This window comes from Notolepis coatsorum (genome assembly GCF_963971535.1).
Source record: "Notolepis coatsorum genome assembly, chromosome: 4".
Lineage (NCBI taxonomy): Eukaryota > Metazoa > Chordata > Actinopteri > Aulopiformes > Paralepididae > Notolepis > Notolepis coatsorum.
Window position 1 is genome coordinate 12,997,845 of NC_140168.1, and position 72,089 is coordinate 13,069,933.

A 72,089-nucleotide genomic window follows, 5' to 3' on the forward strand; every position below is an offset into this window, starting at 1 on the left:
TATAAATCATCCTTTGGTGGCTCAAGGCTTTTATCGAGTTCTGTTGGTAGGCAGGGTAAGGACCTTATCATCATAAGACAATTTAACAATTCGATGTAAAGATATTTCAATATCTCTATTGTTGATTTTAAATATATATGAAAAACTTAATCTAAATTGGAACTACCCTCATGCATGGCTATTTAATTGCCCTGTTTTATTGCTTTTCCAGCCTATTCGTCTGCCTGTTATATACTATAGAATAGAATAGAATAGAAATACTTTTATTATCCTGTGGGAAATTTGACAATGCAAATCGCTCAACATTTAAACATTTAGACAGGACAGGTCACGAATTAGAATAATAACACAAATCAATCAAGTTGCCTAGGATAAGAGTAGAGTAAAATAGAATAAAAATGAAATAAAATATACAGAAATAAATACAGTAAAAATATACTGAGCATGGGGGAAGGGGGGGGGGGGGGGTACAGGTAGTAAAAAACAACACAGCAGTGTAAACAATTTGGTCAATATAATTTAACTATCTAACTAAATGAAATATAAATTCACAGTATTCACAGTGTCACATAAGGTGCCGTATGCTTCAGGTAGTGTATTGTCCTCCTTGGGTTCCTATTAATCCAAGGTCAATGTCTGGCAGCCGTCGCTGCCCCCTGTTTTGGAGTCTGGAGGCCGCTAGTCGCAGCCTCCTGCCACTATTGAGCTGCCGCTCTGTGCTCAGTGATGCAGTGAGGCACAGTGATGCATTGTATAGTCTGATGGCTGTTGGAATGAAGGACTTCCTGTGCCGTTCAGTGCTGCATTTGGGTAGTGTGAGCCTAGCACTGAACATGCTCCTCCTGTCAGCCAAGTCTGTGTATAGTGGGTGGGTGGGGTTTTCCCTGATGGCCTGGAGCTTAGCAAGGCTCCTCCTCTTCGCCACCCTCGCTAGAGAGTCCAGCTCCACCCCAACCACGCTGCTGGCCTTCCTGACCAGCTTATCCAGCCTGGTTGTGTCCACTGCTCACAGTCCGCTGCCCCAGCAGGTCACAGCATACAAGAAGGCGCCCGCCACCACCGACTCATAGAACATCCTCAACATCCTTGTACAGACATTGAAGGATCTCAGCCTTCTGAGGAAGTAGAGTCGGCTCTGGCCCTTCTTGTATAGTGCCTCTGCATGTTTTGACCCGTTCAGTTTGTTGTCGATGTGCACACCGAGGTATTTGTACACCTCCACCATGTCCACATCAACTCCCCTGATGGAAATGGGGGTCACAGGTGCACTCCTCCTCCTCCCCAGCTCCACAACCAGTTCCTTGGTCTTCGCCACATTTAGCTGCAGGTTGTTTTTATCGCACCATGTGACGAAGTCCACTACCAGTTCCCGGTATTCCCTCTTGTCACCGTCCTTTATACATCCCACTATCGCAGAGTCATCAGAAAACTTCTGAAGGTGGCAGGTCTCTGACCGATAGTGGAAGTCGTTGGTGTAGACAGTGAAGAGGAAGGGAGAGAGGACTGTCCCCTGTGGGGCCCCGGTGTTGCTGACCAATCTGTCTGACACACAGCTCCTTAGGCGCACGTACTGTGGTCTGCCCGTCAGATAGTCCACAGCCCAGGACACCAGGGGGGCCTCTACTTGCATCGCCTCCAACTTCTCACCCAGCAGCCCAGGCCTTATGGTATCAAAAGCACTGGAGAAGTCAAAGAACATGACTCTCACAGTGCTCCCCGGCTTGTCTAGGTGAGTGTAGGCTTGGTTCAGTAGGTAGATGACAGCATCCTCTACCCCCAGTCGGGGCTGGTAGGCGAACTGGAGTGGGTCTAGGTGGGGTTTTGGTCACCGGGCGGAGTTGCTCCAGGACTAACCTCTCCATGGTCTTCATTATGTGAGAGGTTAGAGCCACCGGCCTGGACTCCTTGGACGTGCTGGGACGCGGGCACTTAGGGACAGGGACCACACAGGAGGTTTTCCACAGTGTCGGGACTCTCTGCAGCCTCAGGCTCATGTTGAATATGAGCTGGAGCACATCACACAGCTGAGAGGCACAGGTTTTGAGTACCTTTGGGCTCACCCCATCAGGACCTACTAACGCTGTTACTGTTTTCAGTAACGAGTAATCTAACGGATTACTCTTCCAATCTTAATAACGCTGTTACCGTTACTGCAAACAAATGCGGCGCGTTACTATGATTAAAGCCGTCAACTTGATCTCTGCGCCGAGACACAATACTTTTTTTTTTGTTAGTGTGCGTTGGGATCGTGTCTTTAAACAACGCACTTGCAGTTCGGCGTTCGCGAGACAAGCGTATAAATGCTGCCGATTGGCTGAGGTTGAGTACATTTGCATGGTAAGCCAATCAGAGGTAGAGTTGGGGCGGGTCTTCAAAAGCATGTTTACACACAACTTAGAACTTAACAACAAGACAAGCGAGTCACAGTCAACGAGAGACGGGTATGGCGAGCCCAACTTCACCAAAACAAGTAGCCTTCTCTAAATGGAATTATAGCCATTCATTTTCCCTCCAAGAAATTAAAGGAACGGGTGTAATCGTGAAATGCACATTATGCCCTGGGCAAAAGTACTTATCCACGTCGGTGTCGAGTAATTCAAACTTACTCAAACATATTTCAACGTCGCATGCTTCCACGAAATTAGTGGCTAAGACCTCCGAAGGAGAAGGAGACAGTGCCACAAAACCTAAGCAACCGAAGCTTGATTTTAAGGATCCACTACACGTTTTGTCTCGGACCGAACTGAACAAACTGGTAGCAAGGTATGTCGTGGAGGATATGCTGCCATTATCTACGGTTGAGTCGGACTCATTCAGGGCACTAGTTGCCAAAATACCGGTCAGAGGAGGAGTAGCCCTACCGTGTAGAAAGACGTTTTCGAACTATATAGAAGCCCAATATACTCAAATGAATGTGGAGCTCAAACAAACGTTTGAGAAGTTAGAATCTGTGTCTACAACAGCAGACATATGGACTGCATGTAACAAGAGCTATAGGCGTAACGGCGCATTGGATAAATCCGCAAAGCATGAAGCGAGGTAAGGCAGCCCTGGCATGCAGGAGGTTCAAGGGACGCCATACATACGACAAAATTGCAAAGGAACTTGACCATATCTACTCCTCATATGGGATATCATTCAAAATCACCACAACAGTCACAGATAATGGCTCAAATTTTGTAAAGGCCTTCAAAATGCATCAGCCAGTGGAGCGGGATGACTCTGATGATGACGAGGATGAGGTGACGTTTACTGACATCAGTGAAGCCTTGCAGACCCGTGTTGTTTTTGATGATGGTGGTGATGAAGACGATACTGTGATCACGTTGCCGCCACATCAGAGATGTGCGTCACACACCCTGAACCTGGTGTCATGCACGGATATTGACAAGTGGTTACTGTCAACACCCGGAACAAAACATGTTTACAGAAGTGCTACCACAAAATGCACAGGGTTGTGGAATAAGGCAAGTCGGTCAACGGTGGCTGCAGAGACTGTGCATGATGTAATTTCCAAGAAGCTGTTAGTCCCATGCACCACAAGATGGAACTCATTCTATGATGCCCTGGCTCGTATATCTGGGATTCCTATAGTTGAGCTGAACACCATCTCGTCCAAGTTTGGATTGACAGCCATCTCAGAACGAGAACACCAGTTCATTAAGGAGTACTGTACGGTCATGAAGCCACTTACAGTTGCCTTAGACATTCTTCAGGGAGAAGATCATTGTTTCCATGGCACACTCCTACCCACGCTGGAGACATTGATATCCAAGACCCTGCAACTGAAGAGTGGCCTGACCTTCCAGAGGCAATTGTCACAGTAAGAACTTTAATTTATTTTAGATCTTCAACAAATTACCCAATACATTTATTTTATTATATGAATGGGAAAAGATAACTATTCTATTCTAGCCTTTACAGTAATGAATCATTATGACTACAGATGAGATGATGGACCGTCAAAGCCTTGTTGTAAAGAAATAGAATTTATAGGCATATAGGGAAATTAATATAGGTTAATGTAAAATTAAATATCTATAAATATGTTCATAATAGTCTATAATGCATATCTCTCTATCTGGATAGGGATAGATACAGATAATATAATATGGACTTTGCATCCTTATGTATCATTTCAGGCAGTCAAAACAAGATTTGCAGAGGTGCTGGAAAGCGAGGATGCTGTCTTGGCTGCTGTGACTTTGCCCAAGTTCAAACTACGTTGGCTGCGGACACAGGATAGGAAGGACAAGGCCAAGGCAAGTCTGCTGGCAGTGGCAGAGTGTCGGAAAAATGTCCAAGAAGAAGACCAGAAAGCAGGTACCATCCCACCAACACGCCACCTCAGCACAGACTCTGCCATAGAGGATGAGTTATTTTCCTTTGAGGATGAGGATGACACCTCTGATACTGCTGAAAGTCAAGTTGCAGATTATTTCAAATCAGGAGAACAAGGGATAGACTCTCTTAATGGATTTGCACTGATAAAGAAGATTTCACTCCGGAATAATGCAGCCACTCCATCCAGTGCCCCAGTAGAGAGACTTTTTAGCTGCTGGGGAAGTTGTGTTGACTCCACTGAGGAACAGGCTATCTGACCAGAAGTTTGAGAAGCTTTTGGTTTTGAGATACAACCACTGGTTCAATGACAAGAAGGGGTGAATGGATAGCTAGATAGGGTATCTTACATTTTTGGTAAATTGCTTAAAGAGCATAATGTGAGAATTCGCCTGTCCCTGGACCTTTTTCCTGTGTTTTCCCTGTCTACTCTCCTCAACAGCCCCCACCCTTGCGATGATTTACTCTCCTCTACTCTTCACCAGCCCCCACCCTTGGACATCCTTGATCCTCTACCTTCACGCACCTGTTGGGAGTTTGCAATCACCTCGGGAGAGTACATAGGTTGCAGACTCCCCTCCAGTCCTTGTCGGGTTGTTCTGTGTTCTGGACTCTGTGTTCGTTCTGTATCTGTGTTCACTCTGTGTTCATGGAGTTCTGTACGTTACCATCCTGTACGTTACCATCACCTGACGTGCCAGCCATCACCACCTGTCGCCGTTTGCCTGGAGTGGGACACCGTCTTCGCTCTCTAATTCTCTACGGGAGGTTTTCCAGTGTTCCCACTCCAGACGTCAAGCCGGCGCGCATCGCTACCTATTTCCACGGGAGGATGCGTCTCTTCGCCCCGGTCCCCTGGGACCCCTGTGTTCTGCGCTGCCCGTCTGCAGCATCCGAGGAGGATCTCCGTGCCCGGCCTCCGCCGTCGGGCCCCTGTCTCCGTGCCCGGCCTCCACCGTCGGGCCTCTATCTCCGTGCCCGGCCTCCGCTGTCGGGCCCCTGTCCCCGTGCCAGGCCCCCGCCGTCGGGCCCCTGTCCCCGTGCCAGGCCCCTGCCGTCGGGCCCCTGTCCCCATGCCAGGCCTCCGCCGTCGGGCCCCTGTTCCCGTGCCAGGCCTCCGCCGTCGGAACCCTGTCCTCATCCCTGTAAGCAGCTCTGGCCCTCGCCCTGTCCAAGGCCTTAACCCTGTTCTCTGTCCCTGTCTCCAGCCCGCCTCTCCGGGCCTCTGTCCCTGTCCCCCTCTCCAGTGCCCCTGGTCCTGGCCCTGACACTTAGCCCTGGTCCTTAGCCCTGGCCCTTAGCCTTAAGGCCTCTGCATGCTACAGAAACTTCAGAGCAACTGCAACACAACATCGGCGCGATTTCAGCGCGGTTGTTTTAGAGGGTCTTGTAGACTGTGTTGCTTGGACGTTGCGTACATGTCCCTCAAATCTAACCTAAACAACCGTTGCGTTGATATTGCGTAGCAGTGATTGGTTGGTTAGCGAATGGGGGCGGGGCTGTCATAGAATAATATTAGTCCCGCAGAGAATATCATCCTCCATTGTTGTTTCCAGCGTTGACGCTAAATAATTAGCGTCACATAGCTCGCCTTTTTCTGAAAACCCAAGCACATATTGTTCCATAGCATACGCCTTCAGTTGATCATGACAAATCCTCTCTTACCTTGACGATTAAAAAGCCTCCATAATTTAGTAAATAAAGCTGTAGCCAGCCAGCTAGCATTGGGTCTATTCAAAATGCTATCCACATTAGCTACATAGCTAACCAAGTAAATACAATGGTATCCGTCCTGAGGTAACGTTAAATACAACGTTTGCTAGTCGAAATGACTGGACACACACAGGGACAAGTTAAACATCAATCAATTAATTTATTCCAATAGGTAGTTTGAGCTGCATGTGAGCCGAGGTCCTCTCCATTGGAAACAAATGATGTTACGGTAACGTTAGCTCGAAAAGCACAGAAAGTTAAGCTGCTAGCAACAGACACTATAACACTTCCGGTCGGGGGTTTTCAAAATAAAAGAGCGACGTCTAAAATCACCGGAAATACGTTTATTTTGTACATTATCTAATGTTAACACGAACCTAAACTAACTTTAGTTAAACTAACTTGTTGCAGAAGCATAAAGACAGAGTGTCTAAAACACCGTTGCTTTGTCGATGTTGTGTTGCAGTTGCTTTGAAGTTTCTGTAGCATGCAGAGGCCTTTAGTCCCTTAGCCTGTTCGCCTCTTAAAGGCACAGTGCCGCATTTTCCATGTTTCCTTGACTCTAGTGTTTTTGTGTTTTCCCTTAAAGGGACTGTGCCGCTTTTTGTTCTATAATAAATATCTGCCCTGTTTTGGCTTACTCTCATACCTGTCTTGTGTTGTGCGATTGGGGTCGGTTACAAACCATAACACATAATTTAATTTAGATGTATTGGCTGGCTGCAGCCTCTTGAAGTGAGATTGTCAACAATGGCCAGAGAAAGAGATTTATTTTTATGGAGATTTTTTTAATGTATTACCTGTTTACATTTGGATTCCTTCGTTTTGCTATACATTGCACTTTTCAGTTACATTGAAAACACCTCATATTGTTACACTGTTCTACTTTTTCGAGGAAGAAAATACATGAAGTACAGTATACTGTATCTACCAATTGTCTGAAGTTTTATTTGCACTACAAAGTTAATTTGTTATTTGTGGTATAGTGCTTAAAAAGCATAATTTAATTTAGATGTATTGGCTCGCTGCAGCCTCTTGAAGTGAGATTGTCAACAATGGCCAGAGAAAGAGATTTATTTTTATGGAGATGTATTACCTGTTTATATTTGGTTTCCTGATAAAAGGATAAGAAGCTTTAGGTTTCCTGAGAAAAGGATAAGAAGCTTTAGGTTTCCTGAGAATGAGATATGAAGCTTTAGGGCGTATGAGAATAAGATATGAAGCTTTAGGTTTCCTGAGAATAAGATATTAAGCTTTAGGGCTGCTGATATTAAGCTTTAGGGCTGCTGAGGTCAGTAACCTCTGCTCTTTATATCTCCTGGGATGAACTCTGAATGGACTGGCAAGGGTATCTGGTTTCAAGATATTCATTTTATAAGCACATTGTCAGTGACCAGAGAAAGAGATGTATTTTTATGGAGATATATATATATATATATATATTCTTTTTTATGTATTACCTATTTACATTTGGATTCATTCGTTTTGCTATACATTGCACTTTTCAGTTACTTTGAAAACACCTCATATTGTTACACTTTTCTACTTTTTCGAGGAAGAAAATACTTGAAGTACAGTATACTGTACTACCAATTGTCTGAAGTTTTATTTGCACTACAAAGTTAATTTGTTATTTGTGGTATAGTGCTTAAAAAGCATAATTTAATTTAGATGTATTGGCTGGCTGCAGCCTCTTGAAGTGAGATTGTCAACAATGGCCAGAGAAAGAGATTTATTTTTATGGAGATGTATTACCTGTTTATATTTGGTTTCCTGATAAAAGGATAAGAAGCTTTAGGTTTCCTGAGAAAAGGATAAGAAGCTTCAGGTTTAATGAGAATGAGATATGAAGCTTTAGGGCTTATGAGAATAAGATATGAAGCTTTAGGTTTCCTGAGAATAAGATATTAAGCTTTAGGGCTGCTGATAATAAGATATTAAGCTTTAGGGCTGCTGAGGTCAGTAACCTCTGCTCTTTATATCTCCTGGGATGAACTCTGAATGGACTGGCAAGGGTATCTGGTTTCAAGATATTCATTTTATAAGCACATTGTCAGTGACCAGAGAAAGAGATGTATTTTTATGGAGATGTATTTTTTTTTTTATGTATTACCTGTTTACATTTGGATTCCTTCGTTTTGCTATACATTGCAATTTCCAGTTACATTGAAAGCACCTCATATTGTTACACTTTTCTACTTTTTCGAGGAAGAAAATACTTGGAAGTACAGTATACTGTATCTACCAATTGTCTGAAGTTTTATTTGCACTACAAAGTTAATTTGTTATTTATTTGTGGTATAGTGCTTAAAAAGCATAATACAATTTTTCCCAGTTGTGGCCTGTTCAATAAATATCAAAATTCCAAAACATCTATTGTGGTATTTCATTTGTATCGATTCACTATATAAACATAGTAATTATAATAATATACATACATGGCATTTGATTGGAGGCTAGTCTCACTTTGTCCCACAGCAACATTAAAATTGTTTAGATTTGTGTACATTGTTTATGTTAATAATGTATTGTATTAAGTGCCCATTTCATTATAATATTCAGATTTATCATAAATAATTGAACATGCACATGTATTTTATGTTCCGTTAAAGAGGGGTGGAGGTCGGGTCACATTTGAGCAACATTTTACTTGAAAGTAACTTAATAGTTACTTTCTGAAGTAACTAGTTATTTTTATAATTTGTAACTGAGTAAGTAATTTAGTTACTTTTTGGAAGAAGTAACTAGTAACTGTAACTAGTAACTTTTTTAAAGTAACTTGCCCAACACTGGTTAAGACTGATAGCTCAATGAATGCCCTTAAGAAAGAGTTAATGGCCCAGCATTGGGAAACTGTGTACCTAGAACAGGACACTGATGCTGCTTATGAGTCCTTTCTGGATATTTTCATGAATCTGTATAATAAGCATTGCCCATTAGTCAAATGTAACAGGAAAAATCACTGTACAAAACCCTGGTTAACCAAGGGACTGATGAACGCCAGTAAAAAGAAAAACCTTTTGTATAACAAATAGGACGGATGAGTCTGAATTGAAATATAAACTATATAAAAACAAACTAACCAATATTATGAGGAATTGTAAAAAGGTTTTGTATGCCAACTTACTAGAAAGGAATAAACATGATAGCAAGGGTATTTGGAAAGTGCTTGATGACATAATAAGAAAAGGGCCAAAAGGTGGACTGTATCCAAATTACTTCATTGAGGACGGCAGGAAAAGTAGTAATATGGAGCAAGTGGCCGATGGCTTTAACAAGTTCTTTGTAGGGGTTGGACCTAGTCTAGCTGAAAAAATAACAGAAAGCGGTCTGACATAAAATGTGGGTGTAGAAGACTCAAACCATAGAAATCAAAGCTCCATGTTTCTTACTCCAACAGATGGAAATGCAATCATGGCCATACTCAAGAACTGTAAAAATAAAACATTAACGGATTGGAATGACATTGACATGACCGTGATTAAGAACGTAGCGGAAGGATTTGTAGAACCATTCACACATATCTGTAATTTGTCGTTACAATCGGGAATATTTCCTCGTATGATGAAAACTGCAAAAGTATTACCGATATTTAAAACAGGGGACAAACACCAGTTTACAAATTATAGGCCGGTTTCTCTGCTTTCCCAATTTTCTAAGATTCTGGAGAAGATTTATGTAAAAAGACTTGAAGAGTTCATTGAGAAACACAAATTGCTGATTGACAGCCAATATGGCTTCAGGAGGAATAGATCCACCACCATGGCCCTCATTGAGCTAATAGAGGAAATAACAACTTCAATTGACAAAAAACACCATGTACTGGGAATTTTTATTGACCTTCAAAAAGCTTTCGATACGATTGACCATAGTATTTTAATTAAACAGATGGAAAGATATATCATTAGGGGTATAGCATTGGAATGGATTAAAAGTTACTTGAGTAACAGGAATCAATTTGTTCAAATGGGCAGTGCCATCTCAACATACAGGAATATTAGGTGTGACTTACCACAAGGTTCAATTCTCGGTCCAGTTTTGTTTCTTTTGTACATTAATGATATTTGTAAAGTATCTGAAACAATGAAATGTGTGCTTTTTGCAGATGATACAAATATGATTTGCTCTGGTGAGAGTTTACAACAGATTCTGAATGAAACCATGGCTGAATTGGTCAAATTAAAAAAGTGGTTTGACAAAAACAGATTGTCTCTAAACTTGAACAAAACAAAACTAATGATTTTTGGAAATCGTAATTATGACACACCGATCCAAGTTACGATAGATGATACCGTTATTGAAAGAGTACAGCAAACCACTTTTTTAGGAGTGATCATAAATGAAAGAATGTGTTGGAAGCCTCACATAAGCCATGTAAAAACATACATTTCAAAGAGTGTGGGTATTATGTGGAGGTCAAGGTATTGGCTGAACCAAAAATCTTATGTTATCTTATATAATGCTTTGGTCCTTCCATATTTGAATTATTGTGTTGAGGTGTGGGGAAATACCTATGAAACCAACCTACTTCCTTTGGTTATGCTCCAAAAAAGAGCAATCAGGATTGTAACAAATGAGAGCTACAAAGCACATACAAATTCTTTGTTTTTAAAAGTTTCAGTCCTGAAATTAAAGGACCTGGTGGATTACAAAACCGCCCAATTCATGTACAGAGTCATACACCACAGCCTTCCTGACAAGATACATAAATTGTTCTGTGAGAGAGCTGGTCTTCAAAGATATAACCTTAGAGGGAAACTCAAACTGGAACAGCAATCTTCAAGAACAACCAGGAAGGCTATGTGTATTTCTCTGTGTGGAGTTACCTTGTGGAATAATCTGGAGGAGGAGATCAAATCCGGTCAATCTATAAATATATTAAAGAGGAAGTTCAAAAAGATGGTGTTCACAAATTATACCAGGGAGGAAGACCAACGTATTTTATGAGAATGATTTGAAGGGTGACATGAGTGTATAGTCTAGTGTGTGTGTGTGTGTGTGTGTGTGTGTGTGTGTGTGTGTGTGTGTGTGTGTGTGTGTGTGTGTGTGTGTGTGTGTGTGTGTGTGTGCATGTGTGATTGTGTTGTGTGTAGTTGAAGTATTTGCAAATTGTATTGTATTATATGTATTGGTCATATACTTGCTGAAGTATATATAATATTATATATAATATAGTTATTGATGGGGGATGGAAACATATAAGCTTTGCTTCTTCCATCTCGTTTTCAAACAGTGTATAGTTTCTGGCTGTTTTATTTTAAAACTCTTTTTCCATTTCATTTATTTTCAAATATTGTTTTGCCGGACAATGGTAAATGTAGCCAAACTAACACTGTGGTTTGAAATAAAGCTATTGAATCTTGAATCTTGAATCTTGAGTTAAATCGGACCCTGGAGTGTTTACCCCTGAAGTTGCAAATCAGCTATGACTTTGTAAAAAAAATGATAGAATGACCAATTCCACGGCAAGAAAGTAGACGCTGGATACGAGTTGAAAGTCGATGACTTCAGGTTTCTCAGTCAATTTATTTCAGCAGGGCAACAGCGGTAGTAGACATTAAATTCACAGGATACAAATAATCTTTCAGTGACACGGACAGCTTGGTTCTGTGGTGTGTGTCCTAATCTCAAGATGAGTGGCTTATATGTGTTCAAACCGAATCTAAATGCTGTGATGTGATTCGTCATCCTTACCTAGGTAAAACCGGTTTGGTCAGTGTGTGAGCCCTAATCTATGTCACCTGCAATACTGGGTGTGTGTGAGTGTGTGTGTCATTCATCAATCTGTGAGATGTGTGTGTGTGGTGTCTGTCTTGTTAGATGAGACAGTGGTTACTGAAATGTCACATGAGAGAGTGTGTGTGTGTGTGTGTGTGTGTGTGTGTGTGTGTGTGTGTGTGTGTGTGTGTGTGTGTGTGTGTGTGTGTGTGTGTGTGTGTGTGTGTGTGTGTGTGTGTGTGTGTGTGTGTGTGTGGTTCTGTCAGTCTAGTAACAAAAGGTCATTCAGTCACACCCTAATCAATCAAAAATACAGGCATAAGCGAGCATAAAAAAGATAGACAGGTAGCAAGGTATGGTAAATCACAGTGTTTCACATTATGATCTAGCATCCCAATAGGCTCTCTGTTTACAGTTTCATTCAGTAATACAAATAATAAAAATAGTTAAAAATTATTCAGTTTAAAAATAGTCAAAAAATTATAAAATAGAACGCACGTACAACAGGGTATTTAACACTTTGGATGCCAGCCACGACAATTGTCGTCTTATCAGACCCCCCATTGAGTGTTGACGACATGAAATGTGTTTTATTGGCGATTTGAATTCATATTTCATAAATCGAGCCTCGGGTTAGTGCTGCAGAGTCTCTCTGAGCTCAATTGGGAAGATACCGCCCCCTATCGTCTCTCCCTGTGTAACTGCACCCCATCAGTTCTGACTGATGCAGGGGGAGTGGTCAGTTTCCTCATTTTATTTTTCCCTCAAGGCATCTACAGGATCGATTGTGCTCACCGGCCCGGAAAACCCGTGGATTATGTATTTTCAGTATCAACACTGTAATCAATAAGCGTGATCGATATTTAGAATGGCTATCAGGAATTGGAATAATCTTTTTGGATAACATCTGATCTCAGTTAAGGAATCTATTTTACCAGTCTTAGGATAATCAGACCTGTTTTTTCGCGGAGATATAAGCGTTTGTCCTATGTGTGTATGTGGCTCTGTGGCTGTGATCGCTGATGAGGAAATGAGAATCTATTTTTCAGCCCGCCTCTATAGCGTGCATAAGTACACATATACTATCGATAATCTAGCGTTTATTTGAAAACGATTCATAAATAGGCCGAAAAATGACAACGTTTTTGTGTATTCTAGAATATTCCAGTAAATGCCTTTTATCACGGAATCTTTATATTTTCCTTGAAAACGAGGGCTTTTCAAAATGCTATAAAACGAAAATGAACCGATAATAAAAACAATCCGTTTCGACAATGTTGACTGCAAACAAGTCATTGATAAACGACAGGCAGATTAGACACATAGCCATAATTTAAAACATAGATTATGCGTTTTTAACGCAATCATTGAAGTGGATGCTGGCACTCAACGGGGTTTTCAATGTTAAATGGCCGGCACTGAAATTGTTAACATACAACAGAGCAGTGCATCAGTAAGAAGTAAAAAAGTGTGATAAAATAGTTCTCTTAAAATTACAGTGCATACAGTAGGAAGTAGTGAGATATAATTTGCATAGAACAGACACATGAATTTGATAGGCAGTGTATAAAAGTAGGCAGGGTAAGAATAGTGCAGGTAATAATGCTATAATGCTATAATAAGTAAGGGATAATGTATAGCTACGAGGTCATTGTCGCAAAATAATTTACCGACACAGAGTTTAAAATACAGAGGCGCAGCGCCGAGGTGTTTTAAACGTCAGTGAAGGTCAATTATTTTGCGACAATGATCGAGTATAGCTATACATTATCCCACTTATCACATGGCTAACTTACTAACAATATACCTAATTCATTTTACATCGACAAGACGAGATCAAATGCAGACTCAGTTCTGTTCTGGCTCCGCTGTCATCGTCACACGCACTCCGCTCCGCTGTCAGTGCAGCCAGCAGGTGTGTCTGATTGGCTCCACTGTCAGTGGCCTTGATTGCGAACAGCTGCGCACAGCGGTCATTATTGCTCCACAGAGGTCCGCTATCGAGTAATATCGGACCTCTGACGAGCGCTATTGACCAATCACAAGCAAGCATTTCAGCGAATGTCAAAACGCCATGTAATAATGTCTAATAGCCATTAATAATCAAACAAAAATATACTACACCCCCTTGGTGCAGTTTGTTTTGGTTGGTGAGAACACTGGAATTGAACCCAGGTCCACACCAAACAACCGCACCATGATCCACCTGTTTGAGGCGGGTCTCAGTCCGCTTCCAAGTGAACCCTGGAGTGCTTGAGGTGAGAAAGCAATCGTGTTGACATTTTTAATCATCACAAGATTATCATTTACACTGCTGTGATAATGTTGTGATACTAAACAAATACCTCACATGCATAATGCAGGTGACAGTAGCCTAAACAGTAGCACATAACAGTAATCACAGATCATGAATTGAAAAACATTAGTGGAGATCACAAGATAATTTTTTCTTAGGATTCAAAATTATGTCAGATAATTGTGGCAGAGTGTGGTTCACTTGTCAATTGGCAATGTGAAACACAACTGAACCAATAAAAACTACAACAAAAAGTAAAAATAGATTCAGGCCATTTCAAACTAACTTAGGTGTGAAAGCACCCAAAGCTGCTGGTTAGCTTTTCAAAGAGCAAGAGGAGGAAAACATCTTAACCGCTGCTAAAGTGCAGATGTTGGCCAATCTCAGCTCCATTTCATTAATTAACGGCACTGAGTGTAAACATCACCAAGTCATAACTTAGCCGGTGTTGGAGGGGCTGTCACCATGTCTTGGTCTCAGCATATTAATTATATTGTTTTAAAAATGGGAAGAGCAATTGGTATTTCCAGGAAATGTGCTTCTTTTGTTGCCCGTCCCGTTTTATGTCAGATAGTGCAACGTTTAGTTTTATGTCATCTTGACTATTGCTCTGCAATGTGGTCATCTGCTGCCAGTGGTGACCTCAGGAAGCTCCAGGTGGTCCAGAACAGGGCAGCACGGTTGGTACTGGGCTGCTCACTAAGGTCTAATGTGAGCCGTATGCATGCCCACCTCTCTTGGCTTAACGTTGAAAATAGATTGTCTTTTAATATACTTGTGCTGTTCAAGTTGGTCATGCGCAGTAAAACTCCTGTTTTTATACATAATCAGATTGTTTTTAGTAATACTGTGCATGAGCATTACACTAGAGGTTCCAGTAGTGGGCAGCTTGAATTGCCAGGTCCTAGAACCAGCGCTTAGGGGAGATCTTTTATTTTTAGAGCATTAACTCTTTGGAATGGCCTGCCTCGGAACCTCTGCTGCATTTACAGTAGATTCACTTTTAAAAAGAATCTTAAATAGTTTTTAAATTGTTTTTAGCTATCTTAATTGTTAAAGTAGTTTCATTATGCATTGTGTGTACTGACTTTTAATAATTTAGTTTTTGCAATAGTGATTGTTTTTGTATGTTTTTTTGTGTGTGGACCCCAGGAAGACTAGCTGGTTGCTATCGCACCAGCTAATGGGGATCCCTAATAAAATAAAATCAAATCAAAATGTTGAGGGGCAGGATTCCTCTTCAGTTCAACGTAGGTGGTGGAGGGCCTGTTACTAGGCTGAGGGGAAGGCGTATTCTCCCTCACCTCAGCGTAGATGGTATAGTGGCTGCCATCAGGCTGAGGGGCAGGATTCTTCTTCCTCAGCTGGGCATACTGCATGTGGGCGTCGTATGAGGGAAGGGTGGATGTTGTACCTTCCCTGCTCTTCAGTTAGACTAGGGCGTACTCTGTTGGAGAAGTACCCAGGTTCGCTAGCTGGACAGTCCCACCGTCCCTCTTCTGGAAGCAGCTGTTTTCTGCATAGTACAGCTCCTATAGGACAAAATAAGATAAGAATAAACAATATAATTAGTTAAAAGTTACTAGTCGACACACAATTTTTTTATTCAGCAAAAGAAGGAAGAACATCCAACTTCAGAGTCAGTTGGAGGACATTTCCAGGTGTTGGAGGCATCATAGGAAAAAGCAGCTTTAGTTCAGAGCCTAAGGCCATGTTTAGATGGAAACGCTAGCAGGTGAATCCGGAAAAATATTTTTTCGGATGTGCCTTTTGCTTATACGGCAACAGCGTTTTTGCGGGGAGAATCCGCAAAAAAGTGAGAGTGGGTGGAAATCCTAGAAACGATACACCTTTGCGCTATCATCTGAACAGTCAAACCGCATAAAACTATGACGAAAGGGTTGTCAAGGCTCTCGTCGCTTACTGCTTACGTCACAGGCATGCGCCAGTAGCCTAGAAGCGTAAACAAAGCGAACAAGCATGTCTGATTCTATCCACGAAGATCACCTGAAGGCTACATTGGCAGTACTTTTAAATACACAAGAATCAGTCCAGTGGCTATCGCAACTATTAGTGACTGGAGCCACTGTCTGTGTGACTCTGCTTTGGTCCAATCACATTCCCCCACCCACAGTCTGCGAATCAGAGGCAGAGTAGGGCAGGTCTTCACATCATGCCTGGTTGTCTCAACGACCTGAGGCAGTGTAGCTTATGGGTTGCGTGAATATTTTCCCTAATGGAGTTGCACTTCCGCGTTCCATCCCAAAACACTAGTCTAAACGCAACATTAAAAGTGAGACCGCAAGACGACTTTTGCGGTTTCTGTTCAGACTCTCTCCATCTAAACATGGCTTAAAACCCATCATTTGAACACAGGGATTAAAGCAGGCCAAGTCATATTCTTATTTTAACCTCCACTATATTTTTATTTAATAGCGTCAGCGTTTTAAGGGAACTCGATTATTTTGAACATATTTTCTATTGCCAGTTTGCTTTTTTTTTTTTTTATATTATTGGTCTTTTTCCCCCTCCATTTTCCTCCGATTTTCTCCCATCCCAATGTTAGTCGTATGCCAATTCCCAGTCCCTTCCTGGTCGCTGCGCACTTACCCCCCACAGTCAGATCATCTGGGAGAGTGGAGGCTACCACGTGCTTCCTCCGACACACGTCCAGCCAATCACCGCTTCTTTTCACCTGGCAGCGCGGATTCTTATCGAGGGGGCGTAGCGTGTGGGAGGACCACACTATCCCCCTCGAGTCCTATCCGCGCTTAGCAGGCGCCCCGACCGAACTGTAGGAGTCGCTGTTTACAACGACCCGGACCCACCCCGCCAGCTTCTCCCACCCTCTAATACAGCCAATTGTATTAGTGCAGACGGCCAGCCAAGCTGGTGACAACCCCGGAGCTGTGAGCTGGATTCGAACAGGCGAATCCAGCTCACAGCTCCGGGGTTGGTGACGAACGCAATCTCCGCTCGGCCACCTAACCGCCTGCCAGTTTGCTTTTACATAATATCAATGCTGTTTTCAATTAATTAAATAAAACGGATACTTTTTGCAAGAGTTGACTCTGACTTTGTCATACAAATAATCAACCAGCTACATACAGTACTGTAACTTTTCAGTGCACGTTTTCATTTACATTGTGACAACTGAACAAGCTTATCACTTGAACAAGGCACTAAACAAGGGGAACTAATAATACTAGGGCTATCAAAGTTAATTTGGAGATTAATAAAAATGATTTAAAGCATTAAAATAAATGATTCATCTATGGAGTGAAAAATCTTGAACTTTCAGCAGTATATTTGTTTGTTCTTTTTTTTGCATTGACTCACGCACCTTTTTGAAAATCATCTGACATGAAGATGGAACACATTTTGTTATGATTTATATTACTGGTAGTTCATACAAGACATTATCGTCCTCTAAGCCAATCTGCACTTTAACATAGGCCTGGGTTGTTTTTATTTCTGTTAGCGCCGCGGATATAAGAAACAGGTCTAGCTATGTTGATGGTTTTGTTGAACATTTGTATTTCACAGGAGAGAAACTGTATTCAAAGAAATAGTCTTTGAATCAAGGGCGGTCGGATGGCGTAGCGGAGATTGCGCTCATCACCAATGCAAGAGGCTGCGGTCTCGACTCCCGGAGTCAGCATTGCCTGCGGCTTGGGCCGATCGTCATACTAACTCATTTGGCTGAGTTAGCGGGAGGGAAGTCGAGGGTGGTAATCTGGCGTTGTGGACAGGTCAGGTCTGGGCGCCTGCTCAGCGAAAGGCAGGAAATGGTGAAGGCAGCGTGACCTCCCACGTGTTACGCTTCACCAATGAGAGTCCTCGCTGCCAGGTGAAAAGAGAGCCACTGGCTGTCTCTGCATGTGTCGGAGGAAGCATGTGGTAGACTTCAGGGTTCCCTTGTACCGACCAGTAGGAGGAACATGCGCACAACAACCAGGTAAGGGAGGGGGGGAATTGGCATAACGACTAAATTGGGATGGGGAGAAAAAGAGGATTAAAAAAAATAATAATAAAAGATTATTTGAATCTTATACTTTCTTTGTGTTGATTTTACATTAATTCCATGATTTTACTCAAATAAATATCTCTTACAAGCTTCGGTCTTAAGCAGAAAAATGCTATTTTTAATCTAGATTAATTACAGAAAATTGTGAGATTAATTAGTTAAATTTTTTATTTATTTATTTTACTTAAATTTGTATTAACATTTATAGACAAACAACACTTAGACAATACTTACTAAGTAAAAATGTTTTTATCTATTGACAGCACTAAATAATACATAATGCAATCTTACAAAAGCAAGAAGTGCATCTTACATAAAGATACAAGGACAAGTTAGATTAACGATCAGGTTAGTTTACTGTATGCAGGCTTCGCAGGGCTCCGTGTCTGTGCCATGCGTTATACTGTCGTATAGTTGTAGGCGATAAAGGCCTATATGTAGGCTATGCTAATATTATATAATTTATATATGCTACCTAATACCGACATCAAAATAGATTGTATGCCTCTACAAATAATATTATACCAGTGTAGCCAATTGACGGAAAATCCATTGCGACTTGGAATCAAAGGTAAATCTGTCGTAGCGACGGAGAACTTTAATCCCTGTGAACATACAAGCACAAATCTGATACCATCTTCCTGGGTCAAAGTCTGACCCTCACGGTAAAAGACGCCTGTTGATAAACCTGGCTGACTGGAAGAGGGCTCATCTCTATTGTTGACATCAAGTTTATAACCAGGTCATCGACTGGCAGTGACAGTCAGGAGACTATAAAAACCCTATTTTCCCCCCTCCATTACAGTGCAGCTCAAAATGTCTTTACACAAGATTTTCTATTGTTTTTTATGGTGTTCTATTATAGGTAGTGGGGATGAGCCTGAATCCAAATATGAAATTGGGAAAGCACGGATAATGAGATGGACACAGATATTAATATTATTATTCTGGAAAATAAATTTTTTTTTACATAGCTCGCCCTAGGCACACCATCTGTAGAACTGCCGTCAAAAGACTACCCGTAGGACCTGTAGGACTGCCCTATCTCTTTGTGAATGCGTACAGCACTGTACGCACGTGAATGAAAATTCACCAAGCAAAATACAAAGGCTTGAATCTGAGGAGATTCATGGAGATGAACTGAAATAGATATGGAATCTGATATTTTTATAGCATCAGTGAATAGTGTAAGCAGTGACTTTCACCTGGTTCCCTGGGCCTGCTCTGTTGTCATGGCCTGCACCAGCTGAAAACACACAACACAAATATTTAGAAGTACCAGGATAATATCTGTTACGCTATTGAACAATGTGCAATGAGACAGAGAGAGAGAGAGAGGGGGGGGGTGTTAGGATTGGGGGTGCTGTGAGGGTGATAACGCAATTTGCAGACAGGGAAGAGAGGAGGCAGAGACGGCAGGATACGTGGAAATATATACAGACTTTACTGGGGCGACGAAACAATACAAAACAACACTGAAGGACACGGGAAAACAAAGATGAACGAAAACGGAAAACATTAACTACTTACAAGACTTAAGAACATGACATAAGGAACGGAGAGGCACGACGGGCATGGGAACAAGGAGGAGTGAGGGTAGCAAGGAGGGTACATGAGACAATGACGCCACGAAGAGGTGATGACAAATCCACACTTAAATACAAACACTAATTAACAAAGATCAACACCTGGCAGGGCCAGGCCAAAACACAGAATCAATAACACAACCTAGACACAAAAAGCAATGAATCATAAACACAACTAGACACAAAAGCAATGACACACACAACAACCAGACAGGGAGAAGACATCACACAACGACAGGGATGGCCCAAGATAATAGATAATTCGAAATTAAATCTATTATCTTGAACCATAATAAGCACCATCAGGCTTTGGTCACTAGAGGAAGGTAGGGGACCAATGTCAGGAGGGAGGAAATGTCCACTGTCATTCTCATGCCCGGCCGCTTGAAGCCTTTTTACAACGCATCCGCGTTTCCGGGTTCCCGTATTGCGCTCTGATTGGCCAGGTCATGTGACATGAGCGCCAATCGTGGGACGGCAAGTTTCTACACTGGTTAAGCTTAGGCACTCTTCGAAGTTGGTTAAGGTTAAAGTTTGTCTTAGAGCGTGACGGCAAGTTCTTTCGCCGGTTAAGCTTAGGCACTCTTTCAAAGTTGGTTAAGGTTAGAGTTTGTCTTAGAGCATGGCGATAGAACGCCAGGTAGTTTGCAGGCTGTTCGACGCGGAAATGGGCAAACACAATATTGGGCACACATGTCACATGACCTGGCCAATCAGAGCGCCAAACAGGAAACGCGGGTGCGTTGTAAAAAGGCTACACGCTGCCCGGCCCAGCAAGGACGTAACAGGGGGGGGGGGGGGGGGGGGAGAGGGAGAGAGAGATAACTTACCATTGGTAACATTGTAGAACTGTATTTTGCTGTGGATATAATGACTCATTAATCTAAATGTCAGTCAATATAAAAAGATGTATCTTAGATACTGACATACTTTGGCAATGGCAGCCTAATATGTTTATCCTCGTGTATATATGGGGATATTTGGGATCAGGATATGAAGATGCATCGTATGCACTCAATATATTGTAAAATTTCACTACCACTGTATAGTTTGGAGAAGAAAACATTTATTGAAAAAAAGAAATGACATGCAAATACTTATTTAAAGACTTAAAATGTATATAATCTCAACACACAAAAAGGACCAGCAATGGGATTACGCTTAGAAGATGGTTCACTGTATTGTAAATGTGTAAACTACAAACATTATATAACGCAGGGTGCGAATCATGGGGGAGCTGGGGGAGCCATGGCTCCCCTAGATCAGACATCAGCTCCCCTGAAAACAAGATTTGTGAATTTTTGTGAATTTGTGAATCTAAAATACTGACAATAAATGCTATTTTTGCCATGCATTTCAAATTTTTCTGTAATTTTCTGTATCGTCATCATCGTGTATAATAATAAAATTTGGCTATTTTGATGTATGATTAATGATTTGCGCACTAATTCACTGTTATAGACAATAGCATAAACTACTCGTAATATGCATGCAACATGCATGCTATTCTTGCGTTTACCATTCGGAGCGTGGCGGCGCTGCACTGCAGTCTGCAGGCACAAATCAAACTTCACCCGTTGTTTAAAATAAATAAATACAGGTATCCAGGATAATATCTAAAGTTAAATGAAATATCAAAGAAGTAAGCCTTCTAACCAATTTTGGTTTTACAAAGAATGCGAAGCAGCCTGCTGCGGGGACTACTTCTGTGACATGCAGATTTTGAGAATTGGGCAGATCTTCACCATCAGGACAGGTGGGTGGCGATAATGTTGAATTTTTTTGCCTACTATGATAATGTTAGACTCGATGTGTTTGGTCGTGGACTTGTTGTTTGGTATTGGTTCATCCGTGTGTTTATGTGTAAATAGAACTGTTGTGTGTGAATTTTAGTGTTGGATCAGAGGGGTTAATCTGAGCATGTGTATTTAGACACCTGTTTGGTGTGGACTATGTGTGGTTCTGTAATACTCATACCTATAGCCTATGGCCCGTGTCGACCGGGGACGTTTTATGAGTTGTCAGCTCCTTTCTGTCATTTATTTCTATGCCAGAGACGCGACAGGCTCGCTCCTTTTCCCAGCCCCGCACCTTGCGTTTATGCGCTTTTGGGCAGAGCGCTCCCAGTGGCGTGAATATTAAAGGCAACCAACTTGTGTTCAGCTTTTCTCTGATTGGCCACGGCCCCACGCCGCTAGCCCGCCCCCTTTTGCCGCGAGCGTGGCAGGAACCTTCAAGTTCCCTGGTGCAAAATAAATCTGGTAGTTCGTTTATGACGTTAATTAATAATAAACACTGTTAGGACTCTTAATAATAAACACTGTTAGGACTATCTGACTCTTAATAATAAACACTGTTAGGACTATCTGACTCTTACTAATAAACACTGTTAGGACTATAAACACTGTTAGGACTATCTGACTCTTAATAATAAACACTGTTAGGACTATCTGACTCTTACTAATAAACACTGTTAGGACTATAAACACTGTTAGGACTATCTGACTCTTAATAATAAACAGTGTTAGGACTATCTCGATTCACGCGTCACTACTGTAACTAGAAACTCTGGGTGTCACTGTACATCAGTGTGGAACTGTACGCTGTAACGTTATATGTTATTTCGCGTTTTTAACGTCATAAACCGCCTACCAGATTCACTCGTCACTGTACATCAGTGGAGGCTGCTTGCTGAAGCGCCAGCGGGGCAATGCGGTGGTTTGTCCCCGGCTTCCGTGCGCCGCCGCCGGCTTGACTCGTTGTAGAAGCCCTTCAATGACAGAGCTCTCATATTTTGCGAATGCATAAACTATATCTTAAATTATGGCTATGTGTCTAATATGGCTGTCGCTTATCAATGACTTCGCGACAGCCATATTAGACACATAGCCATAATTTAAGATGTAGTTTATGCATTCGCAAATATGAGAGCTCTGTCATTGAAGTGGGTGGTGGCAGTGTAACAGCGTTCACCCTGATGTAAAGTAGCGATTTTTATTGTTTTGTCATGACAAACCAATTACATAATCCAACATATGTGTAAAGAAACAACATATTCCAGTTAACGGTATATTTTTTTAATAATTCATTACGGTATAAATTAGGTTAACTGGAGCTGCGTATTGCTGGCTCTCATATTTGCGAATACAACAGCGTTAACCCTGATGTAAACAAAACAAGTCATTGCGACGGCCAACGGAAGACGACCGCTGCCGCAGGCGGCGCAACTCTCTGGCGCGCGGTAGCGCGGTCACGTGGCCGTGTGGCCAATCAGAGAAACGCTGAACGAAAGGCTGAACACAAGTTGGTTGCCTTTAATATTCACGCCTCCCAGTGCCTAAAGTTGAAACTAGTTCAACTTTTGGAGAGGAGCGGCGCTCATCAAGGTAACTCTTTTCGACCGACCAATCAACATCGAGGAAGTGGCTGAGCCGCGGCAGGAAAACGCTCTGAGCTTTTTATTTTTTTTACCCCCCGAAGACGATGGTATGGTTCGCACACTGATATAATGTATATATTTCTTTATTTTCAGAGGTTCAGGTTCTATCCCAAAATAATAATGGGCTATGTGTGAATTACTCTTGCAACTTTCTATTTACTAAAATTAGTCTTTGTTATCTTCAACAGAGCTTTGTATGGTGGGTACTGCTGTCTCTCTGTGAACTGCAACCTGTAAATAATCAACCACACAGTAAACAGTGCTCTTCAGATAGAGCAGCGGTTCTCAAACTACGGGTCGCGACCCAAAGTGGGGTCATGGGTAAGTGACAGTGCATTGGCAAGTAAAAAAAGAAAAGATTTAATTAAATGAATTCCCTACTAGTAATGTGTGATGAGGTTTAGCTTAACAATACATGGTTACATAGCCTATGTCTGTCCTATCAAGATCCCTTTAACTCATACCAATAGCTTGACTACATTTCAAAATGATTTATACACGGTATGTACAGAATGCTACATCAGTTTAACAATAATGTTATTACGTTGTGATAGAATGTTTCAGTTTCAGTCTCCAGACCCCAGAAGTGACCATTCCATTTGGCCCCCGACACCTGGTTCAAAAGCTCCTACACTTTATAATGGAGAGTGTGATATTTTGCAATGTACTGTAAAACATTGGATCAATATGAAGCATTTCTTGGCATTGATAAGTCTGTTTAAAACTATGATTAAAACAAAAAACAACTAAATAACTTCCCAACGCTATTATCTATTAGCTATTATCCAGTTTGCTTGAGCTAGCTAAACAGCCCCTCAGGAAATTACCATTCCACAGGAGCGACATCCTAACTAAGATAAGAGTTATTTGTTAAAGATAAGATGTTTGTTAAAGAAAGTAATTATTCACTTGATTCATTTAGCCATTTCAACCCTTTTGTTGTGCCATGGAACATCCGTTTGCTGGGGAACTTTTCAGCTGGATCAGGCAAACTGGATACTTAATTGTATTAATGTTTCTATGGGCGATACATGCGTATATTGCCACTGGATCTCCACATTTTGGGCTTGGTTGAAGTTTTTTTCCCTGAAGATTTATTTTTAAAGGAAATGAGAGGAGCTGATTTGATTGGCCACAATTGAGGCCATAGCCCCAAACCCACCTGCTAATAATGCATTCCTCCTACTCCAAACCTTTTGATGCACTTTGCCAGGGATGCCTTTGCAATTGTTTGCGCCTTGAACTTACGACTGAGCTTGCATCTAGATTGACAAAAAATAGGGCCCCCTACAGCAGGTGATCTTGTGATGTCTCAGGCTATACTATTTAGGCATATGAAAGAATAATTTACCCCTGATTCATAATGAAAACATTTCCAGTAACATCTGGGTAATATGTTTTCACTTACCCGTTTGTATACATCAAGTACACAAGCACTCCGACAAGCAGGAGACATGCGATGGATATCCCTGCGATGGCTATCCCTGCGATGGCACCAGGCGGCAAGGCACCAGACCCTGGTAAAGGACCTTCCCCTTGTAGCATGCCAAGACAAAAATAAGAGAATTTAAGATTACAATGATTTTAAAAGATAATGTCATAATGTCGAAATGCACTCATTACCCCCTCGAATATCATGCAGTATCTGTCTCTAATCCTTTCAATCTCACCATTGTTACACTCTATCGCCCTCCAGGTCCCCTCGATCACTTCACAGATGAGCTGGACATGCTTCTAAGCTCCTTACCAGAAGATGGTACCCCGCTCCTTCTATTGGGCGACTTCAACCTGCCTGACTCATCTCAGTCGGTCCCAGTGGTCTCCCTCCTACAACAATTTGACCTGACTCCCACTGCCATGCCTCCCACCCACAAAGCAGGCAACTCCTTGGATCTCATATTTTCCCGTAACTCCAGCATCATTAACACCACGGTAACTCCCCTACATGTATCTGACCATTCCTTCATATCCTTCTCACTAACTCTCATGCTTAACCGAAAAGTCTTCACCCCAACTCAAACCGTCTCACTCAGACGCAACCTGCCCTCCCTATCCCCCTCCACCCTCTCCTCTGACATAATATCCGCTCTACCTTTGAGTGACACCTTCTCTGCTCTCCCCACAGAGATGGCAACCTCCACCCTCCTATCAGCCCTTGCAACCTCCTTCGACAAGCTCTGTCCCCTCGTTGAGAAACCTGCCCGCCGTTCCCCACCCAGTCCATGGCTGACGGATGCAGTGAGAGAACAAAGACAGGTCCTGAGAGCGGCTGAGAGGAAGTATAGAAAGTCACGCCTCACTGCTGACATCGACACATATCACAACCTCTTGTTAACATTCTCCAAAACCATTACTAATGCCAAAGCTTCTTTCTTTCACCATAGGATCGAGGCCTCTGCCAAGAATCTTCGCAAACTGCATGCTACCATGTCCTCCCTCCTCACTCCCCCCCCACCTCCTCCTCCCTCATCTTTTTCTGCCGAAGACTTTGCGATCTTCTTTGAGGAAAAAGTGGAGAACATCCGCAGCTCCTTCTCCCAACCCCCACCCATTCCAAACGCTGAATCGAGAACCTCATCCTTCACTCTGTCATCTTTCTCTCCCATTACAGAAGCCGAGACCCTGACACTGGTAACGTCGAACCGTCCGACTACATGCCAGCTGGACCAGCTACCCTCCCCACTCCTCCAGACCATAGCACCGGACATCCTCCCATTCCTAACTGCAACCATCAACTCCTCACTCAACTCGGGGGTGGTCCCCACCTCCCTAAAACAAGCCAGAGTCACGCCCCTCATAAAAAAACCAACCCTGAACCCCACCGTCATAGCCAACTATCGCCCTGTCTCTCTTCTCTCCTTCCTTTCTAAAACACTTGAACGTGCTGTATCCAACCAACTTACTGCTTATCTCTTACAGAATGACCTCCTAGACCCCAATCAGTCTGGCTTCCGGACTGGCCACTCCACAGAAACGGCCCTCATTGCGGTCACAGAGGCACTTCACTTAGCAAAAGCGAAAGGCCTCTCCTCTGTCCTGATTCTCCTAGATCTATCTGCAGCCTTCGACACAGTCAACCATCAGATCCTCCTCGCGGCCCTCGCAGGAATGGGAGTGGCTGGATCTGCGCTGACATGGCTGACATCATACCTCAATGACCGCTCCTACCAAGTGTCATGGAGAGGGACTCTGTCGGCCACCCGCCCCCTCCGGACGGGTGTCCCCCAGGGCTCGGTCCTAGGACCCCTTCTCTTCTCCCTCTACACTAAATCACTGGGTAACATTATCACATCTCATGGCTTCTCATATCATTGTTATCCCGATGATACTCAACTCTTCCTCTCCTTCCCTCCCTCAGATATCCACGTCTCTGAGCGGATCTCGGCCTGTCTGTCCGACATCTCCGCCTGGATGACGACCAACCACCTCAAACTGAACCTAAGCAAAACAGAATTGCTCCACCTGCCGGCCAAATCCTCCCCCCTGACCGACCTCTCCATCACAGTCGAGAATGCAGCTGTGACCGCGTCGCCGACCGCCAAGAACCTTGGTGTTGTCCTCGACGACCAGTTGAACTTCTCTGCTCACATCGCAGCGACAACCAGAACCTGCAGATTCCTCCTGAGCAACGTCAGAAGGATACGCCCCTTCCTGACAAAAGAAGCCACCCAACTCCTCGTCCAATCAACAGTCATCTCCCGCCTCGACTACTGCAACGCACTGCTAGCTGGCCTCCCGGCCACTGCCACCAAGCCTCTTCAACTCATTCAAAATGCAGCGGCCCGCCTGATCTCAAACCTACCGAAGTCAGCCCATGTCACCCCACTTCTTAGGGACCTGCACTGGCTCCCCATTGCTGCACGTATCCGCTTCAAGGCCCTCGACCTAGCATACCGTGCGGCAAAGGGAACCGCTCCCGCCTACCTCCGGTCAATGGTCTCTAACTACACACCCTCAAGACCCCTACGCTCTGCGTCTTCTGGCCGCCTCAGATCTACTCCTATCCAAGCTCCCGGAGGGTCATCAAAGAGAAGCCGCCTATTCTCAGTCCTTGCCCCACAATGGTGGAATGAACTACCCATCCCAGTTAGGACAGCCGAATCCCGTCCAATCTTTCGCCGTCGACTAAAGACTCACTTCTTCAACCATTATCTGAAATGATAAAAAAAAAAAAAAAAAAAAAAAAAAAAAAAAATCTAACCCCGACTAACCTTAATGTCATGCACTTGTCCTAATAAACTAACCTACACTGTAACATGCAACACTTTGATGAACATTGTTACTCAGCTGATAGAGTTATACCCTTCTTGCTGTCTTGTCGCACAGAACTTGTAAGTCGCTTTGGATAAAAGCGTCAGCTAAATGACTAAATGTAAATGTAAATGTTAGTATTCATCTGCTATGCTTCTACTTAATCTAGAATGCCACCCATTTTGAGAATTTTGAGAAGTGAACATGCACTTTCTCTCCTAAATATTTTGAGCAAACCCTTACATTTTTGTCCAAACACTTTGAATGCATCTAGCTTACTATTCAAAGGATACTGCCTGGTATTATAACTTTAATAAATATTAGTTCATCATAAGATCAGACAGCATCGGTTTATTTTAGTATGAATCCCCGGGTAGCAAGATCAAGCATGTCCCATTCAAATGTACTTTCTACTACAGTATCTACAGTAATACAGCTTTACCTTTTACAGACAATCTGTGTACATCGGATACTGATAATTGTCCGCTGACAGTATTATTTGCTGTGCATGTGTAATTCCCACTGTCGGTTTCAAACTGTATTTTAAATTAGAAAGCAAACTAAATAAATGGACAAGAGACAAATAAATGTCATTTGGACAAGCAAAGCCATTACTTTAAGTTGCAGGCAAGAAAGACAAGTCTGTGCACTGTCTCTGTTTTAAAGCTGCCCTGTTGCAGGTCACAATACAAAAATAATTATATATATTATTATTATTTTTTTTTGTATTATTATAATTTTTTTGTATTATATATTGAGGGAAAATATATCGCGATAATTATCGTTATTGTTTTATCGCCCAGCCCTAAAATGAATGATTTTATGTACTGTAATGTTGTGTTAGATTGTAAACATGCCCCTTTACAAGGCAGGAAGTATAGGTTTAAGTATATTAATTAATAGGGGAAAACAAAATAATTAGTAGCTATTTCTTAAATGTTTATACTGACACTCTTTTCCCTCACACATCAGAGACATATAGCCTATATGTGGCTGGGCCATATCGAGAAAAATAAACATCACAATAAACAGATTTTTTTCTACATCAACATAATCTATATCTGCTTAGGTATAGAAGCTGGAAAGTGTGATTATCATTGACGTTCTCAGATATTTCATACATTTTGTGAGAAATGTACTTACTGTGTAAACAAATGTGTTTGTCACAATTCACACAATATCAAAAACTCAAGGTCCGAACACACTGATAGACATAAGCGATAATGATATATTGCCTAGCACTAAGTCTTCAGCACTGCATGCCTGACCAGTCATAGAATACATAAACGGTCACATCTCCTGCCAAAAGTCAACTACAAGTAAGGAGCCATTGTGCATGCTGTTTCCCTCCTGTTTCCATGACAACTCAAGCACAACAATACTGTGCCCTGTGTTCACTACAGTGTGAACTGATCCACTGCAGATGTTTTAGTAGTTTATCTCGCCACAAAGAATTATAGAAAATGGTCTTCTCAGAACACTCAAGAACGCCTAATCACAAAAGCAACACAGTACAACGAGACCACCTTTAAAAGTCCATATGCAAGTCCCAGTTTCCATATTTTTTCAAACCATCTAACTATAAAGGAAGGAATCTCTGTTTGCGTGTGTCTGTTTGTCATTCAGAACCATTCAGAACCATTCATCCAATCGGCTTGCTTCACACTTGGCAGGTGTATTGCTGAGGAGCCAGGGGAGTGGGGTCCGGGTCAGATTTGGTGCCATTTGGCCAGATGGTGGTGCTATAGTGTGTGTATTTGTGTCTGTTCTTCGCATATCTCGAGAACTGTTCACCTCATGCTCGGCAGATGTATTGCTGAGGATCAACACATGCAAACAGTATTTACATTCTATTTACATTGCATGATGATCTATTAAGAAACCTATGGACAGTGTCCCAGTGGCCCTCCAGGCCCTTATCAAAGTATTTTAATAGACAAGCTGCCTATTACATGTTTTTTGTAGATAAACAACCCAATGTCTGGAGCTGGTCAACAGTGACTTGTGGAAGAATCTAACATTCCATTGTTTGATCAAGACAATAGTCACATCTGTCACCTTTGGAGGGCCAAGGTTTGGGGTTACAAGAGGCTTGGGGCCCCCTCCTCCCCCTCAATGTGATTCTGGTCGCTAATACGTTTAAAAAATGGTAAATGGTGCATTTATATAGCACTTTTACCCAAAGCACTTTACAATTTGTTCCTCACATTTTACCCATTCACTCACACATTCACACACCGACGGTGGAGGCAACCATGCAAGGTGCCAACCTGCTCATCAGGAGCAGTTAGGGGTTAAGTGTCTTGCTCAAGGACACTTCAACACACTGCCCGGGAGGAGCGGGAATCGAACCTGGAACCTCCGGTTTACCAGACGACTGCTCTACCTCCTGAGCCACTGGCGGCCCCATATTTATATTGATCATGAAGATCTGTTAATTTGCATAATTGATTGATCTGGTTCCTCCACAGATAATCTAGTACGGCTAATATTTGCTCTACTCAGAATCTTGTATTGTATAATCCTAAATCTCACACATAGAGTATGCATTAGGAGCAGCGCTAAACAATAAATTATAATTATACAATGGCATGCAAATTTCTTGATTCTGATTGGCTGAAACAGTCAAGTTAGCCGTTGTTATTTTGTATAACACACTCCGCGTGACCCCAGAACCCGCCCACAACCGAACTACTTTTTTTTCTTTTTTTTTAATGACTCCGCCGTTCATCCTTTTTCTGAATGAAACCAAGATGGTGGACAATAAGTAAGGGATAATGTATAGCTACGAGGTCATTGTCGCAAAATAATTGACCGACACGGAGTTTAAAATACCGAGCCGCCTCAGCGAGGTGTTTTAAACGTCAGTGAAGGTCAATTATTTTGCGACAATGATCGAGTATAGCTATACATTATCCCGCTTATTACATGGCTAACTTACTAACAATATACCTAATTCATTTTACATCGACTCGCAACAGTAACACTGGTTCTGGCTCCGCTGAGTGCTCGTCGCTCCGCCCCCCAGCAGCTTCCCCGGCAGCCGGCAGTTTGCACTGATGTCAGTGGGCTTGATTGCGAACAGCTGCGCACAGCGGTCATTATTGTGGGCTTGATTGCGAACAGCTGCGCACAGCGGTCATTATTGTCCCACAGCGGTCATTATTGTCTGATAACTGACCTCTGACGCGCGCTATTGACCAATCACAAGCAAGCATTTCGGCGAATGTGAAATGCCATGTAATAATCTTTATGAATGGATGTATTGATTTCGTCATAATGACTCATTCAAAAAAGATACAGTCAACTGGAATATGTTAGTTGTTTACACATATGTTGGATTATGTAATTGGTTTGTCATGACCCATTGTCAAAACAATAATAACTCGCGGGATTTATATGTAGTGTATTGTTAGATGGCATTCTTTGTAGCACCGAAAACGACAAAATAACGACACAGATACTTTTTTCTCAAACTGCACTATAACCGGGAATGTTAAACTGGAATATGTTAGTTTTTTACACATATGTTGGATTATGTAATTGGTTTGTCATGAAGGTATTCTTCTTTTAGCTTTATATATCTCTCTTGCACTGACCTGCACCTCCAGTCGGGGTCCAACTAGATGTGCACAAGTCTTATTTAGTTAAAGAAATTATTAATATTTACATCACTACATCATATTTACACCATCACACAATACAGTACCCTTGCAAACAGTTTCATCATTCCATCAGCATCAACAATTTAATTTACCCTCCTCATTTCTGCATTTCTCTAAAACGATTCTTATAATCCGAGGCTCATACTGTTTCAACTTGACAACATAAACATTATAAAATTGGACTACATTTGATTTCCTGTCAGTTGTTCATATTAGCGAACAGGGGAAACCCGGAAACCAACTGCAGTCCGAGTAATTCCGAGTTTACATAGTAGGTGTTGGCTTCTTAGGTATTAGGTATTAGACTGTACCACTCAAGTTTCAACACAGTTTGACAAACATTGTTACTTAGCTGAAAGAGTTGTACCCTTCCTGCTGACCTGTTGTACAGAACTTGTAAGTCACTTCGGATAAAAGCGTCAGCTAAATAACTGGGTGTAATGGCCAAAATGGATTTAATGTGCAGTGGATTTATGTGACCAGGGGGTGGCGCTTCTTTTATATAAGCGTCAGGTACACCTGTAGGAGGGGGGAGTTTGACCCGGAAGGGGCAATGGTTTTTGACCGCAACACGCAGGTTAACGCAGGTCACAGGTCGCTGTTTTGAACACGCCGCAGGGCGAAATGTTTGTAGGTAATTAGTTATTGTACTCATTATTATTTAATCAGTTTAAGGAACAAAAGCCAATATATCCTGTTTGCACGGTGAAGCAAATAAATATCATTTAACAAGACCTGCCTGCATTGCATCATTGGGACATGGACGGTTTGGTATCAGACCAAACTAAATAGAACAGCGCGTCAGCCAGTCTAATATACCTGTCGAATGTGATCCTTGGAGAACACAGGCAACGTCGTCTTTACAGTTGATGATAAGATTCTGAGGTTGGCTGACTGCATCACTGATAGCATTGGACACGTTGCACCTGAACGGTCCCTGGTCGTAGCGGGTCACATTGACTATGGTGAGAGTGATGTTTCCATCACCAAGCTGAACTCCCTCACTGGCTGTAACCTCAGAGCTGCCATTCAGCCAGAGGTAGGAGAGGGAGGAGCCAGAGGAGGAGCAGGACAGACTGACAGAGCCGCTGAACTCCGACATCTCGGTAATGTTGGCAGTCAATTTCACAGCAGTAACCGGCTCTGTTGAAGAAAGTAAAGAGTGTGAACATGAAAACAATAACAAGGGAGGAGTATAGGAGAAGAGAGGGCATGAGAGTGAAGCGGAAGAGAGCAGGTTGTTTTTGCTATAAATGGTAAATGGCTGCATTTATATAGCGCTTTTATTATAATAATTTATCATTTTTATAATAATTATAATTTTATAATTATAATAATAATGCAGGACCTCTTTAGGGGTCTTTATTCGGCATGCAACGAACTGGACATGGAATGGGAGCGGCGCGCACACACACACACACACACACACACACACACACATGCATTGTATTTTTCTCAGTCGCCGATGCGATTGAGCTCTGCGCTTAACCCATCCCGTCGTCCTTTCCCCCAAGGGCAGCCGGGAGTAGACAGGGCGTCGACGAGTGTGTGTGTGTGTGTGTGTGTGTGTGTGTATGTGTGTGTGAGCACATGCACACATGACATGTGAATGTACAAGAAAGTAAAAATGTACAAAAAAGAAAGTTAGAGTGTGTCAGGGGGAGAAGGACTCTGTCAGGTAGCTTACCCTGGACTGACAACGTTATAGCGAAGGAACCCTGTATGCTGTGTACTATGTAGTCTCCCGAGTCTGCCACCTGGAGTGACCTTATTGTCAGCCGTCCACCGGTTCTGTTGTACGTGATCCTGTTTTTCCATTGGGGATGTACACTCTGTCCCCCTGGATACAGGAAAATAAGTTTATCACCTCCATGGGACCAGGACGTCACGGTGAAAGTGTGGTCGTTGCACAGGCTCAGCGTGACATTGCTGCCGACAGGTAAGGGGTTCTTAGAGGCAATTATCCCATGGCTGCAGACATGCTCTGGAAAGAGAGGAACGTGTGCTGTGAGAGGCGAGCTCTGTTCAGTTTTTATCACTAGACGTGCCTCAGAGATTGACAAATCAAATCATGTTCACACAAATATATAAATATGTCGGCTGAAATATATTAGAACAGGGCTGCCCACGCCTCTTTGACATACAGAGGGCCAGAGACAAAACATTGACATTGACGAAATGTAAAACGAAGGCATTAGCACTGCGGTCAAGCCAGCCGTCTTTCACTTTTGCGTGGTCAAACCAGCCGCTCCTGTTTCTCGAGTGCGCGATTAGTTCCAGGTTTACGGTAATGCATTAAAACAACCACGGGAAGCTGTTGTAATTAACCGCAGTGACTTTCGAATACAGTCTCACAAGTTGATCTTACAGAAATACTTTAATTATTCCCGGTAATATATCGAATCAATAGGACGTTTCGTATACATATGTGTGCAGTATTATTGAACATCGAATCAATAGGACGTTTCGTATGTGCAGTATTATATATTCAACCACAAGCTACAAAAAATCCCACTGAGGAACACTTCCGGTGAGGATTTCAAAATAAAGGATGGCATGTGGTTCATTTCTATTATTTGCGATTGAGGAACAGGGTAATTCATGAGAATATTGTTAGGACTTATTGCTTCATAAACTTGTTGCACAAATACTATGAACTACTTTTACTGTGTACTTTTTGAGAATGGCAAAATTCCCTCCAGAGAAGAAGAAGGAGCATTTGATGTTGGATACAAACCATTTCTTCCATAAGTAGTTTATGACAATGCCATGTTTGTACTTAATACTTCTTAAGACTACTTGCATAAATAATATGAACTACTGTTACTGTGTACTTTTTGAGTAATTTGATTTTCAAAGTCCTCTCCATAGAAGAATGAGCATTTTCAACTAACTTTGATGTGGGATAAAAAGCATTTCTTCCATAAGTAGTTTATGAAACTGCCATGATTGTACTTAGTACTTCTTAGACTACTTGCACAAATAATATGAACTACTTTTACTGTGTACCTTTTGAGTAATTAGATTTTCAAAGTTTACATAGTAGGTGTTGGCTTCTTAGGTATTAGGTATTAGACTGTACCACTCAAGTTTCAACACAGTTTGACAAACATTGTTACTTAGCTGAAAGAGTTGTACCCTTCCTGCTGACCTGTTGTACAGAACTTGTAAGTCACTTTGGATAAAAGCGTCAGATAAATAACTAAATGTATTATGTCATTATAGGGTTTGCTAATCGTATGTGTTGTAATCATTGATGTAGAATAATGAACATTATCATATTTCTATGGTTGTAATAAACATGATATTGGTATCTCAGAATTGCTCTTCAAATACAATTAAATTGCAGGCAAAATAGTCAAAAAGGTACATCTCTCACTTTTTGGAGAGTCAAAAGGATTTTTGTAGCAGCCCTGTGTTAGGACATACTGAAATATATTCAGTGCTACAAGCTGGGGAAAAACACACGTTTAACACCCCAGAAACTAAAATAATAAATAAAAATGACCATGAATGAATCACCATATGACAACCATCTAAATGTGAACCGAAATAATTGTGTGTAATTCAGCCTTACCTGTTAGGAGGGTCAGCAGGGCCAGCGTTAGAGCAGACACCATAGGAGACTTCATTCCGCTGCCTAGGAGACAAATCCCTTCTGGTCAGAAATGAGCTGGACTCTGCTTTCAGCTGAATTTACTCCGCCTTGATCACTCATTTGTTCTCAGTCATCAAAGGTTCCCTCGTCTCATGATGAAAATTAGTCCATGGGCCAGAGGCCGAAATTTCACTTGTCGGTGCCACTCAGGGTGACTAAACGTACATATAATTTTTTCAAAGATCTATGTCTGTAGTTGATATTTTGGTATGATAGAGTGGTAGCTTTATCATAATTATCAAGTCATGAAGTATACCCACCCCCTCAGGAAATAGCATTTCAGATGCTGGGGCATATCCTGTTTAGACTCACGTAGAGGACATCTGTCAATGTTTCACAATATTGTGTTTGGTATAATTTTAAAGGGGACTATGTCATCTTCCATTCAAGCTAAGATATGAATCTTTCTGACCAATATAGAGGTCACTGGAGCTCTTTGAACAGTCAACAACACACATTTTTACACGATTTACGCCTAAATGATATACTATCTTTTGCCTTGTGTCATCTAGGAGCAACAGAGACACAACATACAATATCTACAACACTCTCAGGACCATAAGGATTCAGGAAATGTATAATATGCCTATACTATTTCATTGTTACAGGTCATTGTGAGGCTTAAATTAGAAGAGCAGTATTAGGCTCCTATTAAACTATACAGAACAGCCACTAGATGGAAACATAGGTCCACCTGCATTTTCTTTCACCACCTGTTTTTTTTATTAATCCTTGAAGTGTCTATTTTAAGATTCTGACAGGTAACAGGTTGGAATAATGTCCCATGGGGTTTATTTTTAACACTTTATTACACCTATCCTGAACCAAAACCTCAAAAATAAGAAAAAGAAAACAACATAACTTTTGAAGTTAACAACATATAGAGACAAATTAAAAAAAAATCCCAAACAAGTTTGACCCAAGGAATTCAGTATAATTGTTATTTTTAAGATTCAAACACATCTTGATTAAACTTCAGGACAGAAAAAGCTAAAAACGCTGAAAGAAAACGTATATCATCTCTATTTTCCCTTTTTACTGAAATGTAGTGCATTGGACGAGATCGATTTAGGTTAATATTGGAAATAATATTGTAATAAAGATTGTCTCCATGCTGTTATGCCCTAAATATTATAGGTTTGCATAAACAATTATATAGAGACAAATTAACACATTTTCCCATGCGATTTTGATCAGTGATTTATTTATTCAAACTATATGTTTTCATATGCACTGGATATCATGGACTGAATATCTTCTTTGTTGACACAAAATTCAAGTATTTTTTTCTATTTGTATTTTGTACCCTAAACTACTAATCATCATCATCATCATCATCACTAAAACAATTGTCAAAGTCTATCTCTTCGATCTCCATCTCTTCCTCCGCCTCATCACACTTGTACTCTCCATCCTCCTCATCCATGTTATTTTTTGCGTAATCTGCCTCCTTATCAAGACCTTCTTGCTCTTCTGACTCCACTTACTGGGCCAGTACCTCAACAAGAGAAGGACAGAGGATGGGTCCAACCCTCGGTTCTAACACCTCCTCATCCATTGTTTTTCCCAGTCCATACTTTGATCATAGGCTTTGGGCCTCTTGAATATTGGCTGTTCTGCTCTTTTGTAGCAGGCGACTATGAAGTTGGCTCGCTGTACATGTGGGATGAGACAGACCTTGGGGGGAGGCAGGCGTTCAATGTCTACACACAGGCGCCATCACGTCCACGTCATGCCATCAGGTAATTTAATGTGAGCATTTTTGCGTTGTTATCATATATCATGTTGTTATAATGTTGACCTCTCGTCACATGTATGTGGCCATTGTTGACTGTAAAGAGGACCCACAGTTAAACATTAAGGCCAGGAAGTTAGACCTAATGTTTTCCCTGTCCCTGAGCCAGGGAGATTGACAAGATTATCTGAAAGACACAGTTTCCAAGGAACCCCAGACGTATATACGTATGGATAGTGATCTTCTATCTCTGCCTAATTGCCGTTTAGCAAAGCACTGAACCCGAAAAGGTGTTCCAGGGTGACCCTGTGCTCGACCTTTCTGATTAAATACTGTCGTGGATTTCGACTGGTCATCATTGGTTAATGAATGCAGAATAACACAGGACAGGCCTTATGAGCGCATCTCTCCCCATTGGGATACATTGAAAAAAGACGCGTGCGGTCATAAATATGAGGCAGGTGGACCCGGGCCCTTATGAGCGCATCTAAATGTACAGACCACGATGGTTCTCGCCCGGCATTACAGCAAACAGTAACAAGGTCAGACAAGAATCAAGTAATCAAATGAAGCAAGGAGATAAAGGTTCTGAATACTCACGTGTTGGTTTATGTTGGGACTTCTAGTCTGCCACACTAAGAAAAAAAGCTGCAAGAAAACGGTAAATGTCTGGCATCAATGGTTGACAAATACTTACTGTCAAATTACAGTAAAATCAAATACATTTACAGATTACAACCTTTATTTAATGATAGGTGGGTGGGTTTCAGTGAGTTATGAGTATTTTTGTCTGTGCAGATCACTCACCCTCACTCAAGGCTGACTGGGGCAAGATGGCGGCGGTTCAGCTACGCTGGTGACTCGCGATCTAGTGTTCTATATATATCTATGGGTATAACTGCAGGAACTAAGGAAATTGGAGGATGACTCACCTGGACGCCCCGCCTCAAAGATGCACCTGAAGCCCAAACACCAATTCTCCGATGTCTTTGCGCTGCGCTCTTCTTCCGACCAGTGATGTGAGGAAAGTGCCGAGTCGCACTGCAGCACAAAGGGTTCACTGAAAGACACAAAATGTTGGAAGATTCACTGTTAATATATAGGCTTCATTACATTATACCTCAGGTCACACAGGTGGACATTTCTCTTAATTTCATGTGGGCCGCTTTTAGTTATTTTAATACACAGTACATTTTGCAGAGTAAATTTTACTCAAACTGAGTACATTTTAATAAAATTTACTCTGCGAAATTTACTGTGTATAAGAAAGTATATAAGTGATATAAGAAAGAAAGAAAGAAAGAAAGAAAGAAAGAAAGAAAGAAAGAAAGAAAGAAAGAAAGAAAGAAAGAAAGAAAGAAAGAAAGAAAGAAAGAAAGAAAGAAAGAAAGAAAGAAAGAAAGACAGACAGACAGACAGACAGACAGACAGACAGACAGACAGACAGACAGACAGACAGACAGACAGACAGACAGACAGACAGACAGACAGAAAGACAGACAGACAGACAATGGTATAGGGGTCGAGTGGAATATGTTCGGGGCTTGTGGTGTGTTGTTTCCCGGAGGGAGGAGCAGGGCTGCCTGGACCACATGAGCGGAGTGACAGACAGGTGGAACCACTTCGCCTCATACGATCAATCAGTTTATTTACTCTTTACTGTCATACAGCCAAGACAGCGGCGGCGGGAGGAGGTAGCTGAGAGAAAGTCATCCGAGTTTATAGGCAAACTGCAAAGACGCGGATAGGTCCAGGATCCAGCTCTCAGAGTGAGCCTCCTATATCTCGTTATCGATATATGAAAGCTTGCTCGGAAGAGTATTGACTGCGCTAACTAGCTGCACTTTGATCATACCAAATTGCTTTTCAGATGACAACACATTAAGGATGAGAACATTTTATTAAAAATGTTTATCAAACCTGCCCACGCGCCTCTCAGAAGTTATAGGAAGAAGAGGCGCGCAGTGTCGGCTCTCTTGCTGAATAAAAGAAAGCGAATAGTCTATTTCAAAGGGAGGAGTGGAAAGGCCAGTGTGGTCTGACTGCCAATCCCCCTCAAATGACTCATGATTATTATTATCATACCATGACTTTCAAACAGCAAGTTTTTTAAGTACAAAAAAAAAGTCACTATAACGGGAGACACATTATTACTGAAAAACGGAAACGGAAAGAAATAAGAGAAAATAGGTTAAAATATTGGAAGAGTCTGCGATAAAAGAAATTCTTAATTTGTGCATAACACGATAAGCTGAATATGGCCGGATGGACAGCACCAATTATATTTTGAGTCTTATAAATTAAGGATAAATGTTGTATTTTATGATAATGCCTATAATGACAAATAATAAGTGAATGGTTTGTCTCAGTTCAACTAGAACCGGAAGGAGTTTAAACCCTTTGGGTGAAAAGATAAAGTTCATGAAAAGCAGTCTGTTCAATAATAATAATAATAATAATAATAATAATAATAATAATAATAATAATAATAATAATAATAATAATAATAATAATAATAATAATAATAATAATAAGATAGCCTAATTTTCACAGCATTTGTTTAGGCCTGCTAGGGATTCTCTCTGCAGAAAATATGTTGAATCAAATTTATAAATAAATGTTTTTTCCATCTGATATTCTTCATTCAAATAATTCGTCTATTACTACTTCATAATAATAATAATAATAATAATAATAAGGATAATAATTGTAATAATAAAAGATTATTGTTACTGTTATAGTTATTGTTATTATTATATGATTGTTATTATTATTATTGTTGTTATTGTTATTATTATTATTATTATTATTATTATTATTATTATTATTATTATTATTATTATTATTATTATTATTATTATTATTATTATTATTATTATTATTATTATTATTATTATTATTATTATTACTACTATCAAGGACAACTAATAGACCTATTATAATTGTTATTATTGGTGTTATTATAATACAGAGTAGGCCGCTGTTATCATACACTTTTCCCATCATAATTATTCTTATTAGAAGTACGTCATCATGAACCCAATTGTAAATGAAGAGCTCGAGCTAAAAAGCAGTATTTTAACTAATGTAATGGGAGTTGGCATGTGAATGACTTCAAACCCTGCCGTAGAGGTGAGGGAGGGAGGGAGGGAGGGAGGGAGGGAGGGAGGGAGGGAGGGAGGGAGGGAGGGAGGGAGGGAGGGGGGGCGGGAGGCCTGTTCCTTAATGTCAAGCAAGCAGTGCAAGAATGCGGAAGCATTCTACCGTAGTGGCGTGCGGTAATGCGCCTTTCATTTTCCGCCGCCCAGCACGCAGGTGCGTGCACCGGCGGCGGCGTGCTCGCGTAGGTGCGTGCGTGCGCCGGCGTGCTCGCGCGAGGTGCCCGCGCATGCGCATGAGATCCCGCCTTGGTTCGACACGAGCGGAGCTCAATATATATAAGTCACCGCCCCTTATTCATTATCCAGAAATAGCTCAATTGGCAAGACTGCATGGCTGTGGATCCTATGGCTCGTCGCTGGCGAGTTCGAATCCCATCAAATATTTTTTTTAACATGATTTTTTTTTTAACGTGTATTCTTTCTGCGGTTAAGGTTAGGCATGGTTAAGGTTAAGGTTAAGGTTAGGCATTGTTTCGGAGTTGGTTAAGGTTAGAACGGTTAAGTTTAGGCGCTGTTAAGGAGCTGGTTAAGGTTAGAGTTTGTCAAAGAGAATGGCAATATTCTTTCTATGGTTAAGGTTAGGCATGGTTAAGGTTAAGGTTAGGCATTGTTTCGGAGTTGGTTAAGGTTAGAACGGTTAAGTTTAGGCGCTGTTAAGGAGCTGGTTAAGGTTAGAGTTTGTCAAAGAGAATGGCAATAGACAGCCTATTTCCGCACGACAGCTCCCAAAGCGGGCCTGAAAAGAAAGGCGCTTTACCGTAGTGGCGTGCGGTGACGAATGCTTCCGCATTCTTGCACTGCTTGCTTGACATAAAGCTACACGCGGGCGGGAGGGAGGGGGGTGAGTATTCCAATGTACAGTGTTTTTAGTATCACAAACAGTACTGTATTTGCAAATCTGGTATGTCATAAATGTATAAATGTAGCTGTACTGTCTATCTGTATGTCGTGTGTGTCATATGATGAATTGAAAATGGGGGACCCTGATGGAAACAAGACGAAAGTCTTTCTCTGGTCTGCATCCTCTTAACAATTGTATGTATTGAGCTGTACTGTACTGTACCCATTCTGCAATCTGTTAATACACTTTTCAATCAATCAATCAATCAATCAAAACACATCCTGTCCATATCTGAAGCAGGTACAGCACTGTTGTGATATATGTGATGTGATTTATACTAACCACTAGATGGCGCCATCTACCAGGCTACATGGGCCACACCCCAAACACAGTCAGTATAAGTACTTTATTATTGTGTACAAGTTTGTAGTTACCAGGTGTGCAGAGACGACAGATATGGGTGGGTGGGGGGTGGGTGGGATGGAGAGATAGGGATAGAAGGGGAGAGGGAGGGGAGGTTAGAGAGAGAGGAGGGAGAGGGAGGGGAGGTTAGGAGAGAGGGAGTGCATGGGGGATTGATTGATTGATTGATTGAAAAGTTTATTAACAGATTGCAGAATGGGTACAGTACAGTACAGCTCAATACATACAATTGTTAAGAGGATGCAGACCTGAGAAAGACTTTCGTCTTGTTTCCATCAGGGTCCCCCATTTTCAATTCATCATATGACACACATGACATACAGATAGACAGTACTGCTACATCTATACATTTATGACATACCAGATTTTCAAATACAGTACTGTTTGTGATACTAAAAAAATCCAGAAGAAAAGTATATACATTTGACATAGAAACTGTGCATTGGGGGAGGTTGGGTTGGTGGGGTGGGGCTGTACATTGGAGGTGGGGGGGGGGGGGGGGGGGGGGGCGGTTGGGTAGGGGGTGGGGGACACTGTACATTGGAATACTGACTTACATTTGACATAGAAACTGTACATTGGAGGAGGTTGGGTAGGTGGGGTGGGGTTGGGCGGGGCTGTACAGTACATTGGAGGGGGGGGGGGGGGGGGGTACATTGGAATACTGCCAAGGCCATGCTTGGTCTTTATTGTACAACTGGGTTAGGACATTTGTAGGGGCCAGTTTTGAATTGCAGTCTCCCGTAGGTGTTCTTTGAGAGTGTTTTTGAAGGTGGGTAGTGATTCACATTCCTTTACTGCTTTGGGTAGGGCGTTCCACATTGATGTGCGAAACGTGTTTAGTCCCTTGTTTGAGCCGAATCTGGGTTTTACATGATTTGTGGAGCTCCCTCTGGTGTTGTGATTGTGGTATTCACTGACCTTTGGGAAGTATTTTGACATGTACATGGGTACCTTGGTCGTGTAGTGTATCTTGTAGACCAGGCCCATTGCAAGTTGCTGTACTCTGTCGTCTACTCTAAGCCATCCTAGGTTTGCAAAGTGTGCAGGGGTGAGGTGGGTTCTAGGAGTCAGGTCAAGCAGTAGTCTGACGTGCTACAGGAGACGTGTATCTTACTACAATAACATTTTAATCTATTACAAAAGCACTTTAAGCACTTCAAGGACCTTGTGCGAACCCTGCACCATGTATACCGTCCTTTACTATGACTATGCTTGCACCGCATGGTACCAAAGCACCTCAAAGGCGCTAAAAACTAAATTACAAACATCTCAAAACAAACTGGTCAGACTACTGCTTGACCTTACTTCTAGAACCCACCTCACCCCTGCCCACTTTGACAACCTAGGATGGCTTAGAGTAGACGACAGAGTACAGCAACTTGCAATGGGCCTGGTCTACAAGATACACTACACGACCAAGGTACCCATGTACATGTCAAAATACTTCCCAAAGGTCAGTGAATACCACGATCACAACACCAGAGGGAGCTCCACAAATCATGTTAAACCCAGATTCGGCTCAAACAAGGGACTAAACACGTTTCGCAATTATGCCACATCAATGTGGAACGCCCTACCCAAAGCTGTAAAGGAATGTGAATCATTACCCACTTTCAAAAACACTCTCAAAAAACACCTACGGGAGACTGCAATTCGAAACTGGCCCCTGTAAATGTCCTAACACAACCCCCTCCAATGTACAGTAAAAATTACCAAGTATGGTCTTGTCAATATTCCAATGTACAGTGTTGCTTGTACAGTTGTACAGTGTCCCCCCCCCCACTCCTACCCAACCTCCCCCCACCCACCCAACCACCTCTGAAGCCTGATCAGCCCGGTACAAGATTTATTTCACGTCATAAATAGATCAATACAGTCCGTATTAAGTAATGTTGTGTTTCTTTTTCAGATGTAGCCAATAGTAAAGACCCTAACCCTAACCCTATCGAAGTGTATATATGTTTTGCAGGTTGCTCGGCCCTCGGACTGTGGCTATGTCCCGAGCCCTCTTTTCTACTCCCAATTATCAGCCTTCGCCAGTGGGGATGGAGGCTCTTAACCCTTTCACTGCCGCACTACCAAACGGTTAACCCTTTCACGGCGACAAAACACAGAGGGTTAACCCTTTCACTGCCACACGACAGCAGGTTAACCCTTTCACTGCCACACTACATAAGAGTGAGTGAGTGAGTGAGTGAGTGAGTGAGTGAGTGAGTGAGTGAGTGAGTGAGTGAGTGAGTGAGTGAGTGAGTGAGTGAGTGAGTGAGTGATAGTAAACCCACCCCATCATATGTATATATTTTCCCTGTTAGGATCTATGGGTAACAGCACTGTATTTGCATATCGAATGTCACAAATGTAACTACTATATATAGCCTATACCTGTCCTGTATGTCCCTATGCCATAAATGTTATGATGTCATGTATGTCATAAATGTCACTATGAATTGAAAATGGGGGACCCTGATGGAAACAAGACAAAAGTCTTTCTCTGGTCTGCATCCCCTTAACAATTGTGTGTATTGAGCCGTACTGTATTGTACGTGACACGCACCACGTGCACGCGCGCTCCCGGCGCGTGCGCGCGCTCCCGCGAATGCGCATTTAATGTCCCCTCGCTTGGGCACAGACTAAAGACAGTGCCTAATTGCCTCTACGAATGGAATGTAACACGTCTTCACAACAAGTTAGGTGTGAATGTGTCTGAGAACGTATTTAACACACCTGACGACCGGGACTATTGATATGCAAATAGCGAGTGAGCTTGCACACCGTGCTACCCCGTCCCATGAACAACGCATGCCATTATCTGTTAAATAAAGTTTTCATTCATTCATTCATTCATTCATGATAACCGGTGAACAAAACCATAACTTTTTCTCTCTCTCGAGAACAAAATAATAATTTCACGTCATAAAACAAGCGACATATACAAGACATGATAACATACCTCAAAGTAGTAATGCTCTTTTCACCAGTTATCACTCTCCCCGCGAGCTCGTTCGGAAGCAGCCGAGGCAGATCAGGGCTTCAAGCAGACTGAGAACACTGTCTGTGTCCTCCTCCTCATAGATATCTATGCTCCTCCTCTCTCTCTCTCTCTCTCTCTCTCTCTCTCTCTCTCTCTCTCTCTCTCTCTCTCTCTCTCTCTCTCTCTCTCTCTCTCTCTCTCTCTCTCTTCCTCTCTCTCTTCCTCTCTCTTCCTCTCTCTTCCTCTCTCTTCCTCTCTCTCTCTCTCTTCCTCTCTCTTCCTCTCTCTCTCTTCCTCTCTCTCTCTTCCTCTCTCTCTCTTCCTCTCTCTCTCTTCCTCTCTGTCTCTCTCTCTCCCCTCTCTCCTTCCTCTCTCTCTCTACTCCCTGTGTGTGTGTGTGTGTGTGTGTGTGTGTGTGTGTGTGTGTGTGTGTGTGTGTGTGTGTGTGTGTGTGTGTGTGTGTGTGTGTGTGTGTGTGTGTGTGAGTGAGTGAGTGAGTGAGTGAGTGAGTGAGTGAGTGAGTGAGTGAGGCCATATATTTCCTCCCTATCACACACTACTGATATGTGACTCAGATCTGATTATTTCATGACAGTGTGAACAGCACAAATCACATGGAATCTGATCTTTTCAATTCTGATTTGGGCCACTTTCATATCCTGAATAAAAATTTGCAACGCGACCTCAGACTGAACAGTCATGCAACTTTTACGTCACTCTAGATTGACATTTGTCATAATGAATAATCCTCTTTATTGTTCATTTGCGCATGTGGGTCAGTTCAGGAGCATGAGCAGTTCACACTGGAATCTGATATTGGCCACATAAAAAAAGAATAATAATAATATATGAATATAGAATCAGGCCTATAAATTACGTTATTATGGCCAAGTCGCACATTTATGGATCAGGCCGAATCTCCGCTTTCAAATGGCAGAGTTCAATCTGGATTTAGTACCACCAGGCACCCCTGACAGGGCAGAAAAAACTGTGAATGTAATCTACAGTAAGTACAGTTACTTTTTTGTAATGAAAAATGCTCCGCCATTTTTCATCAGATTCAGACGCTGTCTTTTTCTAGACGTTCACAGAAAGGTAAAGAAACAAACTACGTTCTATCTTTAATCTTATAAAATGTTCAGTTGTTATCACTATCAGCTCTATATTTAATTTTTCAAAATGTTCAGTTGCTATCGCATGCACTCATCTGTGTTTCACCACACACATGGGTGCATGCTTACCAACTGTTTGCCTGTTTTTAATGCAACATGCAACACTAATATCACCGACATCTAAGAAGGGAGATCCCTCCTTGAACGGCCCTTCTAAGTGTAGCAGGGTGGATTATCCCTGCTTTGTGGGAACGGTTGCTGGCAGTCACAAGGTAGCAGGACGCCGCAGAACTCAGTCTGACTGCACCCTCATCTTTGGACCTGGAGCGTCAAACTGGAGGCCGGCAGCAGGAGTGGATGGGGCCCAGGATTCACTAACCTGGGAGTGGTACTCTGGTCTTCCTCGCCCCTCCAGGGCGGTCAGCAGTATTTTCCCCAACACACTCTCACTTCCCCCAGTACCTCCGTTAGCCCTCCCACACCTGGTGACTGATAGATGAATAACAATGTTTGTTCCCCCCCGCAAGCAGTACCCTCCCTCAATGACTACTAGAGACCTTGAATGACTGAAAGGGGAAAGGGTTAACTAATAATATTACCCGCATAGGAAGGGTTAGGGTTAGGCTCAATAATGGACACACACACACACAATTCCCGTCTTAGTTCGTTTAGTGTTACTTATACTGGGCAGTGACAAGTATTACTGGCAGTGAGTCAAATGGCATATCATATTATTATTATTCCTAATTACTAATAATTATAATAATAATATATATATAATAATAATAATACGTATACAATAATACCTTTCTCTAAGGCTTTACATATTACGGCAGCATTAATGTACCCCAGGAAGAAAAGGGGTTAACTAGACGGGAAATCAATAGGCATGACCATACACGTTATCACACTCAAAGGAAATGAAAAGGTGGGCCCACTTTACCAAACAAAAGTCCTAACTAATGCCGGCATGAAATGTTTATGGGGTACCCCTATGCACTGTGGTTAGCAACCATTATCTTCGCCCGTAGGCCGCGACACACTGTGTAATGTACGATAGGATCTTGGTCACCGAAGTGCCAGTGTACTTAGCCAAGATGGCGGCCTCGCCCTCACCACCACTCGTCCGGGTGGTAAGATGGCGTCAACCGCTCTCGTCCCAGGAGCTAGCAAGCTGTGGTAGGCAGGGGGGCAGTAGCGGGCTGGAGGCGCGTGCTGGGTGATGGCGACCTCTGCTGGACGAGACGAACTCCCGTGCTAGGCTGCTGACTGCCGGTGCTGACAAGCTGCTGGTCGACGAGCTGTGTTGGCGCACGTGATAATCTGATGGCTACCTTAACTGAAGCTACTCTGTGGGTCTGAGAAGGTCCTCCTGCTAGACGAACATGCAGCAACGCACGGTGCCTCTAACCACCAGTTCTCTTCAGGCAACGCTTGCCGGGGGCACCTCGCTGGAGGGGATAACGTTAGCATTAGCCACTTCAATATACCGCTTACTTCTAGGATAACTCGCTGTATCACTTGGGTTATTCCGTTTGGATGTTCAACACGCTACTAACGCTTACATTTCTATCATAACCTGAAATATACTTGAGTCCAATTACATTCACCCGTGTGCTTCACGACGGGGCTCCTTAACGACACGTCCTCCCAGGTTCACGTTCAACGCAGAAGAGGCTGGTTCTCTCCACTTCCGTTCAGGTGACTTGCTTCTCCTTGACGCCTCCCTCCTGCGCTCCGCCTGCCACCGCCGCCCCCTGCTGGCACCGCCAACTAGCCCCACAGGAAGAACTGGGTGAATTGAATATGATTCAGTTAGTGTTTATAATCCATATTCCAGCCGGTGAGAGAAGGAGAAACTTGCGTCATTGTTCAGGAGAATATCAAAGGAAACTGGTTAACATGTCTTTGTGCACAAAGGGGAGATAAAAGGCCAAGTCAGCACTTCTGAATAATAGTCGAATATTCAGGGTGCTACATTTCCCCCCACTTTGAACTTGCTAAGTCCTCTGCAAGTTAATTCAATGGAACACCGGTTAACGCATGCATGAATACGGTCCTTAGACCAACAGTTTCATACATTAGATCAACAGTCGCACACATTAGACCAACAGTTTCACACACTCCTTCATGAATTGTAAACACTGTTCAACAAACACACTCTTCAGCACGTAGTCCTGGCGATACCGAGCGGGTAGCCGACCTCTGGTGCTCCTCTGGGGCCGGGTTGGTTCAACTTCCCCCACCTCCGACTCCGTGTCGGATTCTTCAGTGCCTGTTGGCGGGTCATTGACCACAGCCTCGCCCTCCGGGGCCATCGGTGGACCGCCAGCGGCCTCCTCTTCGTCTCTGTCTCCGCCGTCCTCCCCATCCTCTCCTGAGGGGGTTGACTCCACCTCTGTCTCCCCGTCCGCTGCCTCTTCAGGGGCGTCCCGCAGGGGCCTGGGGTGGTTACACGCCCTAGGATGCGGTTCCCGACGGTAATTGAAAGCATCTCCTATGTCCGCAGGGATCTGTCGAGGGGCCCTCGCCCGCACTTCCGGGTCGGAGGCCGGGAAGGGACAGGTCTTGAGCTGGTCTCTATGTACGGTCCTTTCCGGACCCCCTGCTTTGGGCCTGACCGTGAACACGGGCGTCCCCTCGTGCCTCTGCTTAACCACCACATAAGACGTGGGCTCCCACTTGTCCTGTATCTTATTACGGCCCCGGATTCGGTGGTCGCGTATCAGGACCCGGTCCCCGGCCCTCAAGAGTGCGCCTCTGGACTTTCTGTTTATAAATCCTCTTGCGTCGATGAGACGCGTGCTTCGCCGTGGCCTCGGCGGGCTCCGCAGCGGCCTTCAGTCGCTCGTGGTGACCCTGGACCCACTCGTCTAGGTCCTCCGCCCCTTCGTCAATGACGTCTCTGCCACCCAGGACATCTCGGGGCATCCTAGCGTCCCTCCCGAAGAGCAGGTAGAAGGGGGAGTATCCCGTGGAGGAGTGCACGTGGCAGTTGTACGTAAGTACCAACTCGGGTAGGTGTTCCTTCCAGTTCCGCTTCTTGTCCGATCGCATTGCCTATTCCCCTGGGGGTGGTAAGGCGTGGTGCGTATAGTCGACAGAGCTCCTTGATGACACTGGACTCGAAATTTCGCCCTTGGTCGGCATGGAGTCGGGCAGGGCAGCCGTAATACACTAACCAGTACTTGATGATGGCGGCGGCGGTGGTCTTCGCAGTCTGGTCTTTGGTCGGTATGGCGATAGTGAATCTGGTGAACATATCGTTCAGCACCAGTACGTTCTCGTAGCCACCCGCCGACCTCTCCAACACGGTAAAGTCCATGGCAAGGACCTCCATGGGTGCCGTCACATTAGTGCAGGTCATCTGGGCCTGGGCCTTAGGGAATACATCACGGGCCAATGCACATCGCTTGCATTGCTGCACCCATTTCTTGACCTCTTCTGCCATTCCGATCCAATAGTAACTTTGCCTCATCAGATCCACCGTCCCTCGTCCCCCGTAGTGTCCCCCATCTTCGTGTTGGGTCTCGTAGATCCTTCGTCGCAGGGCCGTGGGCACCACCAGCTGGAGAACCTCCTCCCCGTCGCGGGGGTCGCTGACGCGCCGAAACAGTACTTGTTGGTGCAGACGGAACCGCTCCCACTGCCCGTATAACTTGCGGAGCTTCGGGTCCCCTTCTCTCAACTGCACTTTAGTGGGAGGGACCCCCTGTGTCACCGCCCGCCACACCGGTCCCAACTCGAGGTCGTCCGCCTGAAGTTGCCGCATTTCCGCCCAGTCATACCCGCTGTTCCCCTTCTGTGCCGCTACCTGTCGTGCGCTGACACTCGGGACCTCCCGCGTCTCTGTCGGTCTCTCAGGGCCTAGTAGGGCCCGTACTTCCTCTGCCGGGACCACGACGTAGCCATCGCGGGTGACTGGTGCGTGGGCGTACAATGGGACGGTCCGTTCCTGGAGACCCTGACGGGTGTGGGTGCCGGTCGCGGGTATCATTAGGAAGTCTTTCTCGGTGTCTTCCACTTCGGGTTCCGACCGCATCGGCATGCGAGACAGGGCGTCGGCGTTCTGGTTAAGTCGACCGGGTTTGTATTGCACCACAAAGTCGTACTCCGCTAGCTGAGCGTTCCAACGCTGCTCCACTGCTCCCAGGTTGGCTGTGCCGAGGTACCTCAGCGGGTTGTGGTCGGTGATCACGGTGAATTGGGAGTACATCAAGAGGTCCCTGAACTTCTCGATGATCGCCCACTTCAGGGCGAGGAGCTCTAGTTTGAATGCGCTGTAGTTTTGGTCGTTTCTTTCGGACCCACGCAGACCTCGGCTCGCAAAGGCGATGATGCGCTCCACGCCCTCTTGCTTCTGACTCAACACTGCTCCCAGTCCCAAATAACTCCCGTCCGTGGTCACTATGAAGGGGAGCCGGAGGTCGGGTTAGGCCAGCACCGGAGGCGTCAAGAGGCACTCCCGCAGATGGTCAAAGGCTGTTTGACACTGCGGAGTCCACTTGAAGGCCTCGGCCCGGCCTTTGGTGAACCCCTTCTTCTCTTTCCCCATCAGGGCATGCAGTGGCTGGGCCACCTGGGCGAAGCGGGGCACGAACCGCCGATAGTAGAACAGGAACCCGATTACCTGTCTCACTTCCTTCGCCGAGCGTGGCGCTGGCCAGTCCTCCAGCACCTTCACTTTGTCGGTGTCGACCTGTATGCCGGCCGCTGAGATGATGTGTCCCAGGAATTTGACTTCTGTCTTCAGGAGGAAGCACTTCCGGGGCTTGAGTTTGAGCCCATGCTCCCGAAGCCGTCCAAACACCAGGTCCAACTTTTGACAGTGACTGTCGAAGTCGCTGGCGAACACCAATACGTCGTCTAGATAGACGAGCAGGACGTCGAAGGCCAGGTCCCCCAGCACGGCGGTCATCAACCGCTGGAATGTCGCCGGTGCGTTGCACAGCCCAAAGGGCATACGGGTCCACTGATAGAGGCCAAAGGGCGTCGTGACGGCCGTCTTCTCTTGGTCTTCTTCTTTCACCGCCACCTGGCCGTGAGATCGAGGGAGGAGAAGATCTTGGCCTGCCCCAAGGCGTCTAGGGACTCCTCGATGCGAGGTAGGGGGTACGCATCCCGGTGCGTCACGTTATTTAGGCAGCGGTAGTCGCAGCAGAACCGCACAGAGCCGTCCTTTTTTATGATGATCACGGCTGGTGACGCCCACGGACTGCAGCTCTCTACCAGGACACCCTGGTCCACCAGGTCTTGTACGTGCCGCTTTACTTCTTGGAAAACGTGGGGCGGTATTCGGCGGTGCCGTTGCTTGACCGGGGGTGCGTCACCGGTGGGGACGTAGTGAGTGACCGTGGTTGTGTAACCATAGTCCCCGTCGTCTACGGAGAACACCGCCTTGTGTTTCTCCAACACCTGGTTTAATCGGCTCACTTGAGCTGGCGTGAGATCCTGAAGGTTCGCCTGTACGGGCACGGCGAGCCCCCGGGTCCTCCCGTCCGCCACCGCCGATGGCGGGCTGTCTCGAGCCTCAATCGCCGTCACTCTGACGCCTCCGTCTACTTCCTCCACGGTCACCCTTTCCTTAGGCCGTACTTGATGGGGGCAGTGGAGCTCCGCCAGTCTGGACCGGGGTCGGAGCACAATCTCGGCGTCGGTCGGATTCAACACCCGCACAGGCACTCTTCCCTGTCGGACGTACGCCACCACGTTCGCCACCAGTAGTCCGGGGGGCAGGTTGGCACTCGGAGTGTTCTCTAACATCACGGGACGCCGCATTCCTGCCGTCGTCTCACAGCGGCCCGAGACGATCACTTCGCTGCGCGGGGGAATGACCAGCGGCTCCCTGCCGGCCACTTTGACGTACCCCATCCTTCCCGGGGCGGTACACTCCCGGGCTTCTTGGGCCATGGCGGCGACCACACGGCGGATGGCGACGCTTCTAGCGTCGGCGCGGCTTCGACTCGCCAGGCGCATCGCTTTGATCCCCTTGAACAGGCCGTCTACCCCGCCGAGCACGTTCATGCCCAGAAGTCCCTGGACGCCGTCTCCTGTGGGCCCATCACTTGACGAGGTTGTTTAAGCTGAAGAAAGTTGAGATACGTGTTTACATTTTTTCTTGCTTTTTTCTTTCTCTCATAACTTTAAAAAGAAAAAAGCTAAGTCATAATGTTTACCTCGGAGGGTCGCGCTAGCAACGTTACCCTTCACCAGCGGTTCTCCATTGCCTCCTCTGTCGTGCGTCTTGGAGCGGGGTTGAGGCCACTTTCGTGGTCGGCAGCCGCGCCCGGTAGGCATCCGATAGGTAGTTTGCCTCTCCAAGGAGCTGGTGCACCGGCGCCGTCTCCTGTGCGATGGCCTGGTTCCGGCTCTGGTTCCTTTTCCGCCAAAGAGTCGTCTGCTGTTGGGCGGCCGGCTCCTCTGGTGGCGGAGGATTTGAGATGCAAACTTTTTGCATCAGCTCGCTCCCGTCGTAAGATGGTGGCTTGTAGACGCGAACGGCCTGGTTTTGGTGAGTTGCTGGAGCCGGATGAGGATGCGTCTGATTCTCCATGGCCGATGGAAACAGAGGACTACATGGTAGAAGCAGACGAGTTCTTATTTGACGCCCCGGTGGAGACATGTCCGCCGCCCGTCCAGGTAACACTGGAGGGGGGTGATAGGTCTCCTTGGGGTCCCTCGTACACGGATGTTGGGTTAGAACCTCCGACTCGGCGGCGGGATGCCCTGCTATCAGCCACATCAGAATGTGGCTCTGTAACCAGTAGTCTGCTGCATGTGAGGGACGCGAGCTCGGTGGGGGAAAGTATGCAGGGGGAACTGCGTGCTTTGTTCCCCGAGCTCATGGCGGCGGCGGCAGTTGCAAACGGCGTGCCGCTGCCGCAGCCACTGCCTGTTCCTGTTCCTGATTATCTCATAGGTCATCTATGGCAACGCCGTCCTGTGAGAGAGATGGGCGTTGTCTGTCCATTTTTCCCCTCGATGGAGGCCTACGTCCGTCAGGGACAGGTGGTTTCCCACATCATGGGCCTCACCCCCGCCTACGTGCGAGTCACAAGGGTGGTGGGTTTGGTAGACGGCATGAAGGAGGGGGTGCCTCGGCTTGATAGGCCGATGGCAGCTCTCTTTTGTCCTGAGGTGGTGTGGGAGCCGTTACGGAAGCCGGTTCCCCAAGGGAAATCGGCGAGGCGGTTGGCTTACTGGAGTGACCAGTCATTTATCTCCGCGACTCAATCTCTGGCTGCCACTTCTAACATCGTGCAGCTGGCGAGATTCATGTCCGGGATACTGACGGGCGGTACGGAGCTGACCGATTTGCAACATGATCAGCTCGCCCAGTCGGCAGGAGCCATCCTGCATCTGATCCAGCTGCAGGCCATCGCCGCTGGGAAAGTGCGCGCCCTGGCCACTCTAGCCCAGCGCCACCTTTGGCTGGAGCAGGCGTGTGTGCCAGAAAGGAAGAGGACTCCACTTCTGATGGCACCCCTCTCCGATGCTGGGCTCTTCGGGTCTGCGTTGCAGCTGATGACCTCAACCTGCAGGGAGATGCAGGACGAGTGTTCTGTGCTCCAGCCTCATTTCCCCCCCGCCCGATGTCGCCGGTGGAGTCAGACAGAAAGCTTGTCGTCGGGGTTCCGCCACCGTAGCCGCCGCTGCTACCACCGCCACTGCTGGACCTTCAGCAAAGAAGGCCAGGAGGAAAGAGGGCGCCTCCGCCACTGCAGCCGGCCCATCCACGCTCGGAGGTGACGGTAGGGATCGTCGTGACCAGCCTCCTAACCTTTACCGTCCCTCCGGGGCTCCCCAGGGTGGCAAGTCCCAAGCAGCTTGTGGCAGGCGTTGCTAAAAGTGACTTTTTTTCCCTCTGTGGTCCCCCCTGTTCCCTTCCCGGCCCAACATATGATTTTGTTAAAGAAATAAAAGGTCCCTCCAGGGAGGGACTATTTTTTGTTACAAACTTTGTGTTTATTCACTACATATGATGGGGATACGATGTGTGAACCTTTCACTAGTGTGGGTTTGATAGAAGGGCTAGACTTTTAAGTCTTGTTGGTCGCTACATTTCATGTTAGAGCTTAAGCAAGGCCTGCAGCTTACACTCGGTTGAAAAAGGTTTTTTCTGCCTCGACCTGAAGGTTAGGTCTTCACATAAAGGTAGAGGTTGGTTGTGTGCTCTGTTGCTTAAACAGTGATATTGAGCCGCAACACTGTTGTGTTGGTCTGCAGTAATGCTCGTGTGTGTAAAGGTACCGCGGTCCAGGCCGCTCTCTCTCTCTATCAGATTTTCGGTGTCTTGCAACATAAACACGGGTGTTGGGTTCACACATATATAACTTTGGCCTTGTTATAAACCCTGTTCACAGACTTTTCCTGTGGCTAGCGCGCATTGAATTAGCTTTGCGCTGTTCATTAGCATACTGGCTACTTAAGGTATCATATGGCTATTGTTGTTGTCGTATTCAAGGGTTGGGCTTGCGAGGGGGTACCGGATAAACCCCTCCTTCCCTCTTCTGATTGGTCGGTTTTTTTTTACTCTCTTTTCATTCGGTCCGGCCAAGCTGTTAGGCAGCTTGGCACGGGGGGGGGAAGGGTTTCCCTGATTCCGCACCTATCACGGGCGGTTGAGTCATGGGTTTCCCCCCATCATAGAATATGTCACTGGGCACGTTTCTATTGGACGACGGCTTCCGTGAGTTTTTTTTCAGACCCGTATGTAGGGTCTGTCATTGTAAAGTTGTCGGGGCAGAGCATAGGAACTTAGTGTTCTGCTACGCTCGATATACGTGTAACTTGAGTCTGTTGGTCACATGGCTCAATGTTACCGTGACTTTTCAAATCATGGCTCACGTGGGAAGTCTCTCTGAGGATTCCCGTCTCCTCTCTGTGGGGACGGTGGCGGGATGTAAGAATGAAAATTTTTTTACCCTCAGCCGCGTCACGTGGGATTCATGTCAGTCTGTGTTTCTTTCTTTTTAATAAAAAGAGGGAAGAATATGAAGCACGACAACTCCTTGTCGTTCTCCCAGGCCCAATGTCTGGTGTCTGGTTGGACTATCCATTGATGTGTTTGGGTCTCGACGCATACATAGTGCTGGCTCGGGGTGTTTCTGATAAGAATCATGCATGAGGCTGGTACGCCTTGGTTGCTCATTATTAAAACGGCGTTTTTATAGGGCAACTGGGATGGAGATTTTCTCTTCCGAGCGCCTGTTACTGGGTCTCGACGAATTCTCGTTCATATCTGGGGGATGTTAACGGAATAGATCAAAACATAGGTAGAGGGGTCTCACGCCCTTGGGGTGGGCCACTGAGCGCGGTACAAATGGGACCATCTGGGTGGCGCCCTCTTTTCATGTTTTTAGATCAACACACGTACCTACCCCCTCTCTTGGAGTGGGGATGTCGGCGTGGTTAGGGCACGGGACTGGTTCTGGTCACGCTGGTCAAGGTCAGTTAACCCGTTGTCCGCCGGGGATGCAGATCTGCTGTTCTGGTACCCTTTCGGGGGGAAAAATGCAGGGTCGGCCCGGGTGTCACAGGGTTGGGCATTATGGAGACCCTTTGTTGGGTACATGTTGTACCCTGCGCTATTATGAGGGGGCTGGTTCTCCATTCTTTTCGCTCCTCTCTTACGCATGGCGAATAGGGGGCTGTTGGGGTGGTCTTATGGACCTTATGGCCCTGTGTGCTTCCCGAGCCGCCGGGCCCGGTCCGAAGTTGTGTTTTGTCGACCCGTAGGCCTGGAATAACCCCTTTTTGAAAACTGTAACACTTGTACTGCGGTATAGCCAGTGTGTACCCGCAGGTGTGTTTTGGAGTTTTTTCTTGAGGGGTTATAGGAACAACCACCGCATGTGGTACCAAGAGGGTGGTTGATTCCCTGGTGTGTTGGAGCAGAGTCAACTGCCGGGTTTCCCCGGTAGAGTGTGCCCCAGCACGTTCATGACGTCTGCCAATCGTGTCAGCCTTCTCTGCCTCGGCCCCTCTGGGTCGGGGTTTTTTGGTGGAGGCTTTGTCATGGTGCGCAACAATGCCAGCATACGCCCCTTCCGCCGGGGGTGCTGTTTTCAGTTGACCCCTTTGGCGCCTGTCTCGTCCGCAGTGCTCCAGGCTCGGGTCAAACGCCTGCTGCCTGGTTTGAGGGATCGACCCCCTCTGGGGTCGTCTCCCCGGTGCGCTGCCTGCTTCCGCTGTAGTGTAGCCTTTTGAGTGCTTCGAGTTACGGCCATGCTGACTGCCTGAGTTTGTCAGGGTCAGTGTGCCAGGTGGCGTACTAGTGGGGGGAAGGGCCCGCTCTTGGAGGGGCCCTGTCCGAATACGCTGGCGATGTGGGGGGCGGTGTCACTAAGTGACCGTCTGGTGAGGTCTTGATGCTGTGGTGTCATTGACCTCTCCGGGCCCCCTTTTTCCGGGGGATCCAGTCCCTTCAGTGGGTCTGGGTCTTCCTTCGCGCTCCTACGGCCTTGCCACAGGGTTGAGTTTGCTCTCGACCACGTGTTTTTGGGGGTGGTAACGAGGTTTGTTCCTTCCGTTCGTTCCCTGGTGGCATGCGGGTTGTGCGTGTGGGTAGTCGTGGGGTCAAGCCACGGTCTGCTCACCCTGTGCGTTGAGTTGCTCGAGTTTCTCTTCGCACGGTCGGATCCGTCTCCCTCCCGTCCTCCAATAGGGGGGGTATCCTCCATTAGGGAGGGTCGGGGGGGCTCGGTCCTCCCCGGTTCTGATGGTTGTGGGGGGCCTCAGTGGGGTACATTTGTCGAGCTTCAGGCTCCCGCTCAGCTCCCGTATTGCAGATGACCCTGAGCGGAAGCCAGTATGATATAGAACGTAAGGTTATGAATATAACCAAGTTCTATGAATACTGGTGACGCTCAGCGTCTGGACGCCACTGCAGCCTTTGATCTCGCCTTGTGGTGAAAGATTGGGAAGGAGGCGAGTGTGTGGCCACACACCTGCTTATGAAGGTAGCGGATAGGGGTGTGGCCAGATGAATGTTGGTATGTAAAGGTACAGTGTGGATTTTTATTCAGTGCATATGCACGAAGTGAGGTTAGTGCAGATGACGCTGAGCGTCACCAGTATTCATAGAACTTGGTTATATTCATAACCTTACGTTTGCATGTGTGTGTCTATCTCTAGTCAAACTGGGCAGAGGGGGGTTTCAGCAGCAGACTGCAGGAGCAGCCAGGAGAATGTTTTGAATTCCGATCTGGTACATCAAGCTGATAGCAGCACAGAGCGAGGGAGAGGGGTGACATCCTTAATGAAACAGTAATGAAACGTTTTGAAATGTGTGAAAGGTTATAAGCAGTTGTCATGACAGCGCGTCGCATGACAACCAGAAGAGGGGCGGGCTATCGTTGAGTTTCTTAATCGTCTCCATATCAATATCATTATAATCTTTAGATTTTTTTATTCTTACAGTTCAATACAGTGTCAATTACTTCATTTTCATCTACCGGATAAAGAAACATTGAGCTTGAGTTGAAGTCTATCAGTTTATCCAGTGACCGAGTTGTGAATGTAATTTTCTCTGCCAATTCAGGTCCACTACGTACAAAGAATTGATTAAAACCATCAACCACCTCATCCAAGTTGCTTATGGTCTTTTCATTCACAATAAAATTATCTGGATAGTTCACACCATTAGACCCCTTTCTAATAAGATTATTAAGCACCTTCCAAATACCCTTAATATCATGTTTTTTACTTTCTAGTAGATTGGCATAGTATTCCTTTTTACAATTTCTCATAATATTTGTTAACTTGTTTTTTATTTTTTTTTTTATTTTTTTCGCATTTGTTCACTGCTCCAAAAATTGTTTAATTGGAATAATCTTTTTGCTGAAAATTTAAAAGTAATCGCGGGATTACTTGTTTTTATACATTTTATATTTAGACTCTGTTTCATTAGTTCTGTATTTATACAATGATATTTTATCCAACACTTTACAATCCATTTGACTATCAACATATAATGCCACACCCCCTCCACTTTTGTTTTGTCTGTTTGTGTAAAACATGTCATAACCAGGCATATTAAGATCTGTACCTCTGTCAAGGTTTAACCAAGTCTATGAAATGGCTATTATGCTAAACGGTGAATTCAATTACATCAAGTAATCCTGAATGTGCTCATAATTAGCATACAGGCTCCTACTATTAAAATGGATGAATGATATTTTGTTTTTCGCTTCAATCATTTCATTACATTTAGTTTCTGTATAATATCTGCAGTCTTTCTTAATATCTATAAAGATGTTATTATCTGGATCAATTTCATTCACCATATTTTGAGATTTATAGGATGCTCGATATTGGCTTTTTTACCGATACCGATATACCGATATTGTCCAACTCTTAATTTAATTTCCGATACCGATATCAACCGATACCGATATATGCAGGGTCCCCCCCACCCCAAAAATGGAATAATTTCAGGTAATTAAGTAAGGGATAATGTATAAGCTACGAGGTCATTGTCGCAAAATAATTGACCGACACAGAGTTTAAAATACCGAGGCGCCTTGCCGAGGTGTTTTAAACGTCAGTGAAGGTCAATTATTTTGCGACAATGATCGAGTATAGCTATACATTATCCCGCTTATTACATGGCTAACTTACTAACAATATACCTAATTCATTTTACATCGACAAGACGAGATCAAATGCAGTGTTCTGTTCTGGCTCCTCTGTCATCGTCACACACACTCCGCTGTCAGTGCAGCCGGCAGGTGTGTCTGATTGGCTGCACTGATGCAGTGTGTCAGTGGGCTTGATTGCGAACAGCTGCGCACAGCGGTCATTATTGTTCGGCAGAGGTATAGAGTAATAACGGACCTCTGATGAGCGCTATTGACCAATCACAAGCAAGCATTTCGGCGAATGTGAAAACGCCATGTAATAACATTACATATTTGATTTGATTTGAAATCTTTATTTCGAACATGCAATGAATACAAACAAACAATAACAAAAGCAAAACACAACTCAATCTACATGTTCGAAAAGGAGTAGGAAGAAGTATACACTTATTTAATCCTACCCCTTTTCCACTACTCAAATGAGTGTACTATTTAAAAACATAAAAAAGAAAAAAAATATATATATGCAAAACAAAAAAACAAAAGCTATATATGTAAAACATGAAAGAAATAAAATAAAAATGTAAACTCCTGTGAGTCCCTTCCTCATCCCTGTACCTTGTGAACATAATTTCCTTATTTGAATTGTCTCATGTTTGGACATTTCTTTAGCACCACATTTAGACTGTTCCACAGTTTCACTCCACATATTGAGATGCAGTGTCTTCTCATGGTAGTGCGTACATTTAGCACTTTTAAATTGTGTTCTCCCCTCAGATTATAACCCCCCTCCCTATCAAAGAACAATTCTTGAATGTTTCTTGGAAGTGCATGACTTTTTGCTTTATACATTAATTGTGCCGTTTTAAATTCCACAAGATCATTTAACTTCAATGTCTTTGACTCCAAAAACAATATGTTAGTGTGATCACGATAACCTGCAATGTGAACTATCCTTATGGCCCTTTTTTGGAGTATAAAAAGTGGTTGTAGTGTAGACTTATAATTGTTTCCCCAGACTTCAGCACAGTAATTTAAATATGGTAAAACTAGTGAACAGTAGAGAATGTAGAGTGATTTTCTATCCAGAATGTGCTTTACTTTACTCATGACTGAAATGCTTCGTGAGAGTTTAGATTGGACATGTTTTATGTGAGGTTTCCAACAGATTTTATGGTCTATTATTACACCTAGGAATTTATTTTCATAAACTCTTTCAATAATCACATCATTTATTTTAACTTGTACCTGAGTATCCACTCTACAGTTTCCAAACAACATAATTTTAGTTTTGCTCAAGTTCAATGATAATTTGTTTCTATCAAACCATTCCTTCAATTTCTTCATTTCAGATGTGATGACCTCTAAAAGCTGCTGGACATTCTCACCAGAAAAAAAAATATTAGTGTCATCCGCAAATAAAATACATTTGAATATATTGGATACTTTACATATCTCGTTAATGTACAAGATGAACAGTTTTGGACCCAACACTGACCCCTGGGGGACACCACAAGCAATGTCCAAACATTCAGATTTATAATCTCTCATTGTCACAAATTGTTGTCTTTTTTTAGATAGCTTCGCACCCAGTCCAATACTACCCCCCTGATCCCATATCTCTCCAATTTCCTGATTAATATATCATGATTAATAGTATCAAATGCTTTTTTTAGGTCAATGAATACTCCAGCTACATGTTTTTTTTTATCTATGGAATTTGTGATTTTTTCAATGAGTTCTATTAATGCTAGTGATGTTGACCGGTGTGTTCTGAATCCATACTGGCTATCGGTGAGTAAATTATGTTTATCAATGAATTTATCTAATCTGTTGTTGAAGAGTTTTTAAAATATTTTTGAAAACTGAGGAAGTAGAGAAACAGGCCTATAATTTGTGAAGTGGTGTTTATCTCCAGTCTTGAACAGAGGTATGACTTTAGCTTTTTATTCGGAAATCAACCAGTTTTGAATGATAAATTGCAGATGTGCGTGAGTGGTTTTGAAATCCCACTAATGACATTTTTTACTATTTTCATATCTATTTCATTACTGTCTGTAGATGTCTTGTTTTTACATGGATTAGTAGTTTCTATAATTTCATTTTCATCTACCGCTTCCAGAAACATTGAACTAGGATTTCGTTCAATATAATTGTCTTTTATGTCTTCAGGAGTCACTGGATCTTGGATTTTTCCCGCTTATTCTGGTCCAATATTTACAAAAAATGTATTAAAGTTGTTAACCACATCATCCATATTGCTAATAGTTTGATCATTCTCCATAAAATACTGAGGATAGTTTATTTGTCTTGATCCATTCCTGATAATACCATTTAATATCTTCCAAACACCTTTAATATTATATTTGTTGTTATCTAATATTCTACTATAATGATCCTTCTTACATCTGCTCATAATATTAGTCAACTTATTTTTATATTTCTTATATTTATTTTCTGCCTCTTTAGTTCTATGTTTTATAAATTCTCTATATAGTGTATTTTTCTTTTTACATGCATTCTGTAATCCCCTTGTGATCCATGGGCTGTCTGAGTGTTTATGTTTACTGCTATATTCTTTTATTGGACAATGTTTGTGATATAATAAGTTAAATATAGATAAGAATGTTTCATATGCTTTATCAGTGTCTTCCTCTTTATTTACTATCTCCCAATTTTGTAGTAGCAAATCATTTTTGAAAGCATTCATTGATTATTCAGTCCTTACTCGTTTAAATTGTAGTTTATTGTCCTGCTTGTTTTCTGTGTAGTTGTTGTCATAAACTGTAAAAACTGGTAAATGGTCGCTGATGTCATTTATTAGTAATCCACTCACTGTATTGTTTTCTATAATGTTCGTAAATATATTGTCTATCAGAGTGGCACAATGGGATGTGATTCGGCTGGGTCTTGTGATTTTTGGATAAAGGCTCAAACTATACAATGTGTTGATGAATTCCTCAGTCATTTTATGTTTGTTTGGATTTAAAAGATCAATGTTAAAATCCCCACAGATGAAAATAGCCTTTTGATTATTGTTTATATACATTTATTCCATCCAGTCCTTGAAAACTTCAATATTTGAACCTGGTGCTCTATATATACAGCTCACAATTATATTTTTCTTTTTTTCTACACATATTTCTATTGTTATACATTATAATAAATTATCAATCACATTTGTCATTATTTCTACAATCTTATAATTCAAGTTATTATCCACATACACAGCCACTCCTCCTCCACTCTTATTTTTTCTGTTCATATAGTTGAGTTGTGGAATTAACACAACATTATGCATACTTTTGACAATAAATAAAATTTGAATTTGTTCTAACTTGCTTGCCTGTGTAAATAAAGGTTATAGAAATGCAAAAAAAACTAAAATCAAATAGATTTTTTTTTTTGAAAACCGATACAGATATTTTCCGATATCACATTTTAATGCCGATATCGGCCGATAATATCGGTAGGCCGATAATATCGGACATCACTCAAACGTTTCAAATTCTAGACTCTCGTAATCAAAATTCGTGGAGGTTTCGTTCAAATTCTCACCCTCTATCAGGGATGAGTATTCATCATCATCGTCACCATTCATAAACAACTATCCTCGTAAATTGGTAACATGGAAAGTAGACATCAGAGTGAATATCAAGGGGTTGCAAGCAAGAGCCACGGACAAGACCAACCAGCGGACAGACAACCGACAGGCAAACAGATAGACAGACAGACAGACAGACAGACAGACAGACAGACAGACAGACAGACAGACAGACAGACAGACAGACAGACAGACAGACAGACAGACAGACAGACAGACAGACAGACAGACAGACAGACAGACAGACAGACAGACAGACAGACAGACAGACAGACAGACAGACAGACAGACAGACAGACAGACAGACAGACAGACAGACAGACAGACAGACAGACAGACAGACAGACAGACAGACAGACAGACAGACAGACACAACATTATGCATACTTTTGACAATAAATAAAATCAGAATTTGTTCTTACTTGCTTGCCTGTGTAAATAAAGGTTATAGAAATGTATAAAAAAAAAAAAAAATTTAAACCGATATCGATATTTTCCGATATCACATTTTGATGCCAACATCGGCCAATAATATCGGTAGGCCGACAATATCGGACATCCCTAATTCACATATATACACGTATACATACATATACATACATACATTCCCATCCCGTCCTAGGTAGTCACGGCAATGTTGACACTCTGAGTGACGTATTGATGATTGATTGATGATGATTGTGGAGCCATGCTGCAAACAGAACACACTACTAGTGTAATCCTCCTGCTTCAATGTTGACAGCAGCTGGGGAAACATTCTGGATATTCGGTAGAATCTCCTGAGCATCATGGAAGATGTTGTCGTCGCCACCGCTCAGCCAGTATGTTATCCGAGGATTTCTATACAAGTTGCCATCGATCGATGTAGAGTCGATCAACGATGAGACAGGCGTTCTTCTTGTTCTTTCTAGCCTCTGTCAGAGTCGGGTAAAGCAGCCTCCTCCTACTCATGATCTTAAATAGAAATTGATCACTGACGGAGTAGTTGGTGTTTTTTAGCTCTTTACCCTTGGACATGACAGCGTACTTCATCCTGGAGTCTGTGACTTTGGCCACGATCGGACAGGGCCTCTGCTGGTCTCCTCTAGCTTTCCCCAGGCGATGCAGGAGAAGCAAATCCCTTTGGCTTCCTCCGAATTCATTTTAAAATTTGTGACTAAGAACTCCTTTGAAGACCCTCGGATTTCTGGTAAGTTTCATTTGGGACTTCTGAAAATCCATGTATTATGATATTGTCCCTCATGCTCCTGCATTGTAGATCGAGAATGTCCTTTGCCATGATATTAGTATCCTTCCGAAGTTCAGCTGTTAGACGCTTGAGGCTGTTAACCTAGATCCTGAGTGAGGCGTTGTCAGCCTTTAACACTTCAATTAAAGAGTTGTTGAACTCCACGGTGGCTTTTAATTCATTAACATCGGTTGTTAATTGTTCAAGCAAGTCAAGCTTCTTGAGTTGTTGATGTATGGATGATAGAGACTCACGGATGTCAGACGCGTCTTCCTTGTTGCTGGAGCCCATCTGGCTCCGAAGGTGTTTGTCCGCCTGTCCCGGCATTTCGTCTTTATGAAATAATTTGTCAATGAATGCTTCCAAATTCCCCACCGTTTCCTCCGCAGGCGAATCCAGTTTGAAAAAATAAATGTCAAACAATGATCAAACTAAGTGTAAAGGCATATTAGGGAGGTATAGGGCAGAGTGCAGCTCAGCACTTCATGCCATCGGTAGAGGTGGGACGATACATCGATCCAGATCGATACATCGATGTAATTATCAACGATCGAATCGGATCGATGCGATGTAATAAGATCGATTCATATCGATACTCTTATTTTGAAAATCCTGTGGCGAGTCTCATAACTGATTGTGTTAAATGGGCATATGATATCATCTCATATCGATCGCAGGCACCTGAATCTAATCGTATCGTATTGTATCGTGAGAGACTTTGTGATATCGGCAAATATCGTATCGTTGTCCAAAGAATCGATATCGTATCGTATCATGATGAAACTGGTGATTCCCACCCCTAGCCATCGGCCATCTTTTTTTTTGTTTGTGTGAAAGTGTGCGTTGCCTATAATTAACAGTGTATGTTGCCTTGTTAATGTAGATACTGTAACAGCATGCGTTGCCTAGTCAATGTAGATAACAGCATGTATTGCCTTGTGAATGTATATAACAGCATGTGTTGCCTTGTTAATATCTGACCCGGCTCAATCAGTTTGTGAGAAATTGTATGAAATGTTTTATTTATTTATATATAAAAAAAATCATAGTATCACAGTTTGAATGTTTAAGAACATATTTACTGTAACAGCTAACAGTTATATTATCTCTAAATAGTTTAAAAAAGGCAGTTTTTTTCTAAGTTTGGGAGCAGAGTCACATTTACATTAGAATCACATGGGTGGTTTTGTTGGCTAATCTCCAGCCATCAACCTTTGTTCTCTAGTTTGTGTTGGGCAAGTTACTTTAAAAAAGTTACTAGTTACTTCTTCCAAAAAGTAACTAAATTACTTACTCAGTTAAAAATGATAAAAGTAACTAGTTACTTCAGAAAGTAACTATTGCGTTACTTTCAAGTACATTTTTAACAAACAACGTACACAAATCTAAACTATTGTAATGTTGCGGTGGGACAAAGTGAGACTAGCCTCCAATCAAATGCCATGTATGTAACGTAATTTTCGGACTATAAGCCGCGCCTTTTTTCCCATTTTCCGACCCTGCGGCTTATATAACGGTGCGGCTAATCTATGGATTTTTACAGCTAACGGCTGCTAGGGGACCTCCTAAATCTAATGATTTGACAGGTTACATGAAGGGTTTATCGCCAGCCACTAGAGGGCAGCGCCTTACCAGTATCCAACTGGATATGCCTTGCTCCGTTATGGTATTGCTGAGCGGCCCTCTTGGTTTTCATGGACATTCATTCACTCGCCTCGAGTCGAGACATTCATTAAATTATTCACGTGAGATGTTTACTTCACTGTTATTGTTGATATATATTACCGCTATACCAAGAGGTGAATTCACTACTTCGCAACGTGTCTAATCCCCTCTGTGTGAGGTTTGGTCTGTTCCCCGCCACACGCTCCGTTCCTTTAAGGTACTATGTTGATTGATGCATTCCTCGCCACGCGCTCCGTTCCTTTAAGGTGCCGTGTTGATTGGTGCATTCCCCGCCACACGCTTTTGGAGCAAGTATCGATCTCATCACGCAGCTGTCACAGTTTGTAATTAGCGCCCCTGAAGGCTTTATATACACAGACCTTCTTGCTATCGTTGTCGGGTCGTTCTGGAATACAACTGCTTTGCTTGCTTTTTTCCCATTGCTGTTTCCTGGTCTATATTCTCTCCAGGGCCCTCATTCATCAACGTGTGCGTAGAATATGTTCTATTTCCACACGTAAGCACAGAATGTAGAATCAGTGTACGCACAGGGAAGTCGGGATTCATCACACGTGCGTACGCAGGTTCTACGCACACCTGTCATGATGAATATGACTTTGATCCTACGTTTGAGCTCGTGCACTGTTTTAAGTATTTGCATACCAGAAACGCCCCGATTAACCATATACGGTAATGGAATACACCCATGAAATGTGGAAAAATGGACTAAGCCGAGGGAAGCGTGTCATGAGACAGGCTGACAAACGTGTACACTTACGGTGATGTCGGATATGATATCTATTAACCATTGCTGCCTGGGCAGCGCAAACACTAATAAATACCGCGCTGGAATATGACTGCCTTTTCCCGTGTTGTTTGATTAATACCCAGGGAATAAAGTTCTCCTCAATTTTATTCCAAATAGCGATGGATCTCCCGTCAATTTTCTACCTGCTGCATATGATTTCTAGAGGCATACTACAATCTATTTTGATGTCAGTATTGGGTAGCCTATATAAACAATAATACGAGAGCATATACAAGAACAATTAATCTCACTGCATGTATGATGTAGCCTGCCTTTCAATACATGAACTTGAATTCCATCATGTTTGTGTGCGGAACTCACAAGGCTGTTGTCACAATGGGTGGTACCGGTACAGTAATAATAACAGTCCACACAATATCACGATACATGCCATAGCCTATGTTCTATTAGGACATGATCTGTGACGACAAATGTTCTAGAATGTTTGATTAAGATATCATACTCTGACAGCATGCCTATGATCAACAAAAACGCGAACTTGAATCCCATCATATACATAGTCTGTCCACTATCTGGTGTCATTGCAATGCGTTTTCTATTCTTTCTTATACAGTAAAAAGGGGGAAGAACACTATATTCATATGACTTGTATTCTGCTTACAGCTTCGAAATTCCACTTGTTTCGTTTAACGTAAAGCCTTTTAAATATAATCAAAACGTTCCCGTGTTTCTGCGGTCTGCGCAAAATAATAACGAGTTGAGCTTTATGATTTATGATGAATTGAAAATGGGGGACCCTGATGTAAACAAGACGAAAGTCTTTCTCTGGTCTGCATCCCCAATTAACAATTGTATGTACTGAGCTGTACTGTACTGTACCCATTCTGCAATCTGTTAATAAACTTTTCAATCAATCAATCAATCAAGCTACGCGGAGCGCAGTCAGTCAGTAGCCTACACCCCGTATATTCCGATAACGCTATATAAACCATGCTGCATTCATTCTGAGAGAAAGATCTATTATTCCAAATGCTATTTATAGGGTTTTGACCATAATTACACTACTGTTGCTATTTTATAATGAACTACGGTTCGTACAGAACATGCCAGTGTTATTATGCACAGAAGCTCATTTCCTTGTTGTAATAATATATTCTACCACTGGGCGTCAGCTAAGTGTGCTCTGACCTGTGCGTAGACGTAAGCACGGAGTCAAGTTCAAGTTGAAATTGATGAATCCCACTCTTTGCTTAGAAATGATCGTACGCACAGGGTAAGCACAAATCTGTGCGTAGAACACGTTGATGAATGAGGGCCCAGGACCTTTCTGTGGAGAACTGTTTGGAGCTGCGCCTTGTTACCCGTTACGCGTTGCACTTGGGTGAGTGGAACCAAACCCCTCTGGATAATTTGGATTGTGTGTTATTGAAGAAACACAGAAGATATCATTTTGTTTGCTCTGGATAGTTCTGATTGTGTGTTATTGAAGAAACACTGAAGAGATCATTTTGTTTGCTCTGGATATTTCTGATTGTGTGTTATTGAAGAAGCACTGAAGATATAATTTTGTTTGCACTGGACTCAGCCGGATTGTGTGTTATAGAAGAAGCACTGAAGACATCTTTTGTTTGCACTGACTCTGCTAATTGTGTGTTGGAGAAAACACTGATACCTCTCTCTTTCTCCGTTTCCCACCTCGAGGAAGAGCTGGGAGTATCTGCAGAGCCGCTACAACATCATATGCCAAATTCCCACCACTGTCGCCAGGAGGATTCTGCAGAGCGGCTGATGACTCTGCCGGAGGCAGTCTCCCTGTTTGTTTGATTACTGTACCATATCCATCTTTTGACTCTGTAAATAAATACGCCCTAGCATTTGGCTAACTCTGAACTTCCTGTCTGTGCCGTTGCGTTTGAGGTCGGTTACAAACCATAACATTACGACCCGACCATGACGACCTCAGCCGACACAGACAGGGTCAGAACAGCGTTGGTGGTCCAGATTGAGTTAACCAACGACCACAGCCTACAGCTAGGTGCGGCTGCGGCTGCTGTACAGGAGCTCCGAGACCAGGTCCTGCCTATTCAGGAGTCCCTTGGCTCTCTGGCTAGCCAGCAGACAGCCCAGGGTAATCAGCAGACTAATATTCTCCACCAATTACAAGCGCTGAGTGAAGCCGTTAACACCTTGCTTGTAACCCCACCTACTTCAGGAGCCTCGGCCGGAGCATCACCCGCAGCCCTGGCAGGCCCCGCGCCTCCCGATCCCGCACCTCGGGAGCCCCGTCTCTCCGAACCACGGTTGTTCGATGGTAACTTCGAAGATTGTGCCACATTCATCATGCAATGTGAGTTGGTTTTTCGTCATCAACCCAGCCGATTCACTTCAAGGGGAGCCCGAGTGGCTTACATGACTAACTTGCTCTCAGGCCGGGCAGCCCAGTGGGTCACTGCCTCCTGGGCAATGGGGGCTGATTTCTGTTTTTCGTACCCAGACTTCGTGGCTGAGCTCCGCAGGGTTTTCCACCACCCAGCCCGTGGCCAGGACCCTGAAGCCCGGTTGGGCACCTTCTGGCATGGCAGTGGCGGGGTCACCGACTACGTGCTGGAGTTCAGACTGGCGGCAACGGAGAGCGGTTGGAACGATCAAGCGCTTCGTCTCACCTTCATGAGGGGGCTCAACAACGCTGTCAGGGACCAGCTCGCGACCCGTGAGGAACCTGAGTCCCTCGAGGACCTATTCAGCCTCGCCATTCGCATCGACGGACGCCTCCAGGAGAGAAGACGTGAGAGAACCCGACAGGGACCTCCAGAGGTTCCCCAGACCCCCCGTACTCGTGACGGTACTGCGGTCCGCCCTGCTCCCAACACGACTGGTGGTTCCTTCCCCTCCCGTTCGGTGCCCGGGGAGGAACCCATGCAGCTGGGACGTTCACATCTTAGCCAAGCTGAACGGGAGGCGAGGTTCAGGTCCGGCCTTTGCCTCTACTGCGGTCGGGATGGACACCGTATCGCCAACTGCCCCACCCGGCCAAAAGACCAGGCTCGCCGGGACCCCGGGAGATCCTGGTGAGCCGTTTTTCTCGTTCCCAGAGCCGTGCACCACCTAGCCGTCTGATGAGCGTCACCCTGGCCTGGGCGGACCAACGGGCCACGGTGGAGGCACTCATTGACTCGGGTGCTGACGAGAGTTTCCTAGACTTCGAGTTTGCTACCCGGGCCAACATTCCACTAGAGGACCTCGTGAGGCCATTGGAGGTGTTCGCATTGGACCAACACCGCCTGGCTGACATCACTCAACGCACCTGTCCTGCTCACCATTGCTGGTAACCACGTTGAGAGACTCCAGTTTTTTATCACCAGATCCCGGCCGGCCCTGGCTCGCGCTGCACGAGCCCCACATCGCCTGGTCCTCCGGTTCCATCAGGGGGTGGAGCTCCTCCTGTCATGCCCAGTGTCTTCAGGCGGCGTCCTGTCCCTCGCCCCGGAGATCCGTTTGTGAGCCGCCTCCGGACCTCTCGACCATACCCCCCGAGTACCACGACCTCGAGGAGGTTTTCAGTAAGTCCAGGGCTCAGGCCCTTCCGCCTCACCGGCCTTACGACTGTGCCATCGACCTCCGCTCAGGGGCTCCCCTTCCCGGCAGCCGCCTCTACAGTCTGACCGTCCCTGAGAAGGCAGCGATGGATCAATATATCTCTGAGTCCTTGGAAGCAGGACTCATTCGGCCTTCCTCCTCCCCTGTGGCGGCCGGTTTCTTCTTTGTTGGGAAGAAGGACGGAGACCTTGGACCCTGCATCGACTATTGCCAGCTCAACGAGATCACCATTAAGAACAAGTACCCTCTTCCTCTCATGAACTCCACCTTCGAGCCTCTCACCCAGGCTACCGTCTTTACCAAGCTGGACCTCCGGAGTGCCTACCATCTAGTCCGTATCCGAGAGGGCGATGAGTGGAAGACCGCCTTCAAGACTCCCAGGGGCCACTACGAGTACCTGGTAATGCCGTTCGGCCTCACCAACGCTCCGGCGGTATTCCAGGCGCTCATGAACGATGTCCTTCGTGACATGCTGGAGGAGTTTGTGGTAGTATACCTAGACGACATCCTCATTTTCTCCAAGACCCTCGAGGAACACATCCAGCATGTCCGCCGTGTGCTGGAGCGCCTCCTCCACAATCGGCTCTTCGTCAAGGCAGAGAAGTGCCGATTCCACTCCAACTCCGTCGATTACCTGGGCTTCATCGTGGAGAGAGGCTTGACCCGAGCTGACCCTCGCAAGATCCGGGCCGTGGAGGAGTGGCCGGAACCCACCTCTCGGAAGGAGTTACAGAGCTTCCTCGGGTTCGCCAACTTCTACCGAAGATTCATCCGGAACTACAGTCAAGTGGCGGAACCGCTTACCAGGCTGACCTCTCCCGCCCTGCCGTTCGACTGGTCCCCAGCGGCGTGTGCTGCGTTCCGCTCCCTCAAGAAGAGGTTCACTTCCGCCCCGATCTTGCTCCATCCAGACCCCAAGAGACAGTTCATCGTAGAGGTGGACGCCTCGGATACTGGACTAGGAGCTATCTTATCCCAGCAGTCGGCAACGGACCAGAAGGTACATCCGTGCGCCTTCTACTCGCGTCGTTTCCTCCCTGCCGAGAGGAACTATGACATCGGCAATCGGGAGCTGCTGGCGGTTGTGGCTGCCTTGGAGGAGTGGCGTCATTGGCTAGAGGGGGCCGAGGAGCCATTTACCATTTGGACGGACCACAAGAACCTGACGTACATCCGTGCTTCCAAGCGCCTCAATGGCCGGCAGGCAAGATGGGCCAGCTTCCTCAGTCGGTTCGACTTCTCGCTGACGTTTCGCCCTGGTTCCCGCAACACGAAGGCCGACTCCCTGTCCCGGTTACACTCCAAGGGGGCTCCAACCACTGAGGACCCGACTCCCATCCTCCCAGAGGCCAGGGTGGTAGGAGTAGTCACCTTGGGCATCGAGGGGGTGGTAAGGCGTGCCCTCCGCTTCCATCGCGCTCCAGGCAATGTACCGGTTCATCGTCTCTTCGTCCCCGACTCGGTCCGGTCCTGGGTCCTCCAGTGGGGCCATACCAGCCGGTTCGCCTGCCACCCGGGCGTTCATCGCACGTTCTCCTTCCTGGCTTGTCGATTCTGGTGGCCCACCATGAGGAACGACGTCAAGGAGTTCGTACTGGCCTGCGCAGTCTGCGCCCGCAGCAAGGCCTCCCACCAGGCACCCTCCGGGCTATTGCAGCCGCTTCCCATTCCGAGCCGTCCTTGGTCCCATGTGGCGTTGGACTTCGTCACGGGCCTTCCTTCTTCCCAGGGGAACACGTGCCTACTGACCGTGGTGGCTCGGTTCAGCAAGGGGTTTCACCTCGTGGCCCTTCCCAAGCTTCCCTCGGCGGCCGAGACGGCGGACCTCCTGACACCCCACGTGTTTCGCCTCCATGGTTTTCCCCAGGACGTCGTCTCGGACCGGGGGCCCCAGTTCACTTCCCAGGTATGGCGGGCTTTTTGCAAGGGATTGGGGGCAACGGTCAGTCTTTCCTCTGGTTATCATCCCCAGACTAACGGACAAACGGAGAGGATGAACCAGAGTGTGGAGTCTGCTCTTCGGTGTGTGGCTGCCAAGAAACCCGCTTCTTGGAGCCGTTTCCTTCCCTGGGTCGAGTACTCCATCAACTCCATGGTCAGTTCCGCCACCGGCCTCTCACCCTTTGAGGTATCCCTGGGCTACCAACCCCCTCTTTTCCCTGCACAGGAGTCGGAGGTGGCAGTTCCCTCCGTACAGGACCACCTCAACCGGTGCCGTCGGGTCTGGGAGATCACCAGGACTGCGCTGCTCCGGTCATCGGAGCGCGCCAGTCGTGGGGCTGACCAGCGCCGGGTCCCTGCGCCGACGTACCACCCTGGGCAGAGGGTGTGGCTTTCCGCAAGGGACCTTCCACTTCGGTCCTCGGCCAAGAAGCTTAACCCCCGGTTCGTCGGTCCTTTTGAGGTTCTGAAGGTACTCAGTCCGGCGGCGGTGAGTCTTAAGCTTCCTGCGTCCATGCACATTCACCCCGTTTTCCATGTGTCCCGGGTTAAGCCTGTCTCTCTCAGTCCCCTGATGCCTCCTGCTCCGGAACCACCTCCTCCCGAGATGGTGGACGGTCACCCCCAGTGGCAGGTCCGCCGGTTGATGGGCGTTCGACGGCGGGGTCGGGGGTTCTAGTACCTGGTGGACTGGGAGGGGTACGGCCCGGAGGAACGGAGCTGGGTCTCCCGCCAGCTCATCGTGGATCCCGGCCTGATCACCGACTGTGAGGTTTGGTCTGTTCCCTGCCACACGCTCCGTTCCTTTAAGGTACTATGTTGATTGATGCATTCCCCGCCACGCGCTCCGTTCCTTTAAGGTGCCGTGTTGATTGGTGCATTCCCCGCCACACACTTTTGGAGCAAGTATCGATCTCATCACGCAGCTGTCACAGTTTGTAATTAGCGCCCCTGAAGGCTTTATATACACAGACCTTCTTGCTATCGTTGTCGGGTCGTTCTGGAATACAACTGCTTTGCTTGCTTTTTTCCCATTGCTGTTTCCTGGTCTATATTCTCTCCAGGACCTTTCTGTGGAGAACTGTTTGGAGCTGCGCCTTGTTACCCGTTACGCGTTGCACTTGGGTGAGTGGAACCAAACCCCTCTGGATAATTTGGATTGTGTGTTATTGAAGAAACACTGAAGAGATCATTTTGTTTGCTCTGGATATTTCTGATTGTGTGTTATTGAAGAAGCACTGAAGATATAATTTTGTTTGCACTGGACTCAGCCGGATTGTGTGTTATAGAAGAAGCACTGAAGACATCTTTTGTTTGCACTGACTCTGCTAATTGTGTGTTGGAGAAAACACTGATACCTCTCTCTTTCTCCGTTTCCCACCTCGAGGAAGAGCTGGGAGTATCTGCAGAGTGAATCTGTCACAGTGGTGTCAGGAGAACTGCCTCTCCCTGAACGTCAGCAAAACAAAAGAGATGATTGTGGACTTCAGGAGGTCGGGGGTCAAGGACTACAGCCCCCTCAGCATCGACGGGGCACCGGTTGAGAGAGTGAACAGTTTCAAGTACCTCGGAGCCCACATATCCGAGGATTTGACATGGACCACACACATTGACAGTGTTGTGAAGAAGGCACGACAACGCCTCTACTTCCTCAGGCGCCTAAGGAAGTTCCAAGTCAGTCAGAAGATCCTTAGGAACTTCTACTCATGTACAATAGAGAGCATCCTGACTGGCAACATCACCTCCTGGTTTGGGAATAGCACT

General features: G+C 44.7%; 1 protein-coding gene across 1 annotated transcript; it reads right to left on the reverse strand.

Annotated features, from left to right (window-relative positions):
* Positions 1–11,593: 11,593 nt before the first annotated feature.
* LOC311227018 (cell adhesion molecule CEACAM1-like) lies at positions 11,594–43,850 on the reverse strand. The gene is made up of 10 exons (XM_084312518.1): positions 43,808–43,850; positions 37,362–37,489; positions 37,030–37,077; positions 34,614–34,676; positions 32,724–33,020; positions 31,856–32,179; positions 24,529–24,655; positions 20,512–20,540; positions 19,301–19,341; positions 11,594–15,600 (listed from the first exon to the last, which is right to left on the reverse strand). Exons 4-10 carry the CDS (start codon positions 34,666–34,668, stop codon positions 15,499–15,501), a joined length of 975 nt encoding a protein of 324 aa, XP_084168644.1. The 5' UTR covers positions 34,669–34,676; positions 37,030–37,077; positions 37,362–37,489; positions 43,808–43,850; the 3' UTR covers positions 11,594–15,498.
* Between the last annotated feature and the right edge of the window lie 28,239 nt (positions 43,851–72,089).

What these genes read in the sequence shown, in the direction of transcription:
- LOC311227018 (XM_084312518.1), bottom strand. Translation starts at nt 34,668, where the DNA reads ATGAAGTCTCCTATGGTGTCTGCTCTAACGCTGGCCCTGCTGACCCTC. An exon ending in CCTGCTGACCCTCCTAACAG is followed by an intron (nt 33,021 to 34,613) that starts GTAAGGCTGAAT and finishes CTCTCTTTCCAG; the next exon opens with AGCATGTCTGCAGCCATGGG. An exon ending in GAGCAGGCCCAGGGAACCAG is followed by an intron (nt 15,601 to 19,300) that starts GTGAAAGTCACT and finishes TTTGTCCTATAG; the next exon opens with GAGCTGTACTATGCAGAAAA.